This window comes from Lissotriton vulgaris, chromosome 3_1 (assembly GCF_964263255.1).
Source record: "Lissotriton vulgaris chromosome 3_1, aLisVul1.2, whole genome shotgun sequence".
Classification (NCBI taxonomy): Eukaryota; Metazoa; Chordata; class Amphibia; order Caudata; family Salamandridae; genus Lissotriton; species Lissotriton vulgaris.
In genome coordinates this window covers 1443369758-1443441846 of record NC_141689.1, presented here as the reverse complement: position 1 = coordinate 1443441846, position 72089 = coordinate 1443369758, and positions in this window count along the sequence as shown.

Below are 72089 nucleotides of genomic sequence, written 5' to 3'. Positions count from 1 at the left end.
GAAACCGTAAGTGCAGTTATTTCACTGCACATCAGCACACATTAACGTGTGTGCTGTTATTCACACTTATCACTAATTCTGGTCCTGAAGAAAGCCTCAGCACCCCTGTCGAGGCTGAAACATGTCGAGTGCTTGAGAGAGGATACGGTAGATCATATATATATCTTCCTTTTATCCCTATAGTGTTTTTAACCATACCCTAGAAACTCGAGAATAACTGCAGTTATTGTGCATTCTAGAGGCACTTTTAATTTCACTTCCAGCACCATCTCTTTACACAAAAAAAACAGCTCAGCTGTAATTCAGGTGGCAACGCACAGCTGGGTTGCATTCAGCAGCCCAGCTGGGAACCCAATGATGAAGCATGCCACCAACTAGGTTGGTGGGTGAGGTTTTTTTTTAAAAAACAATTTTTTTTTAATCATACCTGTGTATGACAATCTGTCATCTTCAATTTTGGATCTCAAAACAGGAATGTCAACATTGTTGTTTACCTTGTGTATTAGAGCCATGTATTTAAACAGGGTAACATAACGTTCGGAAAATTCTCGCAGTAGACACTGGTGTAAATAAAAAATGCAGTGGTCAAATTCTCTATGGTTAGGGGTACCATCAGCCTCTTGGTCAGCTTGTACTCCCTATGAAGGAGCTTAAACATCTCCACATATTTCCCCTTTCAAGTTTTCTACTTTGTTGCCAACATTAAGTGTGCTCTCAAAGGTTTTGTCAACCTCATGTTTGGTAGCTGCTTAACTTTCAGGTCCTTGCTGTTCATCCTGGCCTTACTGCCACCTGCATCCCACATGCTTGTTGCACTTGTGCCCCCGGCACTCTCCCCACCCTTTGCCCTGTTTTCCTTCTGTTTGTCAACTCCTGCTCCCATCTCTTTTGCGGAACTGCCTGTGCCCCGTCCATACCCACACAAAAATGCGTTAGCGGTGCCCCCCCACCCATGCCCCAATTTGTGCTTTCATAGGATCCTCCCCATCTTGCACCTCACATTCTTTGCGGCTATCCTCCTCGTAATCTACCATTTATACCCCCATTGTGCCATCCTTTGTGGTCCAACTTGGGTCAATCCCCCAGGCTGTCCTGCTGCTGTTGTTCTTGCCTGAGCAGTGGGCTGGCACCTGGTGTCCAGGGGGGCCATATGAACTGTTGACATCACCCACCCCTCCCCTGCACCGAATGGGCTGATGGTTGTCCAAGATCTATCCACTGTTGGAGGCTACAAGTTTGTCCTGGACCTACGTCTGCTGGCTTCGATGGGATCCCTCACGAACATCCGTTGAACCGCTCTGGGACCTGACATCCCTTCACCTCAGTGCCTGTGAGCGGCGCCAAGCTCTCCCGAGTCTGGAAATTTGTGATGTTCATCAACCTGAAAAAAGAGAACAGGGTTGGTGTGCTGGCACCCATGCCTTCCTATCTTCACCCATGTCTACCTCCGGTATCCAAGACCATAGTCCCTGCCTGAAACTCCCACCCCTGCCACTAGAAGAGTACTCCCTAATGTCTCTCACCTATTAACCCTTTCCCCCCTTTCAGACTAGCCCCTTTCCTTCTGTCCCCTCTTCCTCCTCACTTTTGTCTAGCATGGCAGCCTCAAATGCAGTGGCCGGCCCCAGTGTAGCAGGGGGCCCCCCAGCCTTCCATGGCCCAGCTTGCTAAATCCTGCCCTGGCCCTTTCAGCATCCTTTAACCCCTCTGGGCCCCACAGGATCCACCCTCCATTTAGCATTCCTGCAGGACCTGCTAGATTCTCGAGCCAATCTCAGTGCCCCAAACAGGGGTCATCCTTCATCCCTGGGGACCCCCTTCCCAGCATCCCTTTACCTGCCTAGTGGGACGCAACCTCACTGGGGCCCCAGAAAACTGACCAGGAGCTCCCGTCCCGCCCTCACCTCCCTCGCTCCTGCTGCTCAATTGTTGCCCAGTGGGAGGCGCTGCTGCAACCTCCTGCTTCTCACCAGTGTTTTGTACAGTAGGAGGCTCATCTGATACTTCCCACTTCATTGGTGGCCCCTGGGAGGTGGGAGTTACTGCATCGGCCTCCCACCCGCCAAACTGCTTCGATTTAGCTGTCCCGTGCAGGCTTCTGAAACGCAGACGGCTGCTGCAAGCTCCTCAGAGGGAGGTAACACTTTGCTCAGTGCGGATGCCTCCCTTGTGTCTGTCTCCATGGCCTGACTGCCCATGCAGCACAGATGTAGGCCGATGGGGCACCTGCGGGCTGCTCTCAAGCCCTGCAACAAGGCCACATCACCCCGTGCACCACGCAAGGCCACCCACTGTGGCACGGAGCAGCCTCACACTGTTACCCGTGGTGATGCCATTCACAACCTGCAGGGTGGTGAACAAGGAATTATGGCTGCAGCCATGAAGGTCAGAGGCCCGCTGTTTTGGTCTCAACTTGCCAGCCACGTCACTGCCCTCCACCTCTAGGTCCATGTGCCCTGCTTCACTTAGTAAGTGCATCATTTCAGCAACTTTGATGGAACTAGGCACCAACGCCCACCCTGAATTTAAAAACCTGCTGGGAAAAAAAGACTAACAGGGCTCCCTGCCACCAGCCATCAGTTCACCTGAAACCTAAAATAGTGACAGGGGGCTCAAAAGGAGTCCTCTTTATAAAATAAACCTGGTTGGGCGAAATTGAGCTCCAATAGGTCCCAAGACAAAAAGGTGGGGCGGGGCAGTCATTTTGCCTGCACTCCCAATAACCATGGGGGCAGACTTCCCTGCAGTCGGCTGTCCCCCAAAGACCTATTGTTGTGTCGTTCAGAGTGAGGTATGCACAAGCTATGGCCAGGAACAGGGGTGCCATTTTCGCTCTTTTTGCCTGGGGTCACCCCACTCCCATGCACATCTGCTCCCAATCCATAACCAGAAAGATATTACAGTGCTGTGAATGATGCGACCTGAAGACAGATATTGCTGAGATAGCACAGAGTCAATTACTGCTTGTCTAATTGAATCATTGTCTTTTTTTGGGCTGTCATACTCATAACACCACAAACTATCTTGCTCTCAAAAGGTCACAGAATGGAGCAAGGAGATTGGTAATGTACAGGATAAGTTTTAAAGGTCCTTCATCGTCTTTTGTCTTATTGAGAAAACTTCGGTCTTGTGTAGATTTTGAGGTACATTGATGTTGATTCAAATGTCGATGGAGCTTGCAGTTGAACAGCCACTTCCCTAATTCACTATCTATGGCTATTGGTGCCTTCTGATGCGTTATACTATAGTGATGTAGATTTCGTCCTGAATAAATCACTTGTTCCCATTTTTCGCTTGTCGCAACACCTGTAAACAGTCTAAAAAGGTCCAATTTTGCCACAAGAGTGTCAAGTGCCCTGTGACTCAGGACATGCTCTTGTATGTGGTGTAGCATCCCGCTACTAATAACTACAGACACCATCAATTAGGTTTACTGGAGCTTTATTCTGCTGCTTCCAACCTGTCTCCTGTCCCTACTCTAACTGCCCCTTCCTCTGTCCATCTCCTCCTCTTCCTGTTCCCCCTAGGCTCCACCCACAACAACTAGCCTGCTAACTTCATAACATCTCCCCCCTTTGTAACAAAACAAACAAACATACTGACTTCTCAGTCCATCTCTTCGATAAGTCTCTTGGGTGGACGTATGTCACGATGAGGTCATGGCGACCTGGCTCTCGGACTGATAGTACTCAGTGTCTCATTGATCGGAGCAGTGCTCTCACGACCAGCTGAATGTGGTTCTTCCGAACTGGGAGTGTCCATCTCACTCGTCATGGTTCTGGAGGTATCTCGTGACAATTTCTTAAAGTGCGAAATGTTTCTCGTGACTCGCCGCTGCTCGGACTCCGCCGTTAGCATAGTCCCTTTCCTCTTCGTGATCAGCAATGGTTCGTCCTTAAACAGACAGTTGGTCTTTCTCTGCTGCTCTTGCTTGACAAGAACATGGTCCCCCTCATGTAATGATAGTGACCTCGCTCTTCTCCGGTGATCTGCATATGACTTCATTTTCTATTTATTGCGCTTGTCAGTTGCCATCATTTCTTGATGATCGCTTGCAGGTGGTGATGCTCTCAAGGCACCATCCCACGTTGGAATGCGATTCCTCATGGGGCGTCCCAGCATGAATGTCGCTGGGCACTGGCCAGTCGTTGCGTGAGGAGTTGTGCGGTACGCTCGGAGGACTTCATTGAGTGCCACTTGCAGATCTCTTCCTTCCGCTGTAGCATGTTGAAAGGTCTTCTTGAGCGTGGCCATGAACCTTTCGATTGTCCCATTTACCTGTGGCCAGAGGGGTGTAATCCTACGATGATGGAAATCTAGGTGTTTCGCAAATGCTGCAAAGTCTTGCCCATTGAAAGGGGGCCCATTGTCTGTTTTCACTGTCTTGGGAACTCCCCATGTTGCAAAGACTTCATCAAGTACTTTGAGAGTACTAGAGGCGTTTGTAGATGGTACGAAGCATGCAATGGGATATCGAGAATGCTCATCAATGATAGCCAGCACATATTTGCCCGATGACAGGTGTCCATAGAAATCAATGGCGATCTCTTGCCACACTCCAAGGGGCAGGGTGGTCATGTGCAGTGGTGCTGGAGGATCGCTTTTGCTGGTGAGCTGACAGAGGTGACAATCCTTCAAGGTGGCTTCCACCAATTGATCGAGGTACGGAAACCATACTCGTTCCCTTAGCGCCCGTTTGGTAGACACAATCCCTCGATGTCCATCATACGCAAGAGCAACCACTCCTTGTCTCAGTTGAGTGGGGATCACAATCCTCTGGTCTCGCAGTAGTATGCCGTCAGTGGTGGCTGACAGTTCGCCACATACATGCCGGAAGGCTTGCATTTCACGTTTGATAACAGGATCAGTGCCTTCATCCCGAGGGTCGTGTCTCCATCGGTTGTTTCGAACCCTGTGAAGGACCTTCTGCAGGATGACGTCTTGTGCTGTACTCTCTTGAATGGTATCCATGGGGATAGCTGGAGGTAAGGCGTGGTCAGTCACGAAGTGAATATACTCTTCCGCAATGGATGGATTAGATACTGACAATGGAAGTGGGTGCCGGGACATGTAGTCCGCTGGATTTTCAGACTTCCCGGTTTGTGGATTATGGTGAATGTATATTCCTGTAACCGTAGGCCCCACCTTTCAATCCTCGGGGGCATCTTGGATCGTGGGTTTCCATAAATGGTGGCGAGAGCTTGATGGTCCGTGATTAGGGTGAAATGTTTGCCATATATGAAAACATGAAAATGTTCACATGCCCACACTACAGCTAGGCTCTCTTTTTCGGGCTGCGAGTAGGCCCGTTCCGGGTCAGTCAGACTACGACTCGCATATGCAATGATGCGGCGTTGATCTGAGTCATTCTCATACTGTGCTAGGATGGCACCAAGCCCAACGGGGCTGGCATCCACAGTTATCTCAGTCTTTCGCTTTGGGTTAAAGTATGACAGGTGATCCGCAGATTCCACCGCTCTCTTGATCTCCTTGAATGATTGCTCGCATTGGGGAGTCCATTCGAATGGTTGACCATGTTTGGTCAAGATGCGGAGGGGATGGCTGATTGTTGCATAGTCTCTGATATAGCGAGCGCAATAACTGGCCATTCCGAGGAATGACCTGAGCTCACTGACGTCCTGGGGACTCTTGGTGTTGTTTAACGTCACAATTTTATCAGGATCAGGTTTCATGCCAGCGCCAGAGAAGATGTGGCCAAAGAACTTCAGTGTGGCCTGGTGAAATTCACACTTCTCTCTGTTTAGAGTCAGGTTCGCCTCCAATAGGGCATGACAGACACAATTGAGTGTGATGTCGTGCTCTCGTAGATCAGACCCATAGACAAGGATGTCATCGCTATAGTTGAGCGTGTTGGGAATGTTCTGAATGACTTGCCGAATTGCTTCCTGAAATATTTCGGCCGCTGAGGAAACTCCAAAGCTCAGTCTTTTATATCTGAACAACCCTTGATGGGTCGCAAAGGTGGTGATATATCTTGACCCTACATCCAGTTCCAGCTGATGGTATCCTTTATTTAAATCCAACTTGGAAAATACTGTGGCCCCATTGAGAGCAGCGATCATGTCGCTCAGATGTGGTCCCGGTTGTCGTTCTCTTTCGATTGCAGTGTTGGGCAGGCGCATGTCCACACAGAGTCTGACTTTGCTGGCCGTGCCCTTCTTCGGGACAATAACTACTGGTGATACCCACGGTGTGGGGCCATCAGTGCGCTCGATGATGTCTGCAGCTAACAGATCCTGGAGCTCCTCCTCGACAGCGGTCTGCAGATGAAATGGTACTCGTCGAGGGTGTTGAGCAATGGGTCTAACTTGTTCATTAATATGCAATCGCACTTGACAGTCTTTCAATTTGCCTAGTCCTTGAAATAGTCTGGGAAACTGGCGTGTCACATCTTGGTTGTCGCTGACCTTAAAAAGAATTTCCACTAGGTGAAGACGTTCAGCAGTCGGCAAGCTTAGTAGACAGTCTGCTTCTGGGCCCTTGATGACGTGGATGACTGCTGCTATGGTTGTATTGTCATGTTTGAGGGTCGTCGAGAACTTCCCCAGGCAGGGAAGTGGTTTCTTGGCCATCCACGTGAAGACTCTCACGGGTGCAAATGTCAGAGGAGGTCGTGGACTCATTCTTTCGTATTCGGTGACTGGAATGTAATTTAGGGATGCACCGGAGTCTAGCACGAACTTTGTGTCATGATTGCCAACTTTGATATCCAGCCGAGGATATTTCTTAAGCTGGTCCGGATCCGCCGCTAGGTTCAGGTATTCGATGGTGTATGCTGAGTCTCGGGATGACGGTCTGGATTCCTTGGAGGGTGACCTCCGTCCCACCTGGACTGACGTGACTCTCTGCTAGAGTGTGACGACCCAGAGGACTGCTCAGTCTGGTCTTGGACAGCTCATGCATGGTGTCTTCGGGTGTCGGACCGAGATGTTCTTGGGGCACTGCTTCGTGTGTCAGGTTGAGATGTCCTTGTGGCACCACTTCGTTTCTCTTTGTTGTAGTCCGCACACATCACTTCGAAGTGATTGGTTCGACCGCACTTACGACATCTCTGACCCATGGCAGGGCAACTGTCCACATGGGGGTAGTCATACCCACATCAGTAGCATTTCCTCACTCTTTCAGGTTTTCTCTCTTTCTTCCACGGCTCTCGCCGCTGATATTTTGACTGTTCTTGACGGGAAGACGTGCGTGACCTCCATTGTCTGTCTCTCGAGCTCCTTCGACTGTCACTTTTGGCGTGCACACCTCGCACTTGTTCATGACTTCCTTTGTGTCCTGTTTCAATATCAGCTGCATACTCCTCCGCCTGATCATAAACTCGTGTCATCTCCTCTATGTCATCTAGTTCATGTACTTTCCTCAGTAGGCGCCTCCTAAGTTGATCAGAGTAACATCCATCTATTATTTGTGATTTGATTGCAGCATCTGTTGAGAAATGATCAAATTCACAGTATTTGGCTAGTCTCCGCAGGCGCATCATGAAGGCACTCATGGGCTCATCCTTTCCTTGCCGAGCAGAGAGGAACGTGTGGCGTTCGTAGTCTACATTTCTTTTGTGAAGAAATCTTTTATTCAAAGCGTCACACACTTTGTCGTAAGTATCCGCGTCAGTAGCAGGAAGATCCTTGATTATTTTAACTATCTCTCGCCCCGCCAGGTTGCGCAGGGCAATCAGCTTCTTTTTGTCCACAATAATATCCGATCCTTCGATGTAATCTTCAAACTCTTCCAGCTATTCTTGCCATCTGGGACCCATGCTTCCCCCAGTTGTCACTTTGAGAGGCTCGGGTGCTCGCAGGTGCGACCCACCTGTAGCCTTGGGACTGGCGTCATTTGGTTGAGGCTGATTATCTTCTTCGTCGGACACCATTTTGCAGTAGGTGCCACCCGCCTCCTATTTGCTTCAACGTAATGCTTGCCTAGACGTTGAGTCCAGTACTCGTCTGTGTCTTTATCACTCTCACTTGGTCTCACCAAAGCTTGTTTCTTTTGCCAATGCTTGTTTATTTGCCAATGCTTGTTTATTTTCCGGTGCCAATGCTTGTTTATTTGCCAATGCTTGTTTATTTGCCGGTGCCAATGCTTGTTTATTTGCCAATGCTTGTTTATTTGCCAATGCTTGTTTATTTTTCGGTGCCAATGCTTGTTTCTTTGCCCGATGCCTGACTTCAAATGGCCGCCGTGTAACAGTCAAGGGGTCTGTCCTGAAATGTGCCTGACTTCAAGATGGCCGCCGCATCAACAGGCACACGAGGCTCTCTCTCTTGGCTCACTCGATCCTGCTTCCACTCAGGACTCACCGAAGGGCAGCTCACGGACGCAGCACACGCCAGGGTCCTTTTTTCTTCAGTTGTGGCCACAATCAGGTGGGCTCCCACCTTGCTCTCCACTTCCCGCTCTGCTTCGCCGGTGGCAGGCTGAATACCACGCATCGGGCGTGAGGTTTTTAAGCCTCCGACCGCCCACAGGCTCCAATTCTGGCGCGTTTAGTCGCGCTTGGTTGCAAACTCTCGGGGGCAGCGTCCTCCTTCACAAGGCACCTCTTCTGTACTTTGGGGCACTTGACAGGGTCGGAGTGGGCTCCCGACTCCTGTTTCCTCTGGGATGCTAGGCACCACGCATCCGGCGGGACTCGTGCTTTCGGCGCGAAATGCTTTCGTGCACCGAGCGTTGCAGCGCTCGCTGTCGTGACTCCCTCGGGGCTCCCCAGTGTCTCTGGGGTCGGGGTCACTTACTGCCGACTTCCTCTTCTCGCCCGCCAACTTCATTTAGCAGCGGAGCTCGTTTCTCGACGCTGCGGGGACAGGGTGGTTTCACGAGGTGCTGTGGCTTGTCGGTTCTACTCTATCCCACCCTCGGCGCCAGTTGTAGCATCCCGCTACTAATAACCACAGACACCATCAATTAGGTTTACTGGAGCTTTATTCTGCTGCTTCCAACCTGTCTCCTGTCCCTACTCTAACTGCCCCTTCCTCTGTCCATCTCCTCCTCTTCCTGTTCCCCCTAGGCTCCACCCACAACCACTAGCCTGCTAACTTCATAACATGTGGGAGACAGCATGATCGAGGATGTTTGGAGCTGCTGTTAAGAATGTGCATGTCTTTGACAAGAAACAGAGACTCCTCCACTTTAGTCTTGACTTTATGTCTGCTCATAACTTATGCATGATACTCTACATGTCTGGATATTTGTGCAATGAGACGGATTGCTACCAGCTTTCTGAGCTTCTGTAGTTGATTTTGTCTGAAAGCAACAGATTGACAGCTAGCTATAATTTGCCTTCTGAGAAGTTCTTTACTCCTGTAATTGCCAAAATCACAAAGTCATACACGTTGCTTCAATCTCGTGCCAAAGGAGTCAATTATCTCATCTTGTTTCTGCACCGTCGAGTGAAACAAATAGCGTACATAATCAATATTTCTTTGGGGCAGAAAGTACACCATTAAACTGTTATTCTGGGCTTCATAGGGTGATCTTTCATTCTCATTGAATTGATAGATGATGTCAAGAGTATCAAACCGACACTATGCATCAGAAAATACATGAGACACATTTCATTTTTTTTTCTTTGAAGTGTTCCTGTGTAATATCAAAGGTGCCTATCCATGTCATGTTATGTTATATGATATTTTAAAGTGCATGGCTGCCTCAGCAATGGAGCGTTCCAGTGCTACTTTCATCAAAAAGCCACAACTGTTAAAGTGAGACCTGGAGAAATGGAGGAGGCCCAGCAGATAATTTAAATGGTAAGCAACCAGGTCCTTAGCGATTTCCTAAAGAACAAGTGGTTCTGGATATGGCATAAAGGAAGAGGGAAGGCATCCAGAGGGCAGGGGCTTTAGTGCGAAAGGACCGACCACTCACTCTTCTAACACCTGGCACACAGGCAAAATTATGATCAGCAGAGTACAAGGACCTTGGAGGGAGGTATGGAATCAGCAAATTGGTTAGTATGGGGGCCCCCTGAGAAAAGAAAATCTCTTGGAGGGAGGTATGGAATCAGCAAATTGGTTAGTATGGGGGCCCCCTGAGAAAAGAAAATCTCTTGGAGGGAGGTATGGAATCAGCAAATTGGTTAGTATGGGGGCCCCCTGAGAAAAGAAAATCTTATGGGCCACGTGCAGAGCCTTACACTGAATACGCTGAGCCACCTGGAGCCAGTGTGATTTGTGAATGGCATCCGCAGCTGAGCAGTACTTAGGGAGTGAAAACAGCAACCTTGCAGCTGCATTTTGAGTCAGCTGTAGCCTTCTAAACACAGATTTGTTTACTCCCAAGAAAAGGATGTTACAGTAGTCCAGATGGGAAAGGATACCAGCCTGGACAATGACTTGATGAATGTGGGGATCAAAGAAACTCAGGATGAGTTTTAGCCTACGTAGCAGCCGAAAATAGGTACCTGCCACCGCTTTTGCCTGTACTTCAAAGGGTATCAGCATCGGCACCATCTGGAACCAAGATTGTTGGTGTCAACCAAACTGAAGGGATGGGGCACTCCAATGGAAAGTGACTCGGAGAAGAGATGATGGACAGTCACTCGAAAATGTACCTGTAGTGAGGAATGTATGACGTTTCAACGAATTCCGTTGCCACGCATGCCTTTACCACGCATGCGTTACAACGGAATTCGTGTACCACGCATAACCTTTACCTCGACTATTTGCGTGGTGACGTCATACGTCGTTAAGAGGAAACGGATTTTTTTTCCGATTTCTCTTTAACGACGCTGATTATGTGCAGATTTTGACGTGACTTCTGGTGAATTTTTTTATTTGGGGGGAGACCCCCCCAAACCCCCCTTTTTTTACTATTTACCTTTACCACATATGCCTTTACTACAAACATCGTAGTAAAGGTATGCGTGGTAAAGGCTTTAGTGGTAACCACGCATGCGTTGTACTGCATGCGTGGTTAAAGATTTCGTGGAAACGGCTTCGTTGTAAAGGCCGTTTCCCGTAGTGAGGATGGGCTTATCTTCTCCAGGTGATGATGTAGCCACATTGCGAGGTGTATCATTGATCTGCCGATTTTGCAGGGGTAAAGGTGCAGAGTCGCAGTATGAACGTTCTGTGCCAGTGCACTGTCTTCCACTCAAGCACACTCATATATATGACCGCTACACAGCTCACTCACCAAGCAGTCCCAAAATGATGATGACACTCAGAAATGTATTTATTATGATTGACAGTCAATATACTCATCAGTTTCTTACAGCATTTCAATACTGTTGTGTAGTTCATAGTGAGGCCTATATAAGGCATATGCACGCTAAGGTCTAGATAAAAAATAACTCCCTTTGATGTCAAGCTCCGGATCTGTCTTCAGCCTTTCTGCCTGAGCATGCCTTACTCCTGTGTGCATCAGCTCCCAAACCAGAACTCGAAAATCTTCACCACCAACACTTCAAACCTTTTCAACTCAAATGCCGTGTTTTAATCTAATCCTATGCTTAAAAAAATCTGATAGGAAAACAGACATTATAGGTAAGCTGTTATGGAGTTTCAGTTGTGTTGTAGAATAAAGTAATCCATGCAAAGGAGCTACCCAGTATTCCCTGACCTTGCTACATAATTTATGTGGCACTTCAAACCAGAAAGGGCTTTATATATATATATATATATATATATATATATATATATATATATATATATATATATATATATATATATATATATATATATATATATATATATATATATATACATTCAACAATTTGACAACCCCGTAATTTAATCAGAGGATCGGGCACAGACACCATTTCACTTTCTCATATTTTATTTCGATTACTGCTGCTCTGATGCGTTTCGTCCAGTCCTGGCCTTGACCATATACTATATACCTGTAATATAGTTTTAAATATGTAATATAAGTGTATATATATTCACGGAAAAAACAAAGGTAAAAGTGTTGATATAGTTAGAAATTGTAGTAATAGCTTATGTTACTTTAAATAAAGTAAAAGGGACATTATAGTTAGATGAAAGACTCAGCTAAATCATAATGGTTTAAATTAACAAAACTACTGAAATTCACTAGTTGTAGTTATCTCAAGTAACTAAAACTTGTGCCCTAAAGTAACTATTATTCGCTCCCTCACCATGCTGTCCTTGCATCCTCACATTTACATCACTCATGCCATGCTCAGTGACTGCATAAAGAACATCCCTAATGACATCATTGATAATAACACTGTGAATGGAGGTGCCGTGAACGAGATGAGGCTGATTACAAAAACGGACAGATCCTAACATTCAGCAAAAAATTTGATGTTTTGAGAAAAAACACGCAACAGCCAAGCAAACAAGTGCCATCATCTCCACCAAACGCTGAAGACATGCCTGCACTAGAAGGGAGCAGTAACTCAGTGGCAGGAAACGCTTTAGGAGACTCAGCCTCCAATGTGACAACCGTATCAGAGGGGGTAAAAGAAAGATTTTTAAAAGAAGTCACGCTAATGACAAAAGGCAGAGCACAGAATCTCCAAGTCAACAGCGAAAGCCCAGTAAGAGGACGTGGTCGAGGCGGCAGAGGAGGAAGAGGGAAAAATTATGCCACAAACAGCACAGGAGGAACCCCAGTGGGAATGGTGACCAGGGGAAGAGAGGCGCAAAAGAAATGATGAATCAAACTGTGGTAAACCTCTCTAATTATTTATTGACTGATGATGAACTGATTGTGCTTGCAAAAGGACTGTCGTTTTGCCCATCCTCGAAATTTAATTATACAGAGACTAGAATTGACTTGTTTAACTTTACGAGAAAACTGAAGTTAAAAAAATGGTTTGCTACTCATAAAAACAAGCAACCAAATCAATCCCACCAAATTCCCATTAATTTGAATGTATCAGACTTGGACACACTACATGTAATACATGAATTGGGGAATGTTGAAAATTTCATTGATGACCCCTTTTTGAACCTCATAAATACAGACATTGACATTGGGCTGAGTGGGGGAACTAATTTTAAACCCAAATCCACTTTTATTCCCCAAATCAGTAATGATGCGATTAATTGTTTTGAGAGAGGTGTAATTGATGAGCTTAGAAATATTGAGAAAAATGGTTGTAAGAGCAGGCAAAACTTGTCGAAAAATCAAAGACAAGCTATCAAATCACTACAAGATCGCAGAGATATAGTGATTAAAAAGGCGGACAAGGGTGGCAACGTGGTTGTCTGGCCTTTACAAATGTATTTGGATGAGGGCCTTAAACAATTGTCAGACTGTACCAAGTATGAGGTGGTGACTAGGATTGAATATGACAAATGTATTGATGAAGTGTCCCAAAAACTGGTGAACTGGAGGGATATGGGTATTTTGGAGCAAAATGAGTATTTGTTTTTACAATGTAAAGATGCAAAAATTCCAATCCTATATCTCCTGCCCAAAATCCATAAACATGCCACTATACCACCAGGGAGACCTATAGTATCTTCCAGGGGTAGTGCACTGGAGAATGTGTCAAAATATGTGGATTATTTTCTTCAACCATTTGTACAGGGACTCCCAGCATATGTTAAGGATTCTGGGGACTTCCTGAAAATGATCAATGGAATTAAGTGGAAAGAGAGTTATCTTCTCATGAGTTTAGACGTGTGCAGTCTCTACACCAGCATCCCTCAGGCAGCTGGTGTAGATGCCTGTAAATACTTTCTAAGAGAACGGTCAATTTCTTTTCTTCTGCATACAGACATGATACTGGAAATGATTGCATTATGTCTGAAGAACAACTTCTTCATTTTCAATAAAGTTTTGTATAAACAAACCCAGGGGACGGCAATGGGAACCTGCTTCGCCCCCAGCTTTGCAGGTCTTTACCTCGGCTGGTGGGAGGAGCAGGTTGCCCGGAAAATCGATCAGTATCAAGATCATGTCGTCCTCTGGGTAAGGTACATCGACGATGTATTCTGCATCTGGGATGGTGATCAACAACAGGCGGAAGCATTTGTAAATATACTTAACCAGAATGAATGTAACCTACAGTTCACATGTGAAATGAGCAAAGAAAAAATTGAATTCCTTGATTTGGAACTGAATATTGTTGATGATGTGATCTGCAGTAAACTATATCGGAAAAAGACAGCCGGTAATAGTTTATTGCTAGCTCAGAGCTGTCATCCAAGAAACCTCATCAACAGTATTCCCTATGGGGAACTGCTGCGTGCAAAACGCAACTGCAGCTTGCCTGAGGATTTTGAATTGGAACAGCAAGTGATGGTTTCTAGATTTAAAGAGAGGGGATACAGCTGCTCGACTATCCAGACAGCAGTTGATAAAGTTGGCCTAGTGAAGAGAGAGGACTTACTTAACCCTAAAGAGAAAGAAATAGCTGTGGACAAACAAACAAGATTCATCACCACGTACCATAACCAGGCTTGGGAGGTACGTAGGAGTCTAAGAAAGTTCTGGGAGGTTCTGAAAACTGATGAAGATCTGAAAGAAGACTTGTCAGTGGAACCATTGATAACATTTAGACGCAACAAATCTTTAAAGGATATACTCATGACAAGTGAGATCAAAGAGACCAAAAAGAAAAACCCAGTCCAAGGTTTCTTTACCTGTTCGAAATGCAAAGCCTGTCGCTACAGCAATAACTGTAAAACAGTGAAACTGAGTAAAGATGTAGCATCATTTCAAATAATAAAACACCTATCCTGTGACACAGATTTTGCCATCTATGCCTTAAGATGCCCGTGTGATCTGTATTATATAGGCAGTACGATTAAAAAAGCTAAATTGCGCATCTTAGAACATCTGCGGGCAATTAGTAAGAATGACAAACAGTACCCAGTTGCTCGACACTTTTCTGTAAATCACAACCAAAACCCAAGTCTGCTTAAATTCTGTGTGCTTGATACAATACCCCTGAGAGAGAGAGGTGGGAACCGCACACTAGAATTAAGAAAATTGGAATCAAAGCTAATCATAAAATATAACACAGTGATTCCTTATGGTTTAAATATGGACAATGAAATTTCTATACACCTAAGGTGAATCATGTTCTGTACCCTAATCTCCGCTTACTGCATATCTTTGTTTAATTTTAAGTCTTTAGTTATTTTTGATGGACACTCAGGGTTCTCACAAGTTTTTAAAGCCAGCTTTTCCGTTTGTTTTTTCTGCAGATAGAAGATGTAACTTCCAAAGATGCTTTGCCCAGAGGAGGGGATTATTGCTCACTTGAGCTACATCACAAAGAAATTTGCCAAGCTTAATTGTTAAAAAATATATGAGATGATTTAATTAATGCCTAGCCCACTGGGGCTGTATTCAAAAAGTAATGTATGAATTATGAATGGCTCAATTGCGTTTAAGGGCAATGCGAAAATTATTTGTGTTTACTCTGCTAAAAAACGGAAGTATTTTTACTATGTTTATTAAGTGGAACCCTGTACCTTTAAATGTGTGTATTGCACTTTATTGAACCACCTTTGACAAAGCAGTGAGGTAACTGCGAAACGCGTCGGGTCTACCCGAAGCCAAAAATAAAGAGACCGTTTATCACTTGTGGCCATGGCTCCAGTGGATTAATTCATTTATCCTTAATCTGGATTACGTTGGTATATATATATATATATATATATATATATATATATATATATATATATATATATATATATATATATATATATATATATATATATATATATATATATATATATATATATATATATATATATATATACATTCAACAATTTGACAACCCCGTAATTTAATCAGAGGATCGGGCACAGACACCATTTCACTTTCTCATATTTTATTTCGATTACTGCTGCTCTGATGCGTTTCGTCCAGTCCTGGCCTTGACCATATACTATATACCTGTAATATAGTTTTAAATATGTAATATAAGTGTATATATATTCACGGAAAAAACAAAGGTAAAAGTGTTGATATAGTTAGAAATTGTAGTAATAGCTTATGTCACTTTAAATAAAGTAAAAGGGACATTATAGTTAGATGAAAGACTCAGCTAAATCATAATGGTTTAAATTAACAAAACTACTGAAATTCACTAGTTGTAGTTATCTCAAGTAACTAAAACTTGTGCCCTAAAGTAACTATTATTCGCTCCCTCACCATGCTGTCCTTGCATCCTCACATTTACATCACTCATGCCATGCTCAGTGACTGCATAAAGAACATCCCTAATGACATCATTGATAATAACACTGTGAATGGAGGTGCCGTGAGTTATAGTTACTTTAGGGCACAAGGTATAGTTACTTGACTTAACTATAGTAGGTGAATTTCAGTGGCTTTGTTAGTCTAAATCATTGTTTTAACTGACATTTTCACTGAACTCTAACCATGGCCAGTGGAATTTTGCAATTTTGCGGCTGTGCCATTTTCAGCATAATTATTGATTTGTCACATTAGCCACATAATCTGTCATTTGCTGCATATCTGCAGATTTTGACAACAACAAAAAATTCTAGCTCAAACGCCCCACAAGTTGCTAAAAACATTGCAAAGTTTTCTCGCACATTGCTGCATATATTATGTGCTCAAAGTATAATTTATTCGCATGTTCCTGGATGTCTGAAACGTTAACAATAAGTTTTCATTGAACTTTTTTGGCAACTCTAGATTTTCATGCTTATGTTTGCTTTGTTCAGAACCTTTATGCAGCTCAAATGACCAACGTGGCATCACCAGAATGTATGAGATGTTTGTCTTACAGTGTTGTTTTTCACTGATATGTTTGATGCCAAATCTGCTTGTTTCAGTTGAAAGAGACTGCATACTTATTTGTGTGTTGTATTATTGTAAGAGGTAATTGACTTAGTTTAATTGTCGTTTTCTTTCTTTGTAGTATTAAAGCACGCGTTAAAATTTTCTGAGGAAGCTCAGCCCTGGTCGAGCGATTGCAAATCAGGCAGTGGAATGAGAAGCCAGTGAAATGAATGCACAATTCCCTCATACCTCTTTGTTCGGGAGTGATGAGGGTGACACTCGACAATTACATATTTGAGCAGAGCGACTTTGAAAATGACAGTCTTGAACTTGAAGATGACACACCTGAAGTTGATGGATGTGAAGACGACAGACCTGAAGATAAGATTATGAAATTGCAGATTAGTTTGAAAGTGTAATTCACCACTCATTATCACACATCAAATGGTCTATTAATGGAAAGAGATGGAGGTGGGATTAATGTCACTAAAACCTCGGTCCTCCCACCCCTTCATACCTTAACCAAGATCCAGAAATCGCGGCCCATTCCCGTGGTAGGTATTTATTTATTAAAAATAATAAAACACTGTAAACAATTCTTCAAATGCATACAGATGATGTACAATGAGCCACGATAATTGCACAAACCATGGAAAGTGCTGATGTGCCCTTTAAGTCAGGGTACAACTCAGCACTGGGGAAATGCATGCATTAAATCCTTGATGTTCACCTGCTCTTGTTTCTTAAGCCAAGGAATAAGCCCTTTTTGCCGAGGAGAAACACTTTCCACCAGGGCCGGACTGGCCGTACCAGGCGTGGTTCCCCCCCCAGGCTGGAAGGGTGGGGGCTGGATTTGCAGCGGTGCTGCTATATCAGCTGCCAGTTTCAAAAGCAGCAAGCAGCTGACTGAAAGTCAATTAAAGAACACTTAAGACTAATGATTGTCTAGTTGTGAGTCCAGTGAGAGCTCACAGCATGCTACAGTAGTCAACTGTTTGCATGTTATATCTGGAATCCCTGCTCATAGGGTGAGAGATCAGTTTTCCCACTCTAAAAGCCGAAGCAGGACCATTGAAGCATATCATTTAGAAATAACATCTAATAGAGAAATCAACCAATAATTAGCTAGAGACTTCCAACATTCCTTTTTAAAAATTGACTGGATAATTACTCCAAACCAAGACTCGGGAATCGAAGCCTCATGGATCATTGGTATCAACAAGGGTTTTCATTTGTTTGCCCACCAATCAATGTAACTACAGTCCCAGTTAACCTAGTTTCAGTTATGCTACATTTTACATCTAATGCTACCTAACACGTCGTTGTATGTATATGGGAGAGGATATGAAGATGTTAGATGAGGAGTCCTCAACTTGTCCATTGTGTCAACTACCAGTGGCTCGCGGACTCTCTTGAAGTAGCGCAATGGGTCGAGAAGAAGGAGTGTGCCACAAGTTAGCTTTGGATCACCAACAGAAGATCCTGTTTCTCCTTGTTGAAATCAGAAGATACATCAAGAGTTGATTTGTTTGATCGATAAAACAAAGAAGATTGTACGCTTTCTTATTTGGGAGTACAACTAAGGTTTGTTGGTATCAAGTTTTCCAGCCTTTTAAAACGTGTGTATGTGTAATTGCAGCAATTCAAGCTGGTTTTAACAGCAATTACTTTTACAATGTTGGGTATCAATCCTCAACCATCAGGTAATCCACTCAAAGCCAGAATCCCACTCCTCGCCAACCGGAAGTGGCTGCTCACACCTGGTACGGGGAGTCCAGCTGAGAGTAGACAAGGTAAGGGTCATCAAGGAAGGAGGTACAGCCAAAATGCAGGAACAAAAGCATTGTCCGAGATCCAAACAGCATGTTTGTGCAGCTGAGGCAATACAACTGGGATTTAGCAGCAAATACTTGAAAAATTAGTGGGACCCATAGACATGTCTGTGGGTTCCTTTGTTTGCTGAAGGCGCTGTCAGTTTAGGGGCATGATGGTAGACATCTAGTGGAGAAGTGGACGTGTTCCCTCCTACTGTCCTATTGGACCCTGTAGCTTAGCCTTATTAAGAAGATAACAGCGGTCAGGTAACTCCTCAATCCCTTTTTTGTGCTGCTGGAATACCCGAGTGAGGAGAGCATCCTTTCCCTCATACAGTTATAGGAAAAGGTATCTCACACTTTTTAATTGGTGGGCAGACTGATGATGGCACAGCGTTGAAAACAAGCGTCTCAACACCAATTAGGATTTGGTGGTCAAAAAATTTATTTATGGACTGTATAGCGATTAAATCACCCCCATAGGGGTATCTCAGTGCTTGCGGACCCATAGTGAGACAGCTGTCACATAGGGGCAAGGAGCTAGAACACAACAGTTTTCAGCGCTTTCCTAAACTGCAGATGGTCCGGGCACTGCCTCAATGAAATGGGAAGCTGATTCCAGTAAAGAGGTGCCGAATATGAGAATGCTTTTCCCGCTGTCCTTAACTTCATAACCTTCGGTACCTTAAGGAGGGATTTCGAACCAGAGCGGCGATCCCCATGGAGGATATAATGGTTAAGCTTCTCTGCCAGGTAAATAGGTCCTTTACCTCACACTGCTTTGTGAGTAATACAACAAACTTTACATTTTATTTGTTTGCGTACTGGCAGCTAGTGTAGCTTTTGGAGAAGGGGGAGTGAGGCAGTTTGATACAGGCCATTGAGTGTTAAGTGGGTCGCCATATTCTGTAGGTGATCCAGAGAAGACTCATTGGCTGCAATCAGCAAAACGTTGCAATAATGTAATCTGCTCAACACTAGAGCCTGAATGAGAAACTTCCTTATAGAATCAGGAAGGAAAGGGGAGACTCTTCTTAACAAGCAAAGCACATGGAAGCAAGATCTAACCGTATGGGTCACATGCTCTTTCATGGTTAGGGTCTGCCACTCTGGGATCCACAGCAGTGGAGCCTCTCCAAACAGCATGATCTCAGTATTTCCGGCGTTTAGTTGTAAAAAGTTGTTATGCATCCATTGAGAGATTGCCAGCATGCCGGAGGAGAAGGTGGCTTGACCCGTCTGGGGGGATTTCTTAAAGGAAAAAGTAAGTTGGGTGTCATCTGCATATGATATTGGGATGAACCCATAGTTTCTTAGAAGTGCGGCCAAGGGAGCGAGATAGATGTTGACTAAAGTGGGGCTTAAACAAGACCCCTGGGGCACTCCCTTGGTCAGTTCTTTGGACTTAGAGTGATACGTCGCAGGTTTACGGTCTGGGAGCGATTTGTAAGGAAACTCATCATCCATTGCAGTGCTACACCACCAATACCAGATTCCTCCCTTCTCCTGAGAAAAATATGATGGTCGACCCTATTGAATGCGTGGAAAGATCTAATAACACCAGGAGAGTGTATTTACCGCTTTTGAGTGCTCACCTGATGTTATCTGTGACAGCAACCAGGGCTGTTTCGGTGCTATGTTTCGGTCGGAAGACTGATTGTGAAGGGTCAAGGCAGCCTGCCAATTCAATATGATCTGACAAAGGTTTGTTAATGGGCTTTTCCAGCAGTTTGCACACGAGAGGTAAGAGAGAGATTGGGCGTAAGTTGGAGAGGTCTTCCATGGAGGCTAAGGTGTTTTTCCGATACACGATAATCTGTGCCGCCTTGCATGCCAGAGGCAACTGTCCTTCCTTCAGCGATTAATTAGATAGTGAGCAAATTGGGGCTGACAGTTGTTTGACCAGAGAGGAAGAGGTTCTGGCAGGTATGATATCAAGTGACAAATCTGATTTCACAATGCACATTAAGGTTTCCACCTCTTCCAAAGTTAGAGAGGGGAAACTCACCAGTTAATTTACCTTCGAACGAGGTGGAGGTTCTATGATAGGGGCCATCAGCTTGTGAACTGCCAGCCGAGGAGATCTTGTTATAGATGGTATCTATTTCTGTACAAAGTAGTCAACTATTTTATTACAGAGAATTTGAGATGAAGCTTCTTCAAGATCACAGGCTTTAGGATTTGCAAAAGTTTTCAGAATCTGGAACAATACTTTAGGCGTATTCTCAGCTCGATTTAGCTGTTGGGTAATATGGGATTTTCGGGCCAGCTTCATGTTTTTGTGATACTGGGTGAGGGCTGTCCTATATTTTTCTTTGTCATCGGTTAGATGAGTGCGTCGCCATGGCCTCTCCAAGTTTTTACAAAGCCTTTTTCCATCATGAAGCTCGGGTGTAAATCCAGGCTGCCTGTGCTTGCCTGGATTTACTCACACGAGTTTTCAATGGGGCGATCTGGTCAATGGCAGCCTTAGCTGCCTTATTGAAATGAGCTAGGCCCTCCCCCACATTTCTGGGTGCAGTATCCCATAGAGAGGTAAAAACAGCCTGAGAAGGGGTCAGGCGTGACTTTGTGCCATTGCCTATAATGGCGCTGTAGGTCTGGACTATGTGACTCCAGTCCTCTTTGTCCCTGTATATGGAAGTCAATGAGTGAATGATCCAAGCAACTAAGTGGTCCTGGGGCTTTGCAAGAGAGGTGGGGTGAATTAGAGAAAATGATGTCTAAAGTATGTCCCGCTTTAAGGGTTGGACCGTCTCGGCCCCCCTTATACTGCCGTGTGCATGGTCTGACCACTCCCTTATCTCTTTTACCCTTAAAGCCCCTATTTGCCCCAGTAGGCCTCTGGAGGCAAACTTCTCGGCCCGGAATTGGAATAGAGCTGATATTAGCCAATTTGTTGACTTACTCAGCATCTCCATTCCCCCCAAATCCGACTCAAAAGATTCTCAAGCTTCTGACCTAACCCGCTGGCTCGAATCGGCCAGCGATGTGGTTGCCTCCCTTAAACGGGTCAAAGTTAGGTGCCCTCATGACGCTCAGAAATGGTTTTCCGAGGACCTTAAAGTTTTGAAACTCTGACTTAGACAAGCTGAGTGCCGCTGGCGTAGAAATTATGCCCCTGAAGCTAGGCTAGAGTATTCAACTTTACTCAAAGGGTACAAGTCTTCTATTGTGTCAGCCAAATCCCTATACTTTTCCAACAAAATTGTGGAGTCAGCTAGCAAAGCTAAAGATATCTTCTCGATCGTTGAGAAACTGTCTCACCCTGACAGGGTATCCATCAAACCTCTCCCTTCACAGGGGCTTTGTGATTCTCTCAATTACTTCTTTGTTGAAAAGATTGAAAAAATCAAAAACAGCATCTCGGTATCGCCCTTATCTGACTCGCCCGGGTCCCTCGCTGACCCCTTCAACCCCCACTCTCTCACTCAGATCCCCCTCATCTTGGAGGCAGACTTTTCCGCTCTTCTAAGTAAAGTCACCTCAGGGTCTCCCACTGATTGCTGCCCTCCCAAGATCCTACGCGAGGCCTTCACTGCTTGCCCAGCCCCCCCCTTGGCACTCCTGAACAATTCCCTCACTCTTGGCTTAGTCCCCAGCTCTTTTAAGGCAGCCGAGGTAGTGCCTATCTTAAAGAAACCCACAGCCGACCCCACGATCATGAGCAACTTCCGCCCTATCTCCCTCCTTCCCTACCTCAGCAAGGTGCTCGAATCTCACGCCACTAACATCTTGAGCTCGTTTGTTGAGCAATCTCATTTCCTTGACTCTCAACAGGCCGGGTTTAGACCCGCCCACTCTACAGAGATGGTCATACTCTCTGTCATGGAAGAACTGCGTAGGGGGGCCGACTCTAACATCAGTCAGGCCCTAGTGCTCCTGGATTTGTCGGCCGCCTTTGACACGGTCGACCATGTCATCCTGGTCGATCGTGTCAGGCAGGCTGGCATCAGGGGCACTGCCCTGGACTGGGTTCGCTCGTTTCTCACCAGCCGCCAACAAGCGGTTCGGCTATCCCAGTTCTCCGCTGACAGGGTGGGGTTGACCTGTGGCGTGCCGCAGGGCTCCTCTTTATCCCTGCTCCTTTTTAATTTATACCTCACCCCCCTGATCCGGTCTCTCCGAGATAGGAATGTCACCGCGTTTAATTACGCGGATGACATCCAGCTGGTCTTCAACATCGACCCCTCGGACCAGTCAGTTTTAGATTTTCAAGCCACCCTTTGTCACATTAGCAACTGGATGGGGGCAAATCACCTTAAGCTTAACCCCGACAAGACCGAATTGGTTCTTGTCGGGGGGCCTTCCAATCCTTGGAACTCCAACTTCTGGCCTGCTAGCTTGGGTCTTCCCCCTCGTCCAGTTGACTCAGCCAAAAGTCTGGGGGTTATCATCAGTAAAGATCTTTCGATGAAGCCCCAGATAAATGCCACTGTCTCTTCTTGTTTTTTCCAATTGCACAAAATTCGGAAAATCACGCACTATCTTACCACCGAGGCGCTTACCTTAGCCCTCTTGGCGTTAGTCGTCTCTAGGATTGACTACGCCAACTCCTTGTACGTAGGCATCCCAGAATATCAACTCAAACGTTTGCAGCTTGTCCAGAACCAGGTGGCACGCCTCATCTTCCATCAACCGAGGCACCACCACGTCCGCCCCCTACTAAGATCTCTGCACTGGCTCCCTGTTTCTGAATGCTGCAAATTTAAGCTGGGCTGCCTTGTCTTTAAATCTCTGGCTGGCCTAGGTCCTACCTTCATCTCCTCCCTCATTCATCCCTATGTCCCCTCTCGTAATCTTCGCTCGGCTCACTCGGCTTTACTTAAAGTGCCGAGAGTCAAGCGCAAGAAATGGGGAGGTTTAAGATTCTCATTCCTTGCTCCATCTTTATGGAATGCCCTCCCATTGGACATAAGGCTTGCTTCTCCCTATACCCACTTCAGATCCCTCCTTAAGACTTATCTGTTTCGCATTGCGCACAACTAAAATGTTCTTTTTCTCCGGTCTCTTTATTTTTCCTGTTGCTGCTATGCACTCCCTCGCCCTGCCCAGGCGGTGCCCTCCGTCTTCTCTACACTAGCGCCAAGAAACTGTATAGTGTACGCTGTGCTTTACAAATGCCTTTCACATCACCGTCATTAGTTTTAATTAGGTCCAGTGTGGCTAAGTCAGCCAAGAGCGAGGCCGTCTCCGCATTGTTTTGGCACTCGCTGTGTACGTTAAAATCTCCCAACATCATACATTTATTGGGGGAGATCACGTGGGGTGCAATCAGTTCATTTAATTGAATTGAGAATTCGGCAATGGGACCTGGAGGCTGATAAACTAATGCACCTTTCCAACTATACTGTGGAAGAAGGTCCATTCAAAATATAAAAACTTCAATTTTCTCGTTACAGCGTTGCTCCAGTACAGTATACTTCATCTTATCATTATGGAGTATAGCTATCCCAACGCCCACTTTTGTCTGCCTATCTAATCTTTGAATCTTGTAACCCTCCAGAATTGCTATGGTAATGGCCGGGGTGGAGCTCGTATTTAGCCAGGTCTCTGTTAGGAAGCCTAAATCAGGTTTCTCTGAATTGAGAAAATACCATATTTCAATTGCGTGTTTGGGAAACAATCTGACTTTACTCAGGAAGCCCTTCCAATATAATTTATTTGGGCAGTGGAGAAATAAATAGCCTTGTTTACTGACAAGATGCCTTGCTTTGAGGAAACCTAGTGACAATTTAAGACCTATGTAAGTGTCCACCAGGGCGATTAGGGGATAGCATGCTGTGTATCAGATTTTGAAAGGAGAGCTGGCTTGCATAGAGCTTGGGGTTCTCTACTGGAAGTGAGGAGTTCATTGATGTGGCTGGGGGTTGTGGGGGGTGATTTGCTGATATGTACTATTTTTCAATTAATCATTTTCCTTTGGTAGTAGAATCATGGTGTCATATTTTCAGTTGAACAACGTCTACTTAACCTGTTGCACAAGTGCATTCTTCTGCGTTGATTTTTTATTGTTGATTGCAATCCACAATTGTTATTGTCTTCTTAGACCTGCACAATTGTTTCATGTTATTTAAGGTTACAATGTAAATCAAAACTGAGTTGTTCAATTAAAAAAAAATTCCAGCAAACAATACTCAGCCGCTAAATCGCCCACATAAGGGCAGAATCCTGCCCCTCTTCAAGTGCTCCATCCAACATCCAGAATTGGGACTCCAGCTGATACAAGACACAGAAAAGAGCATCAGGTGAACGTGGCTCCTGGAAAATACAAGGACAAACAGCAGTGGAGTGTCCAAGTTCTAAATAATGTGTGCATGTGTGTGTGTGTTTGTATATGTGTAACCGGGGAAATACACCTTGGTTTTAGCACCAATCACTTATAAAGTTCCAGAGCCAAATCCTCAACCACTATGTCACCCGCACAATGTCAATACATCTCCATCCGGATGATGGCTGCCTGCCAGCAGTATAGAGAGACCAAATAAGAGCAAGCACAGAGCTCCTGGGAAAAAAAGGGGCAAAACGTTGCACAGTACTCCAGTTCCAAATGAAGTCCCTGTGCACATGAGGCAATATTCACCCTATGGCAGCCCGGCCTCATATCTTAGAAAAGATCCTGAAGGAAATTGCTATGGCTGAGAAGACTGGGAGAAAGACATAACCCCGTGTATAACTTCGTTAAGAAATAGAAAATATAGGTATTAACTTGCTTTGTCTACCAATATCAAAGCCTACCTTATCCGTGGTACCCTGAAGCAGATCTTTTACCAGAATGACTATCTTTATGGGTTTGTTGTGCTTTCTTAGCCCCTATCCTATGCTCTAAGTCAAAGAGTCTTTGCAAATCAATAAATGATACATAGAGAATAGACCTTCCATACACACTGGAGCCTATTCATAACAGTTTATATTCACTCTTTCACTTAGATGTAAGTAGATGTTTTCTAAGTCTAGATTGCACCTACGTGTAGCATTCCATTTCTCCACTCAGTGAAATGAGGGTGACGAGTCTCCTACAACAGGATTCACAACTGTACAATTACTAATAGTAACTTTGCACATGTAGGTGGAGATTTCCACCACTGTGCTGAAGCTCTCTCTCTTGGAAAGTATAGGAGAAGATCTTAAAGATTTTTATTCTTTAAAACAAATATTAAAATATATTATTTCATAATGTAAATCAAAATTAATTGTAAATATATATTTTTAACAGGAACTAACAAAATAAAATGTTACAGCACATTAACTCAAATTAAAATTAATCAAATAATAGCATTTTTATATTGACTTAATATGTAGTAAAATGTGTTAGAAATTATTAGAGCTTGTTTATGAGATTGTATCAATCATGTTTTTTTAATTTTCACTTACGTAAATATGGTTTCATTTGATTTGAATGTACATACATATTTCCTTGCGTAGTATGTTCACTATGTTCACGAACTATCACCGTTATTTTGAACGGAATTTGCTTGTACAAATCACTCAATAAAAGCTAAACGCCGAAACGTGTCGTCTTGGTGCACAATCAAGGAATTGTGCAGTCTCTTGGTGTGCCGCTCCTTTGTTTTCTTAAAGTTTGAGGCTGTTACTTTGAAAACCTTTAAAGAAATTCAACAGCTGCTGTCGCCGCTAGCAGGCACCGAAACCGTGGGAAGGGGAGCTGCTAGGTACAGCGATTCGATATATATATATATATATTTCTTAATGCTTCGCCACAAATCCAAAATAGTAAATCAGACGAATGCAGACCAGTTATTTGGTGTAATTAAGTTAATTAAAGAACGCCCTGCACCACCACCATTACGCGTTTTGACCCACGAGGGGCCTTGATCACATATGTATACTACTACTTCCTGGTGGTCACCAGTATGTACTTAGTTATAGTTAGGACCTAGTTTCCATAGGAAATGTATTTTTTGCCAATAACACTCACACATCCATATAACCACTCACACATCGATATAGTCACTCACACACCCATATGGTCACTGATACACCCAATCAAAGACCCAGAGAACCAGTCATACATCCACTCACAGACCCACACTGGCACTCAAACACCCACTCACCCAACCACGTACACTGCATACAGGTGGTTGGCCACAGGCCAGGCCCTGTAGCTAACTCTGCGGGATGGGGTTGACTGCATGCAGGGAGGTTGGGAGCAGGACCTGGCTGCAAGCCAGATCCTGTGTCCTACTCCCGCTGCGCACTTCCAAAGGCTGTGTGCAGCGTGTGGTTGGCGAAATACAGAGTGGTTGGCCACAGGCACTGTGGACTGTACCCCACTATGCACTGTTAAATATGCTTTATGTTAAAAATAGACTAGAAATTCACAGACAAAGACTAAAGTTACAGGGACTTTACAGTTAGGAAATAGCCTTAAAAACATAGAAATGCACTAAAAAACAAAAGGCTACAGGGACATTATAGTTAGGGTCAGCTTTTACACACACACGGTCATAGAAATTCGGCAGGTATAGTTATAGCTATCTCAAGTAACTATAACTCGTGCCTTAAGGTAACTATAACTCATGCACTCGCCATGCACTGCTAATTACCCCACATATTACATCACTCATGACAACTTCTATGACATCATTGATAATATTACTGCAGCATATACAGTGAAAGTATTCATGAGAAAACTGTGCATGGTTAGGGTGCGAGTTATAGTTACTTGAGATAATTGTAAGTATAACTTCAGAATTTCTATTGTTTTGTGTGTGTAAAATCCGTATAGCCATGGTATGATGAGAGTTCCCATATGAACAGCTTTTTTTTCTGAATAACTTTGGGGAATCTGTACAAAGTTTCCTTTAAAAAGTTTATCAACATAACATTCATCTTGTAAAGTTTTGTGGTGGCCCATCAAAGGGGGATAAGCAGTAGTGGCCCGTGGAGGGAGTTCCGTGGGGCGGTGAGGCGGGGCGGGGGAAGGGCAGGATGGGGGTTAGTAAACACCGGAATATGGATGAACAGAGGTAAGTGAACATTTAAATAAATAAAACAAATTTTGTTGCGCACGCTGCATCGCATAGAAGTGAGGCAAAACTATATGATTATAACAAAGAGGAAATAAAAATCTGCGGTAATTCCACTTCGAACATACTCCTATGGTGTTAAGAATACCAATGAAGGGGAATACAAGATGTTCTAAATCATGTCAACATTCTAAGACTCAATGCAGAGTTACCTGCCCTGAGTTGGATTAATCACTACATAAGAATCAGACTTGCGGACCAGTGGGCTTCGATTCACTAGAAACAATCAACTCTACAGCCTAGCGATCATTGTGAGTGAGATTCAGCCTACCCACTGCTACTTTATTCACAAAATACAGAAATCACAAGCCTTTGAATTGCTTTTCCTTCTTGATTTATTTGAGCGTTTTACTATCATTAGATGGAGGAATAATTATTTAATTCATTTTAAATGGCTATAATCTCCCCATTTTAGATCCCCCAGTCAAGGACAACAGAGCACAGTTCATAGAGGCAACCAATTGCCACAGTTTGCCTGTGTTCCAGTCTCTTGTTGAAAATACCTACTGCAGAGATCCATTTACCGCATACCCCATGGCTTCAACCAGGAATCCCACACAGTTGCATACATGCTTTAATTGGGGACCACACCATATAGATTGAGCTACTCACTTGCAACTAATATAAATTGTTGTTTACATTTACACTCCCCTGCTAAAGTTGTGAAAACTGAGTGAGGGATTTTGGTAGTCAGCATTAAAGGGTGGACCAGAGACCTTGAATCTCAACTGATATTCATCAATGTATACATCAATCCTAAATATAGGAATACAACTATCACTCTGGAAAGGCTAAGGGAAGTAACAATGGATGTCAAATCGGAGCATGCAAACTCATAATTATTGATGGCAGGAGATTTTAATACTTTTCTCGCTCTGATCATAGGGAGAAGTGAAAGGTCTTTCTTTTTACTGCTGCTATTGTGGTTTTAATACTTTAAAAAAAACAATTGTTGTGTATTGTATTTACTGTGTGTGGTACTTTGAGCTGTGTTGAATGCTCAGGTGGAACTTCCACTATTTATCTTAAACTTAGGTAAGCGCTCTAGTTTTTGCTGCATGCCGACACGCACTCACCCATTCTCGGCCTTAAATTGAGCAGACTACACGTCTGCGCTGTGGTGCTTTTCTCGCTCTGATCATGGTCAGGAGTGAGAGGTCTTTATTTTTACTGCTGCTATTGTGGTTTTATTACTTTTTAAAAAAAAACAATTGTTCTGTATTGTATTTACTGTGTTGGGCACTTTGAGTTGTGTTGAATGCTCAGGGGGAACTTCCGCTATTTTTCTTAAACTTAGGTCAGCGCTCTAGTTTTTGCTGGACGCCGACACGCATTCATGCATTCTCAGCCTTAAATTGAGCCGATGATGCATCAACGCTGCGGACGTGCGCAGCGGGCACTCCGTTGGCAGCCCCTCTGCGCCAGTACGCGCCAGGCCGGGGCTAGGGGCCGGAACCCCTGTTAGATTCCTTCCAGATGAATACTGTTTTAATAGGGAGCAGCTCCTTATGATTAGATGTGAGATTAGGAGAGAGTGTATGCATCCCATGTCTTTGGAGGAGGGAAGAACGTCTTGTCCTCTCTGTAATTTTAAGTTCTATCACACCACTCCCCCCTTGGTAATTGCGGAGGGCACGGAAAAAAAATATCAATGTTATTACTTAATTGTCGCTCCCCCACAAAACACTCAAGTGAAACTCAGTTACTTCTCGAAGAGAGAAGCCAAGATGCTCTCTTTTTGACCAAAACATGGACTAACAAGGACTTGGATGCTGGTATAGTTCAAGCTCTTCCCCCCAATTATACCATTCTCAGGCACGATCGTGTCAGCGGCCGTGGCGGTGGAATTGCCATTATTTACAAAAATGTTTACAGATGCAGATCCACCAATAGCCTTTTATCTGACTGTGAGAGCTTATCCTTTGGAATACGTTTCTCATCCACCTGTACTTTTTCAGGAATTCTTAGATATCGCCCCCAGGAGCATTGGGAGATTTCTGCAAAGATCTCCCAGATATAGTCACTAATGGGGTCAGGTTCTCATCCAATTGTTCTATCTTTGGTGATCTCAATATATATTGTTGTGATCTCTACTCCTCTCCTATGCAGGACCTCATTGAAGGTCTGGAAAAGTTTCAATTCAAGCAAATAGTGACCGGCCCTACCCATAACTTCGGACATTTGCTTGACCCCTTATTCACGTATCTTACAACCCTCACTATGGTTGAGTCCATTTTGGTTCCTTGGTTTGACTACGTTTTATTATCATTTATTTGGACCCCACAAGATCCTTTGCAGCCATTTACCAGAACTAAAAGATATGGCTGCATATGGTCCGAACTCTCTGTGGAATGCTGGGCAACCAAGTTAATAAATTCGACTCTTTTACCTCACCCTGATTCTACGGTAGCGAATGACAATCTTAACAGTTAGTTGGAGTCTTCTTTGGATTCAGTCCTCCCTAGGAAAGAATCATGCCATCGAGTAGGACCTAATAAGAAAGCCTGGTATTCTCAGAAAATTAGACAGCTCAAACAATCATGTAAACAATTTGAAAGGAAATGGAGGGAAGATTTTACAGAGATGAGCAAAAGTAAATATAGAGAAGCACTTAAACTCGATAAAAATGAAATAAAAGCTGCTCAAGTTAGCTATTATCACGAAAAATAGTTTCTGCATCTAACTCCCCTGGGAAATCTTTAAAACAGTGAAATCCCTTCTCACACCTCCTAGCCCCCCCCACTGACTGTGATAACACCCAACAGTGCTGTGATGAAATAGCAAATTTCTTTTCTATTAAAGTTTACAATATCTATTCTACCTTTCAGCAAAACAAAAATAAAAATATTTTACCGCCCATGCAGCAAGTTACGCAGGAGGAGTTTCCTCCGCTGACCTTACCCTCCCTGCAGGGACTTTTTAGGCAACTCAAATCAGGCTCCCCGGCAGACCCCGTCCTGCCCCGTCCCTCCAGCTATTCTCAATCAGGTCTCAGAGATAGTCTCCCCAGTTATTTAGGATGTGATGAATTCCTCCCTTTTAATGGGGCAGGTTCTCCTTCTATGGAAACAAGCAAGAGTTAAAAATATTTTGAAAAAGACTAATCTAGACCCTGAGGAATGGGCTAATTACCGCCCCATTTCTCTGCTGCCAGGAATGAGCAAATTAGCAGGAAAATATGTTAATTCCTTTTTGGCAGCTTTTCTTGAGGAAAAGAACTGCCTCCATCCTACTCAAACCTGTTTCAGGCGTCAACAGGGTACGGTGACCGCCCTTCTGGCCGTGGTCGAAGAGTCTAGAAAATTATTGGACAACGAAGGCTGCGCTGCTCTTATCCTGTTAGATTTCAGCGCAGCCTTTGATACCGTGAACCATCAAATCATGGTCCAAAGACTCAGGGAGGTGGCGGTGGCAGGTACTGCCCTGAAATGGCTGCAGTCCTTCCTTGAAGATAGATCTTTTGCTGTCTTTGAAGAGGTTGTTCTCTCTAAGCATATCCCTTTGCAGTATGGAGTCCCCAGGATCCTCGGTAAGCCCTACCATGTTTAACATCCACATGAGATCCCTCACAGAATGTGGTACTTCCCTGGGGGATCCACACTGTCACCTATGCTGACGACACCCAGCTGGTGGTTTCTCTCAGTCAGCAAGATAATTCTGAGCTGGGTTTAACTTCCTGCCTTAGGAAAGTCTCTGAGTGGATGGATCTGTCTTTACTTAAACTTAATGGGGCCAAGACAGAAATTATGCTACTGGGCCATGCTGTTCCCATGAATTTAGATCCTATGTGGCCTAGCTGTCTTGGCTTCCCTCCAGCACCGAAGAAACAAATCAAGAGTCTGGGTGTCTGGTTTGATTGCAAGCACGTAAAGTTGCTGCCAGCTGCTATGGACTTCTCAGGCTGATAAGGAAGATTCTCCGCTTATTCCGTTTGACGCCAGACGTATATTGGTCAAGGCACTCTTTTTGTCCCGGCGGGACTACGCAAATGCAGTCTATTTGGGCGCGCCACAAGGAACTATTAAGATACTGCAGATTTCCCAGAATTGCGCTGCCCGCCTCTTAATGAATATTCTAAAATGCAATTCAGCTAAGTCGGCGCTCAGTCGGCTGTATTGGCTTCCTGTCCAGGAAAGAATCAGCTTCAAGGCAATGTGCATTGTCCATAAGTCTATCTCTGGTAAGGGCCCCCCACTGTTACAGTCCATGGTGCAATTATATCGCACCAAGATGACTCTATGATCTAATAACAAACGACAACTCGCAGTTCCTATGATGAAACGGTCACAGACTGGAGGTCGGCGGTTCTCATATAACGCAGCCAAGTTTTGGAACCAGCTTCCGGACTACATTTGTCTGGAATCTGACCATCTTAAGTTCAGGAAGCAGTTGAAGACGTTTCTCTTTCTGTGATCAGTTGTGTGTTTTAAGGTGTCACATGAAGCGCTGGGATGCCCTCAGGTATCCATGCGCTATAAACGTGGTATTCATTCATTCATAATCTGTTTGATAGCCAAGACAATTAAGTCAGTCAATATGAGGCAGGCTATTATGGTCAAGTACCTATTCCGGTCCCGCCCAGATAAGGTGGGGAGGAGTTTTCTAACATTCTGCACAATAGCAGGATTGAGAGTGCTAAATGGCAGGTTTGCAGAGGACATCCCACCTTGTTGGACATAGGTTTCGGAGAAGTATGTCTCATTTGTGGATTACACAAAGGCTTTTTTTTCCCTATTTGTCCATATATAGAAATATAGAATTGAACATTGATTTGAAAGTGATCATCACATGAATGTTGTAACCTTATCTGCAACAATATCAGTACCCCAAATATCAGTACCCCATATTGGATGCACATACCACACACTCAAAAAGTCTTCTGTGTAATGATGCAAATCTACCAGTCATTTTTAAATAGAGCTCAGCATTCTTAGCTTCTAATACAAAAGATGGGGACCAGATTGGCAAATTGGAAAAGTTAATCGAATATTTAACTTCAAAATTGCCATGGAAGGGTAGAGCTGGTGGATGGAAAACATCAGAAGAGATAACCTCCAGGAATCGTGTGTATTAAAACTCAAATAAAAACTCATTGGTTTACTGCAAGCATAACAGTGAGCTAATAGTCACTTTGAAATTGGGCATGAAAAACTTAAAAAGGAGATTTGATAACATATGAAGGCCAATTCTGAAGAATACTCGGCCAAGCTAGTATATGTCAGCGAGTTAAAGAATTCTGCAAAGTTCTGTCAGATGGTAAATCAGAAGGAATGAGGACCGCATAGGACAAACAACTCAAACATTAGTGAGCATGACTAGATAAGGTATTTAACTACTCGCTTAGATGCTGAGGAGCATGATCTGCGGTTATGCAGTGGAAAAAAGAATTTTGAGAGAGCCGAATTGAGCCCGGCAGAGACATAAGTTAGCCCACTTGCAATGTTAGAAGCAATTATCAGACAGTTGCAGAGACTCATTGTGTACTCACAAGCTGACTGTGCCCCAGGGCCGAATGAGATTTTTTAAAAAGATTCCCCATTCTGGACAGAGAAATTAGCTCCCTTCTTCATTGAAGTTCTTCAGAAGGTAAAAGTCCTAGATTCTTGGAGGGGTTCAATATTACATCCCATTTTAAGGGAGGGAAGAGGAATTCCCAAACTATTTAACATCTAATTTCTCAATGTTTTGAGACTGCCTGATTGATCCATAATATAAGTGTGGCATGAAATTTACATACGTTTTGGGCCATAATTTCACAAACACTACTGAATGTATTAAAACTAAATGTAAGAAAAAGCATGCTATCCGGACCAAGATCGAGCTTGCTGCCAAACCTGGTGAGATTTAGTTCAGCTGTTTTTGCAGTATCTCTGTTCCTTTTTCACATGTAAAATTGCATGGGGAAGATGTATTTTGCCCCATGCTTTTTCACAGCCCCTTGCTTTATGGAGCACCCCAACACTTTCCAGGATGAAACTGAGGTGGGTGGTACTTTTTTTAGGAAAGTTTGTTAAGATTTGTCAAACACTGCCAAAGTGACTAGCATGGAAATGAGGATCGAAACTTTAACTACCACACACACACACTTATTTTTATTTTTGTAAGTATAAAGTAAAATATTGTCAACATACCTAATTGTACAGAGGGTGTCGTGGCTATATAAAGAGGCTTGAGTATTTTCTGGAGGGAACAAACTTTCCATGAAGAGTAGCTCAGAGAGTACAGCTTCAGTGTAATAGTGACTCACCTAATTGGGCTTGGGTGTTTGGCAGAAGAGGGCTCTAAACACAGTCTGCATACTAAGCACAAACTGTGCATAGTAGGTGTTATATCTGGCACCATTGGTGTGGGTCTCCCCTGCATTTTCTTTTTTATGTGTGTTGGACTTTGTTTTGTTGGTGTAGATGCTTTGGGTACTTTGCCACTGCTGTTCAGTGCCAAAGTGCAAGTCCTCCCTTTGTAAATTGTTGTTATGGATTGGTGTTTCCATTATCGGCTGATTTTCTTTACTAGTCAGTCCCTAGTACAGTGCACTGTGTGTGCCCTGGGCCTGTAAATCGAATGCTCCTAGTGGGCTGCAGTACTGATTGTGCCACCCACACAAGCAGCCTGTAAATGTAACTCTGGTCTGCCACTGCAGAGCTTGTGTGCAGTCCGATACTGCCATGTCGACCTGGCAAGTGCACCCACGTGCCAGGCCCTACCCTTCGATTTCCTTACATGGTAGTCACCCCTAAGGTAGGCCCAAGGTAACCCTGTGGCGCAATGTTTGTAAAAGGTACAACATGCCCTGATGTGTGTGGTATGTCCTGATAGTGAATTACTGCCAATTTCTTTTTTCACTATTGCAAGGCTACTTGTTCCCATTGGACAGAGTGGGGAGTTTGCTTATAACATCTTATTAACAAAACTACCCCTGGGAACAAGGTAGGAAAATAAAGTTTAGTATGCCTGAATTCAGATTGTTGGGGAGACCTACGCACACAGCGAAACCGGGGCACGAACTGCTAAGCCCTTACCTGCAGAGAGACAACTACTGCTTGCCGGGGGTTCGGTGGGAGCCGCCACCTCCACGAGTCAGTAAACTACATTGCCCAGCGTCCCTTGCAGCGCGCACCACGCTACCGCATCTGAGACGCGCCAGGAGGCCACAGGAAGCCCACAAAAGGAATCGAGAGCCCCAGCAGGAGCGGGAGACCTACGCACACAGCAAAACCGGGGCACAAACTGCTAAGCCCTTACCTGCAGAGAGACCACTACTGCTTGCCGGGGGTTCGGTGGGAGCCGCCACCGTCACGAGTCAGTAAACTACATTGCCCAGTTTTATTTGCGGCGCTCACCATGCTACCGCATCTGAGACGCGCCAGGGCACCACAGGGGGCCCACAAAAGGAAGCGAGAGCCCCAGCAGGAGTGGGATAGCCCTTACCTGCAGAGAGACCACTACTGCTTGCCGGGGGTTCGGTTGGAGCCGCCACCGCCACGAGTCAGTAAACTACATTGCCCAGCGTCCCTTGCGGCGCACACCACGCTACCGCGTCTGGTATGCGCCAGGACGCCACAGGAGGCCCACAAAAGGAAGCGAGAGCCCTGCATCGCGGGACGCACGCGGGAGAAGCCCGGAAAAAGGGCGGGCCATCTGCGGCCATCAGATGCCGGAAGAGGCTGGGCTGGGCAACCCCTCTAACATTTATAAACTTTGCCCGGATTACGAGGTACTGCTGACTTTACATTAAATCTGATATTTTCTCAGACTATTTCATCTCCCTTGCCTGGCTGTGATTCAGTGCCCGGTGTTTTATACATGTATATGTTCTATGCTTTTTGAGATCTTGTTCCTCTGGATTGTAACAGTATAGTATAGTAGGGTCTATCCAGTTTTTATTTTTTTATTTTTTTAGAAGAGTGTATTATCAAGATGGGGAAGCGGGCATGTACTGCTAGACAACAAAGTATAGCTCCACCAAAAAACAATTCTCAACCTACGTCCATAGATAGAATGTTAGAGAAAGCATTTGGAGTGGTGTCCACAGAAATAGAACGAACGGAAAGGCTCCAATCTATCACTCCAAATTTAAAGATTGTCTCAAAAGATTGTAACTCACCAGCTAATCTAAGGGCATCAAGCATAGAGTCCGCTAATTATCAATCTGTACCCATGGAGCCATTGAGTCCAGAGCCACCCAAGGTCGTTACCCCAAGGTGCCCAGGAAGAAAATGTAAAGCAAAACTAACACCTAATGCAAAATTGCCTGCAAGATGGAAAAAGTGCAGGAATTAAGTACGGAAAAGGGTAACCTAGGGGGAAACCTCAACGAGGCCAGCACAGAATCCATTAATATTCAGCCCGCATGGGTTACACTATTGGTGATGAATCTCCAGCAGCAAATGAGAATAATTGTTAAGCAAGGTTAGATGGGCTGACAGTAAAGATTAATGGATGGCTGAAAAATAGAGAGATGACTAAGGATATAACCAGCAATGATAGTTTGCCGTGTGCCCAGGTCACCATGAGTAATTTGCAAACTGGTCCCTCTCTAATCCCAAATGTAAGACGCCACCCGATAAATGCAGATAATGATCAGCACCACAGGAAGCAAAATGGAACTTCTGCAGCGAGACAACCCCCGCCGACCAAAAATCCTGTAAATCAGGCCCCTCCATCTCCAGTAAGAAGAGGGGATCTACAAAAAAGCTCCAGGCAGGTGGTGGACGATAGTTCTCTAATTCAGGATTGTAACGCTTCAGAAACGTAAAAACCAAACATATTGCCCCCCCAACTATAAATTTACTCCCAGAGTCAGCCCCATACGTACTGGTACTTGCAGGGGTTCCAGATTTAAGAAAGGGATTAGTAGGAACACATCAAGATTTAAAAAATAAAACCATCCACTGGTTAGCAAACCTTAGCAATTTTGGTTATTAGAATACCCATGAGACCCTAACCACAAGAAGGGTAGGTTGGATAGGCGACCGACACAAGGACATTCAGGGAGAATGCATAGTAATTCATTTTAGAATCCAAGTATCATTGAACAAGTTCTAGCAACTGAGTATGGGAGGAATGTGGGTAGCATCCTATTACTCCCTCTAGGCTATTTTTATCCTCCTATTAGGCCCTTACAGCAAGGTTATTTTTATGAGTCGGGAAGGAGATTTGCTCCTAAAAAAAGGTATATCCACATCCAGGCCAGCTGCTACATAACCAACCTATTTTTAATATTCCTACTGGAAACAAATTTAGTCCCCTTGAGGGAGTAGATTGACTGAAGGAAGCCAACTTAACTAATAAATAGGAAATATCCTCTGTAACATTAGATCTAGAGAGTCAGGGTAGCTCTATAACCCCAAATCATGAGATTGAGGATGGTCTAACCAGAGGGAGCACGAGCGGCTCCCGACGGAAAAACCGTCATCAGTCTGGGCCTACTCACTCTGAAAACTTTGAACCAATACTAGATCTAGGGCTAAAAGTCCTGGATGCTACTGCATCAACATATGTGCCTCCGAATCAGCTAACCATAGTGCCCTCTAATAAGAATTTACCGAATCCCCAGGCAACAAGGGTTTTGTCCTGGAATATTGCAGGTTTAAACAGTAAACTAGATGAACCTGAATGGGAAACGTTTATTAACCATTTTGAAATCTGCATGTTTCAGGAAACCTGGGCAAGAGGAAAGGTCTCTATACTAGGCTACGCCTCCTTTAGTATTCCGGTACAAAAGGGGGTGGTGATGGACAGAGCATCTGAACCAATGAAACACTCACACCCAATCAACAGATCTGGGTTTAATCCATCACCGTTCTTTAGCCCACTCTGCCACCCCAGTTCAGACATGGCCATATGCAAATCAGTCTGACCCTGTGCCTCATGGGAACAGTCCAGCCCGAACTGCCAAGCCATGTCTTCCCTGGACCGGAAACAAGCTTCCTAGGACCGGTTTATGACATTCCAGCCGTCTTTAGCCAGGCTTGCTTGAATCCAGTGGCAAAGTGAGCAAGGGACTCACGTCTGAGCATACCCTGCCAACTTATGGCGAACAAAGCGGTAAAAAAGGGGGTGGTGATGGACGGAGCATCTGAACCAATCAAACACTCACCCCCAGTCAACAGATCTGGGTTTAATCCATCACCGTTCTTTAGCCCACTCTGCCACCCCAGTTCAGACATGGCCATATGCAAATCAGTCTGACCCTGTGCTCATGGGAACAGTCCAGCCCGAAATGCGAAGCCATGCCTTCCCTGGACCGGAAACAAGCTTCCTAGGACCGGTTTCTGGCATTGGAGCCGTCTTCAGCCAGGCTTGCTTGAATCCAGTGGCACAGTGAGCAAGGGACTCCCGTCTGAGCATACCCTGCCAACCTATGGCAAACAAAGCTTTACAAAAGGGTGTGGTGATGGACGGAGCATCTGAACCAATCAAACACTCACCCAGTCAACAGATCTGGGTTTAATCCATAAAAAACGGTGATGGATTAAACCCAGATCTGGAATGCATAGGGAAAACAACACAAATATTAGTGAGCATTACTTGGTAAGGTATTTAACTACTCGCCTGGAAGCTGAAGAACATGATCCTTGGGACTGCAGTGGACAAAAGAAGTTTATTAGTGCCTAGCTCAGCCCGGCTGAGACAGATGTTAGCCCACTTGCAATGTCAGAAGCAATTAGCAAACAATTGCAGAGGCTTATTGAGTACTCACAAGCTGACTGTATGCCCAGAGCCAAATGGGATTCCTCAAGCAGTTTTTAAGACGTTCCACAGTTCTGGGCAGAGAAATTAGCTCCCATCTTTTTTTAAGTTCTTCAGAAGGTAGAAGTCCCAGATTCTTGGAGGAGTTCAAGATTACATCCCATTTTTAAGAGAGGGAAGAGGAATCCCAGAAATAATTACCCTCTGATTTCTCAATGTTTTGGGACTGCCTAGTTGATCCATAGTAGCGTGGCATGAAATATACATTTTGAGCCCTACTTTCTCAAAAACTACTTAATGTATTGAAACCAAATTTCCGAAAAGCATGGCTTCTGGGTCAAGGTGGAGGTTTCTCCCAAATCTGGTGCAATTTCGTTCAGCAATTGTTTGTGGTATCGCTGTCAATTTTTCACATGTAAAATTGTATGGGGAAGATGTATTTTGCCCCTGATTTTTCGTGGCCCCTGCTTAATGGAGCACCCCAAAACTTTCCAGATGGATGAGACTTTTTTTTAGGAAAGTTTGTGTAGATTCTTTAAACACTGCCAAAGTGACCAGCAAACAAAAAAATAAATTTCCTATGGAAACGTGGTCGCGACTATAACTACCCCCCCACACACACGCACATTTTTTTATTCTATGTCTTTTTTAACATAAATTAAGATATTGCTAACATACCTAACTGCCCAGAGGAGGGCTTTGGCTACATAAAGAGGCTTGAGTATTTGCTGGAGGAGTGAGAACTGTCCATGAATATTAGCTCTTAGAGTACAGCCTCAGTGCAATAGTGACTCTCCTAATTGGGCTTGTGTGTTTAGAGGAAGTGGACTCTACAACAGTCTGCGCGCTGAGCTCTGTCTGTGCACTGAGCTCAGTCTGTACATAGTAGGGCTTAGTTCTCTGGAGGGAGGGGCTCTACACACAGTCTGTACACTGAGCACTGACTGTGCATAGATGGGGCTTTCCCAACTAATGTAGCTTGAATCTCTGGTGGGAGTAGGCTCTATGGAGAGTCTGCATACTCACCACTGACTATAGATAGCTTGCCCAACTAATGATGCTTGTGTGTCTTGAAGGAGTTGTATTTATGCACAGTGTATGCACTGAGCACAGAACTGTGCATAATAGGGGCTCCCCCACATAATAGGGCCTGCCTCTATGAAGGGAGTGGGCTCTACGCACAATCTGCAGACAGAGTGAAGATTGTGTATATCGAGGGCTTATCCACCCTATGGGTCTTGGTCTCTGGAGGCAGCGGGCTCTATGCTCAGTCTGTGCACTCAGCCCTGACACTGCAAATCAGGGGCTCGCATTTGTGAAGGGAATGTGCTCCATGGAAAATCTGCCCACTAAGCATTAATTGTGCATAGTTGGGACTTTGCCACTTGATAGTGCTTGCTTGTCTGAAGCGAGTGGGCTCTATGCACAGTCTGCACACTCAGCTCTGACTGTGAGTATTAGGGGCTTACCCACCTAATAACACATGTGTATCTGGAGAGAGTGGACCCTACTAAGAATCTACACACTGTAGTTATAGAGGTTGGCCACCTAATGGGGATTAAGTCTCATCTACCTAGTGGGGCTTAATAGTTCATTTGGATTGCACTCCCATAAATAGCTATGCATAGCCCAAAGTCTGTGTTTTAATTTGTTTAGTTTTTTTGTCTCTCCTGGTCCGCCAGTACTCCCATGGGACTGCTATGGCCCACAATTTTTTTTTTAATTTGACAAAAGGGGAGGTTCCTCTGGGGAGTCCCACAACATTCCCCCCTTGTCCCATTCTATATGTTTTTATTTTGATTATCTGTAATGGTGACTGCAAAAGTTCTGAAACTGGGTTTACCAGCCAATCAGAGCGTGTGCGTCCGCAGGACCAATTCGCTCTCGCAGGAGCAAGAAGCCGAAAGTAAAAAAGCTCTCTAGACCAATATGAATGCTCTAGTTTCTTTTAATTTGCGGTCCCTCAGGACTCCTGCAGGATCAACTGCCAAGCTATCAAGCCTTGAACCTTAACTTAGCAAAAACTATTGAGCAGATTTAGACCAAATCACAAAAAGCACGCTATCTGGGTAAATACCTTACTTTAACTATACAGTGGCAACCGCCACAGTGTATTTAATATATTTGGTCATTTTTTTTCTGTTTTTATTTTACATTCCCTATCCTGTCGTATGTCCACTGCCCCCCCAACCACACCACCTCATCCATCCCACCACTGTTACCTGTGCTGGCCGCACCTGGAAACAAGGACAACTCCGGCTGACCAGCTTCACCAGGATTTTACTTGGAGTCAACCGGTATATTGTGGAAGTTGGAGTCCCAGACCCGAGAGGCAAACTAGAGCTTCTGAACCCTTGACTGGTGCTGTGGAATAGCTCTGGCCCTCAAGAAACCTCTCAGAGGAAGATCTAAAAGTTTGGGAACTTTTTGCTAACTTTTGTGAAAAGGTTCTACAAGAACTCCAACAATAACGACAAGAATCAAGCCGGTGATGTTGAACCGCAACTCGGCCTGACTGCGTAGGTTTGCCTGCTAAAAGCTCCAAAGTGCCTCGCTTTTAATCGAGCAGGGTTTTCCATAAATAAAACCTGCTTGGAATAAACCTTCCATGCTGTGTCATTAACAAAGTTTTGAGATTAATCGAAAAATTATTACCATATGGTTTGAGAAAAAGAAATAAGAAAGGTCTGGGAAAATGACACTGTGTTTAAGTAGGCCACAAACGATTCCTGTACCATGAGCAAATACGGAAACATTTGTTTATTGTTTATCAATTTAACTAAGCAATATTAATTATATAGAATAATAGTTTAATAATGATTATGTTCTCATCAGACTAATGAAAGAAGTGAAATGAAATTATTAAATGGAGCTTTTATTTTGAGCAAATAACTAAAATCTCTTTATCCTAGAGAAAACTGCACGCTTTATGAAGAAGGCCTCAACACTTTTTTTTAGGGCAAATTTTGCTTTAAAATGTAGAAATGCAGAAAATGTGTTTTATTCCTCATAGACGACTGTTGTGTTCTTTCTTGTTGATGAGGGCTTCTACTTGTTCGGCGTATCCGTAATACTTCCTACTGTCCAAAGAAACATGTCTTTTTGTGGATAAATATGCTAGTAAAATGTTAGCATGTTTGTTTGAATATGCGAGTGTCGAGAAAGGAGAAGATTTTGATTTCATTTCATGACAGAATGAAATTAAACAATTGACATTTGAGAGGAAAGAGCGATGGAAGTGATTTCATTTAACACCCTATGCTACCGGACCAATAAGGAGAGAGATTTTACAGATTTTGTTAGAAGAAATAGGCTTGGACTGATTAACATTAGGGTGTAATTATTAGTGATAGATTATGCTGTGGGTGTGGGGTTAGATCTATCTTTTCCGTGGTCAGGTTAGAATGAGACTTTGGTAAGAGGCGTTTGTGTGAGCTGTTTCTTTGAGATTTCTTGGCTGATGCTGTCTTTGAGCTGACTCCTTAAGTTTGCTCCTCATACCTTGTGAGTATTACCCCAGATTTCCCTTCTGCTGGAGGATTAACATTTCAACTATTAGCACGCTGTATTATAGTTTTTTTGGGTTCATATGAAATTCTGTATTTGCATTGATCTTATGTAAAAAAAAAAGTGTCTCTTACACTACCCACTCAACTCATGCTCCTTGAGTGAGATGTTATTGTAATTACCTGAATTGTGTTCTTGTGTGAGAATTCAGACTAAATACTGTATCTTTGTTTGATCATTTTATATGCTTTCAAAGAAAATAGATAAAAGCAAAGTAATAAAGAAATTGAGTGTCATTATTCATTATTTTGAAAGATGATATATATATATATATATATATATATATATATATATATATATATATATATATATATATATATATATATATATATATATATAAATATATATATATATATATATATTGTTGTATATAGAAAGGTGTATATAAATTTTCCTTTTGTTCTAGGTCCTCATAAGGGGAATATTTCATCTTAATCCTTTGCCAAATCCCTATCAAATCTCAGATCCGTCGGAGGACCTGATGTAATATGGGCCAAAATTAGTCATATAAATAGAAAGATTTTTTTGCAAGAAGAACATCATAAACTGTGTTAGCGCGTAGTATAAATTTTATATGCTCAGCTTTGGTTACCCGAAACCCTTTTTTTTTGCGCTGCGCCGCGCACTATCAGGTAGTCAGATTAGGATGGTTAGTGTAGATTGATTATATTGGCAATTGATTAATATAAGAATTATTGTTTGTTACTAACCTTTCGTACTCTTTGTTACATGTAGTGGTTGAACCAGTTTTGGCCTTAAAGTATATTCGTTAGCAGGTACGGAGAGGCCTAAGATCCTGGGATAAGCCCAAGGGCGTGTTTTAGTGTGGCATACACTAAGTGCTTCGTTGTCTGCGGTTGATGCAAGTATTGAGCAATAGTCATGTTGTCAGTATTGCACATGGAACTTTGGAGCTAGAGAGTAGAGACTTATTTGGGTACCTTTAGAAAGGGCTTCTGGTGAAGTCCGGAAAGTCTTCACTTGACTGAGAGTAGAAACACGCTGGTTGGAGATATTACGTGTAGCGAGAGTATTCTTGGAGAACCTGTATCTATCTTCTTTTAGTGGAGCAGACAAGCTGGAATGTCTATGTGTTCTAACTTTGTTTGTATAAAAAGGTTTGGAAATAGTTGGCGATAATTTTTGAAAAGGAACGGTCGGTTGCAGGAGTTGTACTGACGTCACAGAAAGCCGCGCTGCAATTGGATAGTTAGCTTGAGTCATCACAAAGAACTGCACTGCTATTGATTAACTAGTGTGAATCGTCACAAGAGTGTTGGGCTGGTATTGGTTGGTTAGTTTGAAACGCGCTGGTATTGGTCAGTGTGAGCCAATTGGATTTGTTAGAAGTGCGGAAGAGGTTCTGGAATAAGGAGTTTAGCGATTGAGGCAGAAAATAAAATTGTTAAAATTGTTGAAAACTTTTTTTAGGAAAGATTAAACTATACCCATTAGAGAAGGAATTCCTGTAGCTCTTGAGGGTATGCCTGCTTCTTTTATGTTGTTAGAAAGGGGTTACCACACGTGTACGTGGTTGGAAAATTGGGTGAAGTATACAGAAAGAGATATTACTATGGCATTTCCAGGGTATGGTACATTCATACCCTGGAAGGATTTTAGAAAATGTGTAATATGAAATGAATGAGTTAAAATGGAGTCCGAGACCTATGCAGTATGAAGCGCTTGAAGAGTGGGAACATGAGGCTGATCCAGTGCAACACCAATGACTGATCAGGGATCAACACTCAATAACATCATAATACAATAGCCCATTCAAATTGACCCAGAATCCCTGATGCGCTGGGGTCAATTTATATATGCCTTCAATTCTTTTCTTTCATAGGTTCATATGCGATATCTTATCTTTTAACATATATCTAAACTTTACATCAACTTACCTTCCATTTGGTCAATGGACCAATTAGTTAAATAGTTGATGGTAATGATAATACTCTCTAACATACTATTCAGTCAGCTGAATAATCACAGACTCTCGGTAAAGTTAACAAAGCGTTATCTTAATAAAGTTTGAAAATGCTCAATGCAAACCATCACAAAATGCAAATAACGAATTCACAAAGGGAGAGAAACATCAATAAACCAAATGAAATACAAACTCATCTTACAGTCAATGAAATTATGCCTGATGGAGTAGATAGATTAAGAGAGAAAAGTTTCAGCAAAATTCAAATGCGAAACAAAATATACCTAACGGAGGAGATAGATGAAGAGACAAAAGTTTCATCTAAATAATACGTATCAATGTACCTATAAAGGAGTGGATAGGAAAAGAGACAAAAGTTTCAGAGACAAAATATATTTGCAAGTAATTTTGCAAGAACGAGTCAGACTTAATCATTCAGTCAGTCGATAACTTTATTTCGGTCTCATGGACCATAAAAGCACATTATAAAATACATACACATCACAACAATAGGGTTAATAAATAACATGAAACAGTACAAAAACAATCTTACATATGACATTATTAACAAGTTAAGACTAAACATTTAGCCATCCCATTTCAGTAAAGTTATTGAGAATAATCATTTTAAAACATTCTTACGTTTATGCTACATACCATTTAAAAAGCGCGAGATGGCAAAGACAATAGGGGGATGGGTATCATACTTTAAAACTCTAAAAGCTTGAAGACAATGTCTAAAACCTAGGTTTTTACAAATCGGAATCACCCAACGTTTTCTTCGTGCATATTATGCAGGACAAGTAAAAAAAACTTGAATTTCAGTTTCTATCTTGTGTTTACATGCTGGACACTCAGTATTTTTATAACGGTCCCATTTGCTAGTAAACGACTTAAGAGGGAGAATCCCCATCCTGAACTGCAAATATAGTTTTCTAGCCAGTGAAGGGTAGATCAGGTCTAGGAACTCCTCTTTTTTGTATTCCTCTTTTACTTGGAGAAACTCAGTTGTCAGATGACCGATTGTAGAACTTGCATGAAGAGTTAAAAGATTGTGGTGCCTATAGGATCGAACCAGATCTGCCCTTGTTATTGAACGGCATACTACATCTGGGGTTTCCCATAGCCCAGGCCTTCCTATCCTACTACTGAGTGCCTTAATATGACTAAGCCACAATATTTTTTTACTTTTCAGGGTTACCCACACCTCCTTAAATTCATTTCTATAGGAGACTAGTTCAGGAACTGTCCATAGCCTTCTCCAGTACATGAGTGGCCTTAGAGCCACTTCCTCTTCAATGGGAAGTAACCCTAGGTCCACACAAAGGGGCACTAATGGTGTACTAGGTTGAAGTCCCACCAAATTCCTCATAAATGTATGGTCTACCTTCTTGAGGTTGGCAGGCCTGTAGTGCCCCTAAAGTTCAGCCCCATAGAGGGAGGCCGCTCTGGCCTGCACTTTATAGACTTCGATAACAGGGGCAGCTGGTTTAAACTCAAACCCTCTATGCATTTTCAGTATCCCCCCGCCACTTAGGTTAGCTTTAACAATTGCTTTGCCAATTGGGCACTCCAATCCAGATGTTCCGAGAGAGTGATGCCTAAATACTCAAAAATCGTCACTCTCTCAAGGGGAGTACCGTCCAAAACTGGATTCGGGCGAGTCGACCTGGGAGGGTTGAAGATCATAAATTTGGTTTCATTTAGATTGATCTCCAGTCCTCTCATTTTACAAAATTCAGCAAAACCGTCCAGGGTGTGTTGAAGGCCCGTTGATGTCTTAGACAACAACAACGTGTCGTCCCCGGACATCAATGCGGGCACCCTCCCCGAGACTAGCCTCGGTGCATCAATGTCTGTTCTTAGCTCCAAGTAGGTGGTCTATGAGCCCATTGGTGTGTAGACAGAGTAAGGTGGGGGCCAGGACACACCCTTGGCGCACCCCCTGTTTCACCGGGAAGCGTGCTGACAGTTCTCCATGCTTCCCACACCTAACTTGTGCATAAGTCTCCTCATGCAGCCTCACTAGCACATCTAAGAGGTAAGGTGGAATGCCAAGTTCATACAGTACCATCCACAGTTTATCCCTGGGGACCAGATCAAAAGCAGACCTCAGATTAACGAACATGAGGTAGAGTCTGCCACCCTCCACAAAATTCAAATGCGAAACAAAATATACCTAACGGAGGGGATAGATAAAGAGGCAAAAGTTTCATCTAAATAATACGTATCAATGTACCTAGAACAGAGTGTATAGCAAAAGAGACACAAGTTTCAGAGACAAAATTCATTTGCAAGTAATTTTGCAAGAACGATTCAGACTAAATACAAACCTAACGGTCTGTAGAAAACCACCCACTCGGCCTAGGTGATGGTGAGGGTCCCCCAAAATAGAATCATGGAACAAAGATTAAAGGACAGGAACAGGACAGGTGAGGAACAACTAGGCCCCTCTGCAAACCGACGGACGGCTACACATCTCCCCTCTCACTCTTGTGCCAGCATAAGCTTAAACCACACCCCTAAAGGCACCCCAATTATACCCTAAAACTTGCATGTCCGTACCACATTTGTTGAAAACTTTCATGTAACTTGCAAGTGCATTGGTGGGCTTGGGCAGTAGCGTTGTCACACCAAAGTGACTTCACCAACAATTCAGTTAATTTGTTGTTCTTCATTCTTTCCCAGGGTTTGGTTCTTAGCTTGTTCTCATGGTTTCTACATAAGATACATTTAAACAGTCCTTATTCATAAAATTTAGCATCATCTGCAGAATGAGGCTCCGGTCCCATGGCTGGTCATATTCACTTGGCAGTCAGTATTCACTCTGGCCTTCAACTTGTACATCTTTTCTGCGCTGCACAGAGAGTCTATCTTGCCTCTGATTGATCGGAATCACTCCTCAAATCACCCCTCCCACTTTAGCCAACTTAAAAAAGATGGCGGTTTCATCCAGCACACTAAAGCAAATGGATATAGACATGTGTTAATTATATGATATTATACTTTTCACTGTTCACCACCCACCGTTGCACTATTTCCAGTTAGCTTTTTTCCTAGAATAGCTTTAGGCTAAAGCTGCAATAATTTTTATTTCAAAGCAGAGTGCAACATGCAAATTGCTAATGCACATGCGGCCTAGTCATGCAATGTTTCTGGTTTCTTTCAAACCACAATGTTATTACAGCTTTAACTCTTTCATATATTATTTATGAGTTAGTTCATACATGTGCAAAGCAATTTCCCTTGTGTTTATGTGAGGTGTACATTAGTTTTCTATTACTAATTACTGTTAGTACATATTATGGGGGTATTCATCCAAGCAGGTTTTTTCAAGTGAAATCCTGCTCCATCAATCCCCCCTCTGATGGCTTTTAGGAGCCATCATAAAATACCTACCATACCGAGTACCATCTTTATTTAAAACTCAGTAATCTTCTCTTTTTTCATGGCACTCCCCTCTAAATCTTTCATCATGCCATAGTATTCTCCTTCCATTTCTTCTAATTCCATCTCTTCTCTTTTTCTCTTTCTTGCTCTTCATTGACTCTTCAAATATATCTCTTCCTTTCTTCCACTCTTCAGCTTACAACATTTATATGCTGTTATTATCATTAAGGCTACGGTTGCTTCTGTAACGATCAGTATTATTATTTTTCCTAATAAGCTACTTCTAAAGTTAGAAAACCCTTTACCTACAGAGGAGAAACTCTTACCAAGTCTCTCCCAAACACAGTCAACTTCCAGTTGGGTCAAATCTTCATGTAATTTTGTAATATTCTTTATATATCCCTCAATTCCTTTACTCTTATCAGGGATATATGAACAGCAATGTTGGATTTTCATCATGCCATAGACTCCACCCTCTTTTGCCAATAAGATATCAAGGGTAAGTTGGTTTTGCAAAATCATTGATCTGATTGCAACCATTCCCGTGTCAATCATTAAGAACCCACTTGCAGTATATGTTGATAAACGATCAACCACTGTGGATAATTTTCGAATTTTGTGTGAATTCAGCAAAACTCCAACAGAGGGTAGCAGTGCACCAAAAATATCACCTATGATTTCTGAAAAACGTGCTTTTCTGTTACGTATTAGTCCCTGTCTTACTTCACTGAGTTTGTTATTTCGGTCCATGTGATAGCCCTTAGGAAAGACAATAGCAAAATAACTATTACCATACCAATGTGCAGGCAGCCTATAGTAGGCTTTCTTACCACACACATAATAGGATCTTGGAAAGACAGGATCAGTTCCACCCTTCAATCCCCAACCTCCAGTAATTTGGAAAGTTTGCTCACTTTCACTAGAAACAATGAAGTAATTGTTATAGTTAGTCTTTGTTCTAAGCAAACAAATGTTGCCCTTCTGAGACAGGTTCAGGGACATTACACCGTATGTCTCGCCTTTCTCATAATTTCTTCTTCTAAAAGCCCATGGTGGTACCTGTGACTTCTGTTCAGCAGCTTTTCTTTGGACACTCTCTCTTCTACCTTCTACCATTTCTATGAAAATCTTTTCTTCAACTCGTAAACTACAAGTCAAGTTATTTTTATAAACATATTCAACATCTAAAGTTTTAGTGATATGGAAAAACTCTCCCATATAGGGTACATTTTTACTACTTAACACCTTGGCTGCTAGAAGTTTTCCCCCCCGGTGCTGAGCTATGAGTAAATCCCATTGTACATGACGAGCTCAGCTCGTCATCAGCACAGCTCAACCGTGCCTCATGACGCAGCGATGGGGTTAAAAGGTGGTGATAGGTTACCCCCTCTGAGACAGACGAAGGTAACTGCATGCACACATAACAATCACTCACATTCATTGTGTTAATATATTCATAAAGCAATTTAGTAAAGACATTTAGCGAGAAATCACAAAATGATTTATCATGATCGAGAATGTTTCCATCTAACTGTCCCATATTAGTATTACGGGTTTTGTCAGTGACATCACTCATTCTTTCACTTATTATACCATTAGTATTGTTTCCATTATCAGTTACCACAAAAAGAGGGACAAAGACAGTCAATAGTAACCACATGAATGTCAATAGAAAGATACTACATAAGCAAGCTTTAATACATTTACGTTTTAGACTAGATTGTGTATGTTCAGTCATTTCTGCCTTGGCCATTTTGTATTCTTGAAAAAAGAATCTATCTAATTCTATGATTTCTATCTTTACATTGTTTTGAAAAATAGTAGTGTAATCCTACAATTCAAGGCTTTCGTCTTCATCCCCTTCTTTTAATTTTCTTTCTTTGGGTTTTCTGAATCTTTAATTCCTCTTCTTTTCAGTTGACAAGGTCTCACTTCAGCTTGTCCTAAGGTGGTCTCCATTTGCTTTCATCTACCTGCTCAGAGTCAGAACTGCCTTTCTCTTCACTGGGATCTGAGCTTCCAATTTCTTCCAAAATGATGTATGTCCATTCAGGTGCTCTGTATTTCTTACTCTTCTTGTTTTTCGTACTAATTCTTCTCCTGACCCTTCTTGTTCTGTTTGACTTGAGACCTCATTACTTTGTTCTGGCATTTTTCTTAGCCTTCTCTTCACAAGTGTGTTCTTCAATCTTTTCACTCCACCTTGCCAACTATCACCTTTTCTTGGTTTCTTTGCTTTGACCACTTTTTCTCCTTTGCAGGTTATTTTAATTGACCTTTCTTCTGACTGTTCATTTTCCTGATTTTCAGCCTCTTCTGATTCAACAATAACTTCTCTTTCAACTGTGAACTCACTTCCTTCTGGTTCAAAAACAGTCCCACTTGTTTCTGTTTCAGCTGGGAATTCACTTTCTTCTAGATCAAGTAGTGAACTATTTTTCTTCTGGCTCAACAGCAGTGTTTTGAGTCCCAGAATCTGGAGCCCACTCTACTTGACTTGTGCTTGGCTGTTCATCATCTGGTTGTTCTTCAGAATCTGTCACTCTAGATTCTTCAGCTTCATACACTTCAACCTACGGTCTTTGATTTTTTTTTACTTGTGGCTGCTGTTTTGGTCTTTCAAGTGGATATAGGACTCGTCTTGTATGGCTCAGGTGAATCCAATTTGTCAAACCACCACACTTCACTGCCGTTGGCATCACCAATATGAACTGATAGGGTCCGTTTGACCTGGGCTCTAGATACGACTTTCTTATGTGCTACTTGACTAGAACCCAATCACCAGGACTCAGATCATGAGCTTGATTTCACAGTATTGTTGTGGCATTTTCTCCAACGTGGTGAGACAGAATGCATCAGATCAGCCAATCCTCTGCAATAGTCAAGCACTAGATCATCAAATATACTCATCAATTTGTTCACTGGTATGTATGCTTGTCTCATTGCTCTTCCCAGGATCTCCTGTGGACTCAATCCCATCTTTTTGTCAGGAATACTTCTTAGACTCATTAGCACAAGGAGTAAAGTGTCAGGCCATTTCAGTGATGTGGATGCACACACTTTCCCTAACCTGGATTTCATAGTGCCATTGATATGCTCAACCACTCCAGATGCTTCAGGTCGATAGGCACAATGCAGCTTCAGCTCAATTTTAAATGCTGCACAAATCAGCAAAATTATCTCATTGTTGAAATGGGTTCCTCTTTCTGTTTCTAAAGTGACTGGAATTCCAAACCTAGGAATCAGTTCACTCAAACGCAGTTTAGCTACATTGAGGCTATCATTCCTTCTTGTGGGATAGGCTTCCACCCAGCGAGAGAACAAGCAGACGATAACCAGTACATACTTCAACCCATTACATGGGGGAAGCTCAATAAAGTCCAGTTGAAGTCGGATCTTCCAGTTTGTCCCCAACTAACAACTGTCTTTCTGCCTGGATTACGCTGCTGACAGGTAACGCACCTCTGGCAAAGGCTCTCTGCAATGACCTAGAACTTTGGGTTATATCATGACAGCTTGAAGAGTCTGATCATTGCATCTCTTCCAATGTGTGCAATCCCATGGTAAACCCTGGCCATATGGGAAAGTAAAGAATCTTTCAAAACTGGTCTTTCATCATTATAGACCCACAATTCGTCCCCTGCTTTCTTTCCAAAGCCTGAATTTCTCCATATCTCCTTTTATTCATCACTTGCCTTGTCTTGCATCTGCCAAACTTCATCCCAAGTTTCAAAAGAGGTTGTAAACATAAGATGGCATTCGGTATTTCCCCTCTCAATTGACCTGTTTAGAGCCATTAAATTTCGCGCACAGAAACGCGCTATTTGGTCAGCGTATCTGTTGCCCTTTGTCACATAATCATCTCCTGATTTATCTGCAGCACATTTGACCACTTGCAATTGCAAACCACCCACTAGTTCTTTTACAGTGTTACTGTTTCTAATAGGTGAACCTGAAGAAGTCAGAAATCCCCTTTGCATTCATAGCTGGCCAAAATCATGGATGATTCCGAATCTGTATTGGCTGTCTGTGAATATTGTTGCTTTCAAGCTTTTGGCAATTTTGCACGCTCTTATCTGAGCTATTAACTCAGGAATTTATGCAGAGTTTATTCCTTTTGGACAGGATGCTTCAAGAACCCCTTCTATGGTGCAAACAGCATAGGCAGTGCATAATTCACCTTTTTCATTTCTCAAACATGATCCGTCAACAAACATCTCACTATCTGATTCTTCCAACGGACTGTCTTCTATGTCTGGCCTAGGTTTGGAGCACAATTCTGTCGCTCCAGACAATCATGATCAGCTTCCTCTCTCACTTCCTCACAATGAGAATTTGGCAATAGAGTTACCGGATTCACAGTAGTGCACCCTACCACAGTCATATTTTCAGCAACCAGAATCACTCTCTCGTACTTAGTCAGCTGACTGGAAGTCAGGCACTGTGTCCTGGTATGAGTTAAAAGAATCTCAACAAAATGTGGCAAATACACCTTGACTGAATATCCCATCACAATCGGTTCACTTTATTCCAGACTCACATATGTGACGGCTACTGCTTTCAAACAGTCTGGTAATGCTGCAGCCAAAGTAGCAGAAACATATGCTACTGGACGTCGTGCCATGCCATGTTTCTGAGTTAGGACTGAAAGTGCACATCCATCTCTCTCACAACAATACAACGCAAATTCTTTTATATAATGTGGCATTCCCAATGCAGGTGCTCGACAAAGACTTCTTCTCAATTTAATAAAAGCATCCATACTTTCATCATCCAGAACAATAGGATCTTTCACATCTTTTTGGGTCAACCTCTGTAGAGGTTTGCAATCAGTGAGAAACCACTGATCCACTGTCGACAGTATCCAGCCATTCCCAAAAACATATGTACTTCTTTTTGAGTTTTAAGTGTACTCATCTGTTTGATCACATTCATTCTTTCTGGGGTTACTTTTCTAACACCCTTTTCTATTTTGTGTCCTAGGTACTGGACTTCCTGTTTACAAAATTGTAGTTTTTCTGGGGACACTTTATGTCCTCCTACAGCCAAATGGTTCAATAGGGCAACTGTCTCTGTCGCACATGCCTCTCGGGTCTTTGACGCCACCAAAGGTCATCAATATATTGAACCAAAACTGAATTTCCTGGCATGACTAAGGTCTCCAGACATTTTTTCAAAATCTGATTAAAGATTGAGGGGCTCTCTCTATACACTTGAGAAACTCGGCACCATGCCAAAACACGGTCTCCGAATCGAAAAGCAAATAAATATTGCCTTTCCGGATGCAAAGGACCTGAGAAAAATGCTTAGCACAAATCAATCACTGTGTACCATTCAGCATCACAGGGAATTTGATTAAGGATCACTGCCTGATTTGGCACTACTGGACAACAGGGTACTACGAGTTTATTAATTTTCCTTAAATCCTGCACTATTCTGTATTTTCCATTGGGCTTTTTAATTCCTATAATAGGCGAATTGCAAGGACTGCTCAGAATTTCTTTTAGAATTCCCTGTTCAATCATTTGGTTGATTACAGGAGCAACTCCTGCAATCACTCCTGGACTCATTTTGTGCTGAGGTTTGTTTTGATACAAAGCACCCTCTTTCACTGTTACCTGAATCAGATCTACATTTTTCATTAGGCCAATTTCTTTTCCTGAAAAATCCCAGACATCTGATCTTACTGCACTTTTCAATTCATCCGGCAAATTCTCTTCTGTGAGAAGTGAAAACAACTTATCCACTTCTGTCCCTTGCTTTGCTAGCATCATTTTAAATTTGACATCCTCATCAGGTGTCTGAAATGCAATACCATCTGGTGCACAATAGATAGTGCAGTTCATCATGCATAATAAATCCCTAACTAGGAGATTTACCGGACTCGAGTCACATACCACAAACCGATGCATGTCATTGAAGTTTCCAATATGAACTTCTATTGGATTTGTGACTGATGTTCTAATATGCTTTTTGAGACTCCTACAGCTTGGATACTTTCTCCTGAGAAGGGTAGGTTCGGATTTTCTGATGCTCTCACAGTCAAACGGGTAGCACCAGTGTCCACTAGGAATGTAATATCATTACCTTCCACTCTTCCCTCAACAAATGGATCTGACTGATCTACTGTTAAGGATATGCCAAATACGCCCCCCCTCAGGCACAGTCATTGTGATGAGTCCGAATCATTCTCATTTCATTGCACACAATACTGTGGAACCATTTGTACAGTGTGACTCTTATCAATCGGGTCACCTCCGTGATATCCAGTATTTGCACCATACCTCAGCACTTAAGCATTCACATCATTTGGCATGGGAGCTTGTGGCACCTGTAACTTTGGTGTAACTATCTGCTGCTGTTGCTGTTGGTTTACACCCACTTCATTCTGCATCTGTGGATTTACATTTTGATTTTCCACGTTACTCTTTTTCACAGATCTACACTTGTTCTTCCAGTGTCCATGCTTTCCACACACATGACAAGGAAACTTCTTCATAGCTTCTTCTATACTAATGTTTCCTCTACCTCCACCTCCACTGGGTACCTGACCAGTCTAATTCTAACCATTCTTCTGGTAGTTTGTCTAAGTATTATTGTTTTCTTGCTGCACTGCCACTTTTACCTACACCCACATCATTTTCTCTTTCAACTTTTTATGCTTGGCATCAATTTCATCACTACAATATTTTGCATACCTTAGGATCTCATCCACTGTTTTGCTCTGCAAGCAGATGAAATGCTGCTGTATCATATTGGTAATCTCTGGTCTCAATCTAAACACAAATCGGTATGCAAAATGTCCCATATCTTTATCTCCAATATTCTCAAACCCACTGTACTGCATGAAAACCTGCAATAACCTTTCATAATAGGCATGCACTGATTATTTTAGTTCTTGAGTCGCCCTATCAATTTTAACCTAATCTGTTTCTTTTGGAGAAATGTTTCCTTTCAAATAAGTGATTACCTGATTATACTTTTTCATTACCTCATCTGATGGTGCACCTGTTTTAGGGTCTCTAGGGTACTCATCTTATGGCCAATTGACACTGATCCTACACTCTGTCCATAAATCAGCAAGCACAACAATCTCAAAAAATCCATCTAGATCCTTGAGCAACACCTTTGAAACCTTCACAAACCTCTCTACTTGTTAGTACCTTTCAATGGGTTTTTCTCCAAGTGTAGGAAAATCATTTGTAAAAGACAATATATCCTAAATAGTACAAGGTGCATGAACATATCCACCACCTGGAACTTTTCTAATGGGACACGCCCTTTCTACTTGCTCTGTCTCATTTAACAGAAACATAGACACTCCTTCACTAGCTGCTTCTTCCTTCTTTCTCTCCCATCTATTTATCCATTGATCTACATCTCCCCATTTCTTCAAAATATTAATCAATTCTTTTATTTGCAATCTTTTTCCAGACACAGTCAAACTCTCTAGATCCTTGTCAGTGAAAGCCAATCTGTATGATTTTTGCAATACTTTTGGCTTCTCTATGTCTACTCTATACTTAGTAGCAGCTTCTGATATTTTTGTCTCTTTCGCTCTCCATGTGAAACTTTAACACAAAAACAACAACTCTTCATCCCGACAGTCCCTAATCTGTCTGGATTTATTGTACCAATAATCATTTCTGCCAAGTCCACTTTCAACTGACTCACATTTATACTCTGTGGTTGTGGTTTCGGCTTTGTCATTTCCTTTATCCAATTATTTAATTCTTCCGGTGACGGACCTGCTAAACTCCCAGCTACTGGAGTAATATTTGGCCCTATCTTTCTTGGATCTATTTGTATGCTTCTTCTAGGGGTCTCAGTTATCAATTTACAAACCGGAAGATCTAACAAAGTATTTGTGGGGTAGTGCAGAAGCAGACCAGGACTCGGGAACCTCTAGTTTAGTGTAGTTTATTTTTAACAAGGGGTGAAAACAAGTTAGCAGTCTCTTTAAGGTACAGTCTCTTGAAAATAAGGAACACAGCACTCTTCCGGTGCAAAGCCTTCTGGTTTTTGTAGTTGCTTTGGCCTCTTCAGTCAGACTTCTAGTGGAATGCTTCCTTAAGTCAGGATTTGTCTTGGCCGTGGGTCAGCATTACCCAGAAGGGAAAAAAAAGAAACAAAAAGAACCGGTAAGGGGACTATTCTGGAGCATATGTAGACGCGGGAGCAGGGAAAGTGAGGGAAGCTGTCACCTTAACCATCACCAGTGAACAAACGTGCCGTGCAGTCCTAGCTGGTAACTGGCCCCGTTATTCGGTAGCTTCCCCTCCCTTAACACCCTCCAATGCGCGGCCCCAAGCAGACGAAATACGGCCCGTACCTTGTGGAGCCACGTCCCTCCAGGGCCGTGGCTCGAGTTGTCGCGTTGCCAGGTAGGGTCTGGCTGCCCGTCTGTTCCAGCTTCGGTTTCCTTGTCTCCGCGGGTCTTTTCCTCCGTCTCGGCACCTTCTGACGGCAGGTCTTCAGCGCTGTCCTCCGGGAAGACTGAATAGGTCCGAGCAAGCGTTCTCCCGTGGCGTTCCGTAGCCGTTGGTCCTGGCGAACGACGAATCTCCTCAGGGCCGTCCCATTTCAAGGACTCCGCCCCACGTGACACACACGTCTCCTCCGAGAGGTCTGACGCCTTAAAGGGCCAGTGATCCCCGGACCAGCTCTGCAGAAACATGAGAGAAGACGGGGATAGGTAAGGAGGAAACAGGAGGAAACAGTTCCGCGGTGTCCGATGCAAGCATTTCCGATTGTGCGTCCGGTTCTTCCTCACAGTATTATTCACATTTTCCTGTCCATCCACATTCGCACCACTCCTGATACTACTTCCTGGAACAGCCAATGCATGAACTTTTGATACATTTTGTCTTTCTCCATACAACAGAACTACAGGACCGATTGTTACCGATACCACCAATGCTTCTGCATTCAGACTCAACTGATTCAACTTCTGGACCTGTTCCAAACTGGCCTTATTCTACAGATTTGCTTCATTTTCCAGCACTACTTTTGCTATATCTGAGACTTGTGGAGTTAATGGAGTTCCCATTTGTGGTGCACTTGGAGTCACTACCCCTAAATTCTCTTCATAAGGTGGAGGTCTTTTGTTCATAAGGATCATCGTCATCAGAATCATTCATTTCACCACTTACACTTGGAGTCTCTATATTGTTCTTTTTCTCCTCACATTTGCCTCCGGTCTGTCCATCAACGGTTAAAACTGGGTACAACCCTTCAGTTACCACAGCTCTCCTCCATCTTTTCAGTTTTTTCTCTCTACTTTCAAATGGGTATCTAAACATCACACTTCTATAACCTTTGTTACCAATCCTGTACTTTTCTCTCTCAAATGCTTCAACTTTCCATTTTTCCAAGGCTTCGTATTGTGTGTCAATCTAGGATTCGGTTCTAATGAATTAATTCAATTTCTCAAATTCTACAATATTCTTACATTAAATGTACCATGCTGTGGAAAAGCTAAAACACCATCATCCTTCATATACTCCATCTAATCTTCTAACCACATACACATATGATATCCTCTTTCCAACATCATATAGGAAGCAGGCGTTTTCAGAGGTGAAATCGGAATTACCTCTCTAGTTATAATTGGTTTGTCCTTTTTAAAGAAATGCTTTATTTTCTGCATCAACTTCATTTTCTGATTTTTTCCGTTAATGGGTCTCAGTATTAATAAACAAACAATATTTCCATAATTCTATTTATTCTATTGGTCAAATCTCGTCCGATGCCAGCGCGACTCACACCAACCTTCCAATCACGGCTCTCTACGTATTTGCTATCTCGCCCAATGCTAGCACGGCTCACACCAACCAACCAATCAGAGCTCAGTATACATCCGCTGACTAACCAATGCCAGGGCAGCCTTTTCTGACATCAGTATTACTCCTTCTACGGACCCTCCCGTCATAAAATATTACGTCAGTGTTTTTCTGAGTTTTCTAAATCAAAACTACGGTTAGTAAGAACACAAAACAATGCTACCTTGTCTTGTCCACTAAATAAAGACTCCAATAAATAAAGAGATAGAGTTCACCTTTTCAGAGAGAATTTTTCTGACACTGCAAGCAATAATAACGACCAGCCTTATCTCACTTCTCTAACAAGCTCCTCTAGGGATAAGGCCAAAATTTCACAAGAGGACTTTTTGGTGTGAAAAGAGGCCTTGTTACTCTCCTGGGGATAAGGCTAGAGTTTCAAAAGTGGACCCTTCGCTATTTCAAACACTCTACTTTCATACGAAAATTCCCTAATATAACACCTACAGCCCTCAGTAGCTTTTAGGTATTATTACAACAGACAGAGTACTTCTGCAGTGTGACTTTTTTACCACACTCTTCTTCTTCCTACTTCAGGCTAAATTCCATTCCCGGGATTCCTCAGGTATCTCCGTACTTGTACTTCTAGTCAGCATAGAAAAGGACACTAACTTTTCATGTTAAGAACATATAATCAATAATCATTATCAAACTAATCAATAATTAAACTGTCCTCTGCTACCAAGAAACTAATCCAGCGCAACACCAATAATTGATGAGGGATCAACATTCATTAACATCATAATACAATGGCCCATTCACATTCACCCAGAATCCCCGATGCCCTGGGGTCAATTTATATGTACCTTCAATTATTTTCTTTCATAGGTTCATATGTGATACCTTTTAACATATATCTAAACTTTACATCAACTTTTCTTCCATTTGGTCGATGGACCAATTAGTTGAATAGTTGATGGTAATGATAATACTCTCTAACACACTATTCATTCAGCTAAATATTCACAGACTCTTGGTAAGTTAATAAAGCTTTATCTTAATAAAGTTTGAAAATGCTCAATGCATACTGTCACAAAAGCAAATAATGAATTCACACAGGGAGAGAAACATCAATAAACCAAATGAAATGCAAACTCATCGTAAAGTCAATGACATTATGCCTGATGGAGTGGATAGATTAGGAAACAAAAGTTTCAGCAAAATTCAAATGCAAAACAAAATATACCTAACCGAGTGGATAGATAAAGAGACAAAAGTTTCATCTAAATAATACGTATCAATGTACCTAGAACAGAGTCTCTAGCTAAAGAGACACAAGTTTCAGAGACAAAATTCATTTGCAAGTAATTTTGCAAGAATGATTCAGACTAAATACAAATCTAATGGTCTGTAGAAAACCACTCCCTCGGCCTAGGTGATGGTGGAGTTCCCATAGAATCAGGGAACAAAGATTAAAGGACAGGAACAGGACAGGTCAGGAAAAGCTAGGCCTCTTTGCAGACCAATGGACAGCGACACATCTCCCCTCTCTCTCTCGTTCCAGCCTAAGCTTAAACCACACCCCTAAAGGCACCCCAATTATACCCTAAAACCTACAAGTCCGTACCATATTTGTTGCAAACTTTCATGTAACTCACAAGTGGATTGGTGGGCTTGGGAGGCGGCGTTGTCACACCATGATGACTTCACCTATGATTCAGTTAATTTATTGTTCTACATTCTTTCCCAGGGTTTGGTCCTTAGCTCGTTCTCACAGTTTCTACATAAGATACATTTAAACAATCTTTATTCATAAAATGCAGCATCATCCGTAGAATGAGGCTCCAGTCTCGTGACTTGTCATATTCACATGGCAGTCAGTCGTCAATCTGGCCTTCAACTCGTACATCTTTTCTGCGGTGCACAACCCATCTGTCTTGCCTCTGACAGATCGGATTCACTCCTCGAATCACCCCTCCCACTTTGTCCAATTTAAAAAAGATAGAGGTTTCATCCAGCACACTAAAGCAAATGGATGTAGATATATGTTAATTATATGATAATATACTTTTCACTGTTCATCACCCACAGTTGCACTATTTCCAGTTAGCTTATTTCCTAGCATAGCTTGCGGAAAAAGCGGCATTAATTATTATTTCAAAGCAGAATGCAACATGCAAATTACTAATGCACTTGCGGCCTAGTCGTGGAATGTTTCTCGTTTCTTGTTTCTTTCAAACCACAATGTTATTACAGTTTTAACTCTTTCATATATTATTTACAAGTTAGTTCATACATGCGCCAAGCAATTTCCCTTGTGTTTATGTAAGGTGTACATTAGTTTTCTACTACTACTTACTGTTACTATGTATTATGGGGGTATTCATCTGAGCAGGTTTCTTCAAGTTAAATCCTGCTCCATCAAGGCATACCAGAGAGATATGGATAGGTCTGAGAACAGATACAGAAACACTGTGAGTAGATACTCAAAGGCAAAATGGGATGCTCTGATGAAGAAATGGAGAAGGGATGATGTGGCATTAGGTTCAGGAATGTATCCAGTTGCATTAGTGGAGAATAATGCAGGAGGAAAATGTAAATAAAAGAAAAATAATATTCCAGAGACAGAATCAGATCCAAATGAGGTAGATGATGAATTATTGGATGAGCTATTAATGAATAGACCTCCACTGTATCAGGAACAAAAAGAAAGACCATCACCAAGTGCTCCATTGATTCAGAACGAAGATCCTCAAAAGAGAGATTTAACTAGAGGAATAAATCAATTAAATTTGAATGCAGATGCTTTGTCTGTTCCAGTGACCACTGGTCCTATAGCTCCACTATATAATAATGAACAAAATGTTTCATAGGTGCATGCTTTAACAGTTCCGACAGTTCGAAATGGCAGAATTAGTAATGGTGCCAGTGAATCAGAATCTTTGATTGATATTTCATATGGATCAGTAGAAACTCCTAGGCGTGATGTACAGATTAATCCAAGGAGATTGTTACAGAATACGAAAAGAAGTGGCAGTGACACCTACATCAGGAGGGTCTTTAGGACCTTCACCAGAGAAATTGGATAAATGGATTAGAGGGATGACCTCTAATAAAATGAACATGGATGTAGGAAAATTAAAAGCAGATTTGGAATAAATTATATTGGGTACGATTAGTCCAAAAAGATTGGGTAAATATTAGGATGAAGGGTTGTTATTGTTGTGTAAAAATATCACAATGAGACCGAGAAACCTTCATGAGAAATTTGCAGAAGTTTCACAGACGTATGCTGTGGATATAGAAAAGTCACAGGCTTTACAAAAAACGTACAGTTTGGTTTTCAGTGACACAGATTTAGAGATTTTGAATGCTTCTGAGAACTGATTACAGATTAAGAAGGTAATTAACACATTGAGATGATGGGGTGAATTAGATCATTGGAAAGGAAGGTGGGCTAAATAAAAGGTAGAAACTGTTGTAAATACAAATATTTTACCAATGTACCCATTGAGAGAAACAAGAACTGAAACATCTGAAATGATAAATCCCATGAGAGAGGTACCTGGAGGTGGATATGTTCACGTTCCATAGTCAAGACAGGATATATTGTCTTTTACAAATGGGTTTCCTAGATTGAAAGAAAAACGAGTTGAATGGTACAAACAAGTAGAGAGGTTTGTGAAAGTTTAAAAAGTTTTGTGGAAAGACTTAGATGGTTTGTTTGATATTGTAGTTCCAGCTGATTTGTGGGTAGAATGTAAGATTGCTGTAGATTGGCCAAAGAACAATACCCAAGAGATGCAAAAACTACAGCACCATCTGATGAGGTGATGAAAAAGTTTAATCAAGTCATTAACTACTTGAAGGGAAAGATATCAGGGAAAGAAACAGATTGGGTTAAGATGGATAGGACTACACAAGAAACCAAAGAAACAGTGCATGATTATTATGAAAGGCTTCTTCAAGTGTTTAAACAGTACAGTGGCATTGAGAATATCACTGACAAGGACATGGGTCATTTTGTATATAGGTTTGTGTTTCGATTGAGACCAGAGATTAGCATGATGATTCAACAGCATTTAATCTGTTGACAAAGCAAGTCTATCAATGAGATATTGCGTAATGCCAAATACTGTAGTGATGATTTTGAATCAAGACATACAAAGTTGAAAGAGAAAGGGATGTGGGCTAAGATGAAAGCAGCAAACACAAAAGGAGGTACCCTGAAATCCAATTGGGACTGGGTGCAATATAAGAAAGGTATGGAGGTCCCTACTTCAAATATACAGTATCACCTTTACCACCTTATGTGGAAGTGTAATTCAAATAAAACAGTATAAAAAATGAAAACACAATATCAACAACAGTGAAAAACACAATTAAAAAAAACTATTTCAAAAGACGTCATAGGAGCACTGCATTAAATATCAACAAGGCAAAGCATTATTTTAAAAACATCAGATTTTATTATATAAAAAAGAGGGATTAGCCTCCACCATTTTTAAAAAAAGAACACTATACACAATTCATATACAGAAAAACCAAACAGTCGACGTGGCGTTTCGGTGCTTTAGTGATGTGACATCTTCTTCAGGACGGTTTTCTCTAGTCTAAGAAGACTAGTCATCATACTTTAAAAAGACAACAAATCCGCTTTATTATTTGCACTGTTGCTGAATCCGATGTGGATAAATTATAAAAACACCTGTTCAATCACAGTCAAAGGTAGTCTATATTCTCTTCAGTTAGTGCTGATGATTGCACTAAATAGTTTTCTCTGCCTGGACCACTTCCTTTTATATATATGGATAGTTAGCGGCCTTTTAGCGGGTGCACGGCCTCCCTGCCTCCAGCAAACGTATAGATTCCACAACGGGTGAGCTGCGTTTGTTACTAGAATCCCTATAGCTGGGAACAAAAGGAAAGCGGGATCAGAAAGGATGCAACCCCAATTCATAGGCACTTAGAACTTGCTCACAAGCCTTCCGTGTTTGCTGTTAAAATTCACCTAGTAGGGCGATATTCCGGCCAGCACCCACACCACGGTATACACACAGTCACTCGGACTCCTAGACTCTGTCCTTCACGTTCTTATTCTGTTTTCATCAGTCACAGATATGCTAACTCTTTATTATGAGTCATGTTTTTTCATCGCAGTCACAATACATCACTATTGTACATTTTAAACTATTGTAAACTAATGCATGTTTATGCTGACCTTCTGAAATGATTATTATTCATCCATGTTTTGTAAAGTTCTTTCTTCCTAATTTCTACCCTACAGGCATTGTGTAAAATACCAGGCAATTAATTCTCTAGTCCTGATGATGATCCTTGTATGTTAAGAGATAGGGATCGAAACATCGTCAACATTTTCAAAAAAAGTACCATTGTTTAGCAATTTGTATGAAGAATGTGGCTACTGTTCTGGCTAGCTTGCTTGAATCTATGATTATTTCAAGCCACCATTGCTCCTCTGTTGCCTGAAAACCCTTTATGTTGTATTTTTTTGTTTGCTTTCTCCTATATCGGGTGCAGGATTGTGTCCCATTTTTTCATTTTTGTGTTGTTCCTTATGAAAATTATTATTGATCAAAATTGCACATTAAAAATTCTTTGTCCGTCTGGGCATTGAATATCTATAGTATCCATTAAGGTCTACATGTTATTGTTTCCTCTTTTTCCTCTATCTAAAGACCATTGTTTTTCTAAAATAATTGATACCCTGGGTCCTTGGTTACTCATCGGGTTCCCTTGTCTATTTAACAAAAATGGTGAATATAGGAGCATGTGATGCCATTTGCAGAGTTTTGGTGGGTTCAGTGTAGTTAACTTGCGGTGTCACAGGCTTCCCAAGGTGTACAATATACATTCACAGAGAATCAGTTAGGAATGCATCAAAAGACAACCCCAGTGCAGTTTGATTTGTAGAGACAGCGGAAGCCCTCACTAGCACGGGGATTGCATGTATTCTTTGACTCTTTGGTGAGGGTACTGATGATGACTCTATGGCAACCACTGTCAAAAAGCAAGGACAGATATTTTTGTCGAGCTCCTTGAGGTACTTTCTCTTTTTCTTCATTTTCTTCTTTTTCATTTTTCTTTTCTTTCACTCTCGTTTATCTTTTTTCTTTCTCTCTTTTTTCCATCCCTTTTCTTATTCTTTTTTCTCTCTTATTGGACCTTATCGGAAAGTCAGAGCGCCTGATTTAAAGTTTGGCAGATGGTATACTCTGTTAGAAGCATGATGGGTATCCCATCCGTTGTAATGCAGGTCTATTATATCCTGTGGCCCTTGTAATATGATAAAAGTGTTGCAAACAGTTCTTGTTTAGTCTATGGTTATGGAGAGACCTGGATTGAGCAATTCCTACCCGCCTCTTCTGCAATATGTATATTGATATGTTTTCACACTGTGATGGGGAGAGGGAGGGAGTTACTGAGGGTGGTGTGGCTGGGTGGCAGGCCACATGGCATTAGTTCTTCTTAAAATATGGGATGGAGTAGGTTGGTGAAAAGTGGCACTGAGGGTGGTGGAGGATGGAGGCTGGGTGTCCAGTGTCTGTGCTTGTGGTGCTGAGGTTGGTGCTAAGCATGGTGGGGTGAGTGTCAAGAAATAAGTATTTCTTCCAAAAAGACATGGATCTTATATCCTTTCTAATCTCTCTGTTGAAAACAACACTATAATTAACATGTATCCACCCACAATTCCATATTTTAATTATAATCTCATACATATGCTGCCATTTTCAACAATACACATTTTCAAATCTGCTCCAACATCACAGGAGTGAAAAATAACCTTGTTTCCTCCATTGTGTTGTGACAGTAGTTCAAAAGAAATAGGCAGATTTACACATTTTTCACATAACACAGGGCAGAATCAAAATTTTGCTAGGGAAAAAACCTGCAGAGCCTGCTGCTTCTGTCATCCTGTGTTCTGGCCTTTATTAAGGCTGCACAATGCACAGCCTTGCACCATGATGCAGTAATAAGTGTGCACAGTCTGTCATAGGATCTGTGCTAGATGCATGCCTTTCCCAGTACAAATTCATATGCCAAAACAAATTCAGAAGGATCCAATGCATTGGATGTGTTCCTTGCAACTCAGCACACAGGAAAACAGCATAGGTTTTTGAAGAAATTGAAACATTTCACCTTTTTCAACCATACATTGGTTATTGACACAAATACTGGTCTGGCTTTCTTAGTACATCAGGCTTTGAGTCAAAACCTACAGCTCTTCTTCAAAATACCATTTGCGCTGGAAAGTAAATACCAATGAGTTGCTTTACTTCGCATTGCATCACCCTGTGATGGCGCAAAGCCTTTGTAAATCTGGCCACTAAAGTCACCTGCTTGCCAGTTAGCCTCAAATTGAGTTCTACCTCATGAGCAACTTGTTTGCTGTGAGATGGTCAATGATTTACTGCACAGGGTCACAGTTGAGCCAGTCAGCTGTGTGTCAATGCCATGCATTTCCTCATATTTCAGGCACTCCTACACAGTTCAAAGGCAAAAATTGGCTGGCTGAAAACGGGCTCTCTGAAGGTTACCAGCAGGGGCGCGTCTTGAACTTTTGTCTTAAATAAAACCTGCAATGGAAATGCAGGGTATACCCACTTAACAGCAGAGAAGTTTTTTTGTTAGTGGAACATACAAAAAGAACAAAAAATACCTTGCTTTTAAAGAAAAGGAACACCCAGATTGTGTAAACTTAAAAAAATTGTGCACATTTTGAGAAAAATCTATACTACTATTATAAAGGAAGAACTTTGCGGCTTTGAGGCGGGTAAACTCGGGAACCACAGCGCCAATCCACACACCTGATACATCGTTGGAATCCTCAGGGTCTGCATATGGACATAGGCTATATAAAGTTAAAAAATACGTCATATTTAAAAAATGTACATTATAAAAAAAGTAGTCCCCTCGAAGTAGCGCCGGCGGCGACCTGGGAGCTGACGTCAGGAGCACGGGGAGGAGCGGCGTCCAGGAGCGGCGGACATGGCTCGGGGGAGGAGCGGTGACGAGCGGCGAGGAGCGGTGGACTGAGGAGCGGCGGCTGAGGTAAGGCAGCGGGGGTCGGGGCAGGCAGGGGGACGGGGTGATGTAAGGCTCCAAACTACCACGATCACGCTCATTAGTTTTACCTCAAACACAGCTCAGGAAGTTGAACTGCAGAGCGCCAGCGTTTCACCGTTTCAGCTTTAAGGGTTAAGGTTGACACGCGGGCATTATGTTACCATGCTGGAATCTCGGCACGCCGAGCTCTGTCAAGGGTAAACCCCACTCAAAGAGACCCCACAGGCGAAAGTGATCCGTCAACCTCGGAGCCGTGTTTAAATGTGCCCTCTTTTCGTGGTACTTTTCATGTGGATGGGGAAAGCAAAAAGCCCGAAGCGCACCTCTGTGGCTATCACATGTCACCTTTTTAAGGCTCCGGGAGCCAATGTCGGTGCAGGCGGGGGTCGGGGCAGGTGGGGACGGGGAAAGCAAGCAGCCCAAAGGAAAGCCAGGAAATCTGGTTCGGTTTATCCCCACTCTAAACACATGGAAATGGTAATTTCCAGGCGAAGGCTGGAGTAATAGCTGCAATACAGTGAGACGGTTTTACATTATAGTGCACTGCTGTGACTATCATATGTCGCCTTTTTAAGGCTCTGGGGACAATATCGGGGCAGGTGGGGGTCGGGCAGGTGGGGGACGGGGCGGGCGGGGGCCCTAAATGCTGGACAATGTCGGGGCAGGCGGGGGTCGGGGAAGCCTGATTGCTCCCGGACAAGGTCGGGACGGGCTGCTAGTGTATATATAAAAATGTAATTCCAAACTAGGGAACATTATATAATGAGAGGCTGCAATTAAAAAAAAATAAACGCCTGACTTCCTTTATGTTATGTGTGTTACTTTTCTCTTTTTAGGTCTCGCGTTCAAAAGTTACGCATGCGCTGCATCGCCTGCGAGCTCTATTGTTGTCGCTTTCCTTCCCGAAGGGAGACAAACCATGTGCGCGCCCGCCGCCTGATAGGCGATGTGCACGCGCATGGCGTCTCCCACCACCACGCCTTGATTTATTATGGCTCGGCCGCTCGCTCCCTCTCTGCAGACGGCCAGCTACAGAATCAGGAACTCCTGCAATGCTTGTTTCCAGGAGTGGACAGTTCCTTCATTTTTATTTATAGCAAGCACACATTTTTCTCGATGCAGAATCCATAATGTTTTAGGAGTTTGCCAAGAACCAGCTGCAGTTTATAGTATGCGCGAAAAGCAAATCAAATAGCTAATTACGATTAGCCAGACGGTATTTTGACAGCGAAAATAATATAACAATCAACTTTTTGAGACAAATAAATATGCAGGAGTGTTTTTTGTTGACAGTATTTGCACAGTCATTTAAAAGAGGGTTGCCTTATTGTTTCATGTGCTCATTAATGAGATATTCATAATCCTTCCCTGTATGTTTATTTCTGTGGTTCCTTGGATTGCGAGTGGTGGGATTGAGTTTGTTGTTTTAACTTTTTTCTTTTGCTCCCACATGCAACCAACAGTAAATTAGGACTATAGCAATGACCTCTGAACCAGTGCTTCAAGAGAAATAGACAACGGTCTTATGGAAATGATGTCTTCCTCTTTCTTTTTCTCCCTCTGTTTCCGCCTTTCTCTTGTTCACTCCATTTCTGTCTTTCGCCATCTTTCTCAGTTTCCCTTTCTCCCCCTTTCTCTCTCTTGTTCTCTGTTGCTCTCTTTTCCTGTCTCGCCATGTCTCCCCCTCTTTCTGTCACTCTCTTTTTAAATTATGCGGTAGAGTTGACTAAATAGACAGTAAGCATAACCAAGATGTGTGGTGTTGTGCGGTGCATTCTGTGCAAGTAGTTTTTGACTATTTTGAGTGGAGTGGTGTGGCTCACTGGTTAGAGGCAGCAGACCTGGAAGCAGAGAACGGCCCTGGACCAGGGTTCAATTCCCGACGCGGCAGGGTCATGGACCAGGGTCAGCGGACTCGATAATTCTTGCCTCAGTGCCTACTCTAACCAGGGATCACTCTCAGCAACTCTGGGCATTAGCTTGCCTCATCTCTACAATGGCCCCCCATATTCGCCGGGGATGCCTGGTTTCACCTTGGAGATACCCAGTAGAGACCATCTCACAGGGAGAGCCAGGACGGGTTCCCCAGCGGTCTACAGCGCCACGATGCCTCAGGGCAGCAGTGCGCTTTACAAGACACATACATACATTTATTTTAACACAAAATTAATGATGCTGCACACAAGTTTCACATTGTTAGTACTGTTTTTTCGTCTTAAACAGATGCACCAGGTGGTAGGTTACGTGTAGAATGTGGTGAATCCAAAATACCACAGTGACCGCAGAGGCCCATAATTGTAATGCCTTTCATGGTTTACCCAGCTACGTTACGTAGTCTCGGGTGGGGCAGTAAAAGGGTTTCTAGAGTGAAGGTGCTTAACCTCAGCACCTAACCCCTTGTTTCCGGAATAATGTATTGGTGTTGATTGTGTTCCTTATGGAGTGTACATTGCGCAAATGGAACTGTTCATGATGTAGACTTTTCTTTTGAATGAGTCACTAATCTCCCAACGTTTTGCCTGGACATTGAGCTCACCTAATTGAGATCTGTCTGTTGAGATCTGTACATGAGCTGCAGGTCCCAAGTTTGATTCCTGGCCGAGTCAATTTAGCCTTCCATCCTTCCGAGGTCGATAAAAGGAGTACCAATTCCAACGGGGTTATAGTAAATGGAGGTATTTTCTGTGTGTACCGTTTAGGCAAAAGCATCACATATATAACAAAGTATTATTAAATTGTAGTTTTATGGGGCACTGGTCAACATGAATCACATCTAAAGGTTTTCCTCAAAATCAATGATTTGATGTGAAATGGCCAGCGTTTTGCATCTCAAAGACTCCCCTTCCCAGTAGTTTCTTTTAGCTCATGCAGGTTGTAAAATAGGAATGTTCTAGGTTTACCAGACACTTTCTGCTTGTCTTAAACTTTTTTTGTTTCAGGCTCGGTATCATTTCCGATGGGCTACAACATGTAGCACTGCTCTCCTTTAGTCATAATCTGTGTTCCATTTGTTGGCCCTGGGAAGCATTGCGATTCGTGCCTAAGGCCATGCTCTATAGCATAAGGTTCTTTCGTCAATGAACCAGGGGGCAGAGCTTCCATTGGTGCAGCAGGTGCAGCGGAACCAGGGCCCAGAGGCGTGAGGGGCCCACCAAATCTTAATTATTGCTACAGCTTACAGGTCAAACAGCAGCCACGGTGGCATTTCATTCATTTCACTAGGGCCCTTGACACATTGGTTTCGTCACTTTCAATTAACCACGCGATACTGCTCAGTTTCTATACACAATTCCTGGCCATTTTGGACTTGAGTAGAGTAAATCAATGATGAGGTTTAAGGAAATTAAGTTGTTGCCTCATGTCAGGAAGTAGGTCATCCCTCCTACTTCGGCTATTGGCTAACTTCACTGTGATTGACAACATTCACTAGGAGCACATCCACACTCAAAGTGTTTCCATTAGTCAGGGACAACTATGCCAATGTCTGCATTTTGAGATCAAAAATATATTTATGCTTTTAGCCAATTTTGTTTAGATTTATGGATGCCTGGCAGCTTCATTAACGAGAAGATATGCAAAAATAGAAAAAACACAAACACTAACAAAGCCAAAAAGCTGGCGCTTAACTCCAAGAACTATTGGCTTTGCCAGTGTTTGTTTTGCTTAACCTTTTAGTTATTTCTGTTTTCAGTCATTATTGAAAACCTTTTAAAGGGTGGTATTTCTTTTTGATGAAATGTTAATTTGCTTTTAGTCAACAAGAAGGCAGGCCTGGTGACAGCCCAGGCAGACAGAGAAGAGTTGGGGCACACAGGTGCAGGAAGAGCGAGGCCTGCTGGGTAGGTGACATATGATTGGAGAAGAGAGAATAACCGTTAGAGACATGCAGGGAGTAAAATCATGGGAATGGGGCAAAGAAGAAATGTCAGGAGTGTTGATCCCCAACGCGGCGGGATTTTCCTCTTTTAGAAATTTAAAAAGATCGTAATAGATTGTACATTTCCATCTGTAGCTGTGAGTTCAACAGTGAGCTGGGCTTCAATGATAACTCACATTTTCTGACCGGATTCCGGACAGCTTAAAGGAATAACTCTGTACGTGGATTTAAAAATTAATTCATCGGGGGGTTAGTTATTTGCATTTCCTTTACCAAGAGTGCCGTTGATGAATTCCAGTTTGTCTTTTGTACTTTCGAATGAAAAGACAGGGCACCCTCACTGCTCTTTCTTTGCTGGCTCCTTAAATGTTGGCCTTGCTGATTTGTTCTCAGACTCAGTCGCCTTTGATACATGTAATCTCTTAATCATTTGAACAATATGGGTAAATGGACAGAGGTTTCCAAGATGGCTCCTTGTACTAATAACATGTCTGTGTTGATGTATAACATCTCTTTTGGAGTTGATGTTGTTTGGGGGGTGAGTGGGGTGAAATGAAGTAAGGTCCTCAAGTATTCATAAGTAAAATATGTTACTTTATTAGAGAAAGCTTATAAGCTGTTGATAAGTAAAAGCCTGGGTCTTAACTGTCTATACTGGAATCCGGAACATACCCTTGTTCCAGGTTCCAGATCTGACATCAAGATACCACACATCTCCCTTCGTTGTAATTTAACAATGTTAACAAAGATTAAAAGAACAAAATAACCAAAAGTTTGATTAAACAGAATTCATGAAATATACTGAATGAAAAACAATACAGCACAAATAATAAACGAATAATGATCAATAATCAACATAATAATCTTTGTACCATGCAGGACGTTGACGAGATCTTTGTACATGTTGATTAAATGTAGATTCATTAAATGTATTGGAGAACTTTCTCCAATTACTACTATTGTTAGCAGACTTGGAGAACTTAGAGGAAACAGAACCATCTGATTTTTCATCAGACCATAACCATTGTGGAATTTTAACAGTTTTGGACAGATTCCAAACATTACCATGTGATAATTCTACAACCTGACGTCCAACTCGTAAAACTTTTAATGGATCCAAAAACTTAGATTCACCTGATTTAACAAACCTCCCTTTTTCACTCTAACCCAATCATTAACATTCACAAAAGTAGATTTATTATTTTCATTCTGAACAACTCTGCCCCTATTTTCTTTTTTTTCAAGAAACAGATCTTTCATCCAAGTTTGATACATGTTGGATACACATTTTCTACCTCTCATTTTTTCAAAAGGGTTTAAATCATCCATACTCCTAGGAGTGTTTCTGTAGCACCACAGAATTTCACTTAAAATTTGTTTACAATCCTTCCCATGATACATTGCTAATTGTAAACCTTCTTTAAATACTTGAATCCACCTTTCTACAATACCGTTACTTTGTGGGTGATAAACTGATGCACGTTTGTGAATAATTCCATGACGTTCTAAAAATTCTTTCATCTCTAAAGAAAGTAATTGTACACCATTATCGGTTGTGATGGATTCGGGAAAACCTTCTTTTTCCAAAATTTCAATTAAAAATTGTATTACTACTTTAGAAGTAATGTTAGATACCATTTTTACTTCAGGCCACTGAGACATTTGATCAAAAAGTATGATGGCATAAACTGAACTCTTGTTTAAACACAAAGGGCCTGCAATATCCAATGAAATGGATTGCCATGCTCGACTGGGCCTTGAAACTGGTGGATGATCATAAGTGACAGTTTTCTGGGATTTATCACTTAGACATTCCATGCAATCTCTGACCTTGTGTTCTATGGCTTTATCCATAGCTGGCCACCAAAATTCACTCCTAATCTTCGTTTTCATACTAGTCATTCCTGGATGCCCTTCATGATCCATTTCTAAAATGTTCTGTTGTAAATCACATGGTACCATCAACTGTAATCCTCTGACTAATACTTCATCCTTTAAGGATAATTCATGTGCAACCTGAAAGAAAGGAAGAATATCCTCAGTCAAATCAGCGTTCTTGGGCCAAAATGATTTTACATATTCAACCACTTTCTTTAGAATCACATCATTTTCGCTTGAAAATCTCAATTTTTTTTCTTGAATACAACCCTTTGACACTTCATATATTCAAATGACATTTTCTAAATCAAAATCTTCTTCAACAACATTGTCGTCAGGAACTGGTAATCTCGATAGACAATCTGCAAAGATGTGTTTTATCCCCGGAAGACATTCAACTTTAACATTAAAATCTTGCAATTTATATTGCCATCGTGCAATTCTAGATGTAGCTTTACCACAGCCCTTTGTCGTGAACAAGTCGACTAGTGGTCAAAGATCTGATCTTACTTGTAAAATAGTACCATACACATATTTCCGGAAATATTCAATTCCCCACCACATGCAAGTGTTTCCTTTTCCACTGTTGAGTATTTAAACTCTGCTCCCCTTAATGGTCTGGATGCAAAGCCAATAGTGACCAAATGACCTTTTTGATCTTGCATCAACACCGCCCCTATACCTACATTACTAGCATCAGATATAATTATTGAATTATGCGCTGTGTTAAATGTTGCTAATGCAGGAGCAGCAGAAATACACTTTTTTAGTTCTTTGAATTCTTTTATACAGTTATCATACCACATGAATGATATGTTTTTTTTCATGAGATTTCTCATATATACTGTCGTGTCAGAAAACAAAGGTATACATTTCGCATAGTGTTCTGCAAGTCCTAAAAAAGATCTAAGCTGATCTTTGTTCTCAGGATCAGGGGCAGATTCAATGGCCCTAATTAAATTTTGTTTCGGAGAAATTCCATTTTTGTCTATAGAATGGCCCAAATAATCAACTGACGATACACCAAATTTACATTTTTCTTTGGTAAGCATTAACCAATTGTCTTGTAAAATACTTAAAACCTTGTGTAAAATATCTGTGTGATTAGATGTATTTGAAGCAAAAATTAAAATATCATCTTGGAAATACAGACCGTTTTTAACGTTTTTGAATAAATTGTGCATGACTCTTTGAAAGACTGATGATGCAGATATTAACCCAAAGGGCATTCTTTTATATCTAAAAGCACCTTCTAACGTAATGAAAGAAGTGAGATGTTTACTTTCTTCATGTAATGCAATCTGATGAAAGGCATTGGATAAGTCAAAG